The sequence below is a fragment of the Bos indicus genome, chromosome 1 (genome assembly GCF_029378745.1).
Source record: "Bos indicus isolate NIAB-ARS_2022 breed Sahiwal x Tharparkar chromosome 1, NIAB-ARS_B.indTharparkar_mat_pri_1.0, whole genome shotgun sequence".
Taxonomy (NCBI): domain Eukaryota; kingdom Metazoa; phylum Chordata; class Mammalia; order Artiodactyla; family Bovidae; genus Bos; species Bos indicus.
In genome coordinates, this window is record NC_091760.1 from 144164482 (window position 1) to 144230810 (window position 66329).

The following is a 66329-nucleotide window of genomic DNA, read 5'->3' on the forward strand; positions in this document are numbered from 1 at the left end:
TCCAATGAATATTCAGCACTGTTTTCCTTTAGGATGGACTGGTTTGATCTTGCAGTCCAAGGAACTCTCAAGAGTCTTCTCCAACACCACAGTTCAAAAGCATCTTCAATGCTCAGCTTTCTTTACACTCCAACTCTCACATCCATACATGACTACTGGAAAAACCATAGCTTTGACTAGATGGACCTTTGTTGGCAAAATAATGTCTCTGCTTTTTAATATGCTGTCTAAATTGGTCATAGCTTCTCTTCCAAGGAGCAAGCATCTTTTAATTTCAGGGCTGGAGGCACCATCTGCAGTGACTTTGGAGCTCAAAAAAGTAAAGTCTCTCACTATTTCCACTGTTTCCCTATCTATTTGTCATGAAGTGATGGGACCAGATGTCATGATATTAGTTTTCCGAATGTTGAGTTTTAGGCCAGCTTTTTCACTCTTTTCTTTTACTTTCATCAAGAGGCTCTTTAGTTCCTCTTCATTTTCTGCCATAAGGGTGGTGTCATCTGCATATCTGAGATTATTGCTATTTCTCCCAGCAATCTTGATTCCAGCTTGTCATTTCGCTTGATGTACTCTTCATATAAGTTAAATAAGCAGGGTGACAATCTTTGTGCTTCGGTGCGTGGGGTCACAAAGAGTCGGACCCGACTGAATAACTGAGCTGGATTCTGTGGCGACTGAACCCTGTGCTGCTGCAGCTGCTGACCTCCCACACGCTCTGAGGGAGGTCAGGGTGGAGAGAGGGTCTCTGTGCTCCAGAGAACCTGGTGGGACAGGCCTTTAGATAGGTGGATATTTTCAGGAACAGATTTTGTGATCCCATACCTTGCATCTCCTCATATCTAGAAAGAACCGAATCCCTTCTTGGTGACAGCAGCTCCTCCTGATTAGTGGAAAACTCTTGTAAAGTAAGCACTTAATTGTATTGAACTCCTTCACCAAAATCTTATACACTGACCTCCCCCACTCCATAGGGAGCAGTCTCTCAGAGCTATCTGAGGTGCTGTCTCCTGGGCTGCTGTCCTCATTTTGTCCCAAATAAAATTTCACTCACAACTCTCAAGTTGTGCATCTTTTTTAGTCAAAAAAACCATGGAGGAGTTGAGGGTTTTGGTTACCAGAAATGGCAACCCTCTCCAGTATTCTTGCCTGGAGAATCCCATGAATAGAGGAACTTGGCAGGCTATAGTCCATGGGTTGCAAGAGTCAGACAGGACTTAGCAATTAAACCACCGCCACCACTCTGTTCTCCTGACTCCGCCCAGTAGTAAACCTTCCTCTGCCCCAAACTACGATAGGTTTGTTTGACCTCCCTGTGCCTGGCACACAGGATCTTACTTGCCTTGGGTAACAGACTAGGCCCCCACCACATGGGTTTGCCCCTGCCAATAGGTTCTAACGGAGGACACTGCCCAGGGTCGGTGGGGTGGGCACTGGCCACGTGTCTCGGCCCAGCACACCCTGAGGAGAAGGCCAGTCATGTGTCCAAGGTGGGGGAACTGGGCCCTTGGGTCCCCAAAGTTCTCATGGTGATGGAGGCGTCCGCCCCCCAGGCCTCTGCAGGGTAACTTGGCTGTGGATCAGGCGTGCATGCCCTAGGTAGGGGCGTCTGGTTAGCAAGGTGGGCCTGGATCCTTGGTGCTGCCAGAGGGTCGCAGGGCCCATGCGTCCTGGCCCCGGTACGCTCGGTGGCCGCAGGGGCGGTGGACCGCATACGAGTTCCGGGCCTTGCAGGGCCTGGAATTGGGGCCAGGCACTGCGCTCCACTGGGCCCTGGGGAAGGTGGTCCCGGTAACTCCCAGCCCAGTAGCCCACTTGCAGACATCCCTGTCCGTGCCCACTTCCAGGGCGCCTCGCCAGTGCCCTTCCTCCGCGGGGGCCCTTGTTTGTCGGGCTCGTGGTCCTGCTGTGCCGGCAGTGTGCGGCCCCGGGGTTAGAGGCGTGGTGCAGGCCAGGGGGCGGACCTGTGTGGAGTGAATGAAGGACTCGAGGAACCGATGAATGAAGGCAGGCCGGCGCAGCCTGCTGCGCCCCACAGGGTAAAACTGAAAGTGCAAGCCGGCGTTTTGGAGGGTGGCCGCCCACGTGCCGGTAGCGCAGAGATGTGGGTGGGTTGCCCGGGCCTGGGTTGCGGTAGATGATTTGCCCGGGAGGGGCGGGAGTGGGCGGGGACAGGAGGATGCCCCGCCCCCGGCCCGCCCCGGCGCAGCGCGGGACCCGCGGGTTCCTAGCCGCGCTGAGGTCAGAGGGAGGCGGCCTGTCGTCCGAGCCGAGCGCCTGCGCCGATCCGGGCCGCGGCGGAGCGGAGCCCGAGCGTGGCCGAAGCCGAGCTGAGCGCGCGGCGGAGACGCTGACCCCCCGGCCCCGCGCCGCCGCGGCAGGCCCGGCATGGAGGAGGAGTGCCGGGTGCTCTCCATTCAGAGCCACGTCGTCCGCGGCTACGTGGGCAACCGGGCGGCCACGTTCCCGCTGCAGGTACGCTTACGTAACCCGGAGGTGTCCCCGCGTCCGGCCGTGCGGGCCAGCGAAGGGGTGGCCGCCGCCGGGCCGCGTGACCTTGGCCCGGCAGCCCGGAGGATCTGGAGCGCGGGGTTCCAGACGCGGGCGGGGTAGGCGGGCACTTTGCAGGGGCGGAGGCGGGGCCGCACTTGGACCCAGGAGGGTGGAATGGGGACGGGGTGGGGACGCTATGTTAGAATGAAGACCCCGGGCGCGTGCTGTGAGCACCCGCCAGCCCCCACCCTTTCCCACCGGCCCGACCCTGGGAAAGGGAAAATGCGGAGCAGCGGCCGGAGACCCAGCGAAGGTGGGCGCTGGGCAAGCAGGTCTCTGCACTGCTTACCTGGTGGGCGACCCGTCCCCATCCGGTCCCCGCCCCCTGCGGATCGGGAGGCTCGCCGTGAGGCCCTGGGCGGCCAGGGTGGGCTCCACCCTGCGACTGCCTGTTGAGGGGCGGTCGCCGGGAGGGGATGGGACGGAGGGGGCCTACCTGCAGGTGTTGGCACCGGAGAAGTAAAGCCCAGAGGGCATTTCAGGCCGTGCAGGGTCTGGCTGTAGATGCAGCTTCCTACATGTGTCAGCCTTTCCCTACTAGGGTGCCCACGGGCTTCCTCCTGCTTCCCCCACCTGTGCTCCGTGAGGGGCTCACGGTCTCTCTCTGGGTTATCAGTGAGCACCACTGCTTCCTGTCTCAGCCCCAAGGTTGTGGTTGGGTAGCCCTTGGAGGGTCGGGATGAGGCCTGGGTGCAGTGGGGTGTCAGCGTTGGGGTCACCGTCACTTCCTTGCCCTGTGGGCTAAGCAGGGGGCTGTGCGTCCGGGCTGGTGGCTCTCTTGGACCGTGCACCTCTGGCCCATTGTCCTTGGGTCCTATCCTTGAACAAGGAGCTAGTGTCTGGCCCCTGTTGTGCATGCTGTACGTGAGGGCCCTGTGCTGGACCCTCAAGATCACAAAGGGCCACCCAGTCACAATGGCCTGTAGGTGCCAGCTGGCTGGAGGGGCCGTGGGAAGGGTTGGAACCCTTCAGTAGAGCTTGAGGGCCGACCTGAGGCTGGCCTGCCCATCTTCCGGGGAGGAGGCAGTGGAACAAAGACTTGAAGGTGGCATGGTACAAGGGTTCAAGTCCAACTGACCCGCCTGGCCAGCTCCCTATGATCTTTGAGCACCTGTGGAGATAAGGTGAGGCCCTTGGCCCTCCCATTCCCACCAGCGGGGGTGCAGACCATGGGGGCAGCCAGGGTGCACTCCAGGACTGGCCCCAAGGCCCCAGCTCTTGGTCACTGATTGCTTGGGCAGGGCCTCTATGGTGGGGCAGTGCTGGGGTTGAAAGTGCAGGATCCCTGCAGCAGGGGCAGCCGCAGAAGGTGGAACCAGGAAGTTCCCTACCAGATAGTGGTCCGCCTGCACCCTGCCTAGAGGGAGCTGCCCTTGGCAGAAGTGTGCAGAGGTGTGTAGACTCTGCTGCTTCCCTGGGCCTCTGTCTCTCCCTGTGGCTGCTCCTTTATCTTTCCTTGGGCAAGTTGTTCCTCTGATCATCTATTCCTTGATTTCTAGGCACTGACCCTAAACTTGCAGACCAACATGTCCTTTGCCAATTACTTGATGGGATGCTCCTCCAGACCACCCCCCTTGGGAAGGGCCTCTGAAGGACTGAACCTTGGTTCTCACCTGAGGTCTCCTCTCTATCCAGCATCCTTACCTGTGGTCTTGAGGGACAGACGTCGGGGGTGCTATCCCCCTTCTGTATCTCCAGGGTGGGGGTAGCACCTGTCTCTGACTTAATCCATCCCTGCACTTCCTCTTGTCTGCTTAAAGAAAAACGCACAGCAAGGGAGTTGGAGTTTTAGTCATGGACTTACTGAGGACTGTAAGGGGGACAGTCTCTCAGGGCACTGCTCCAGAGAGGTCAGGGAGAGGCCAGTTTGTACATGAGGTTTTGGGAGCTGGGAAATACTTGCATTCAAGCTTACTTCTGGGTAAAAGATTACTGCTAATCACGAAGAACAGATATCTTAAGTTATTGATTTTAGTGGTATTCTAAGTATGGAAAGATGCAGGAATTTGAAATTCTTTCTGAGATACGCATCTAACATCTGTTTATCCAAAGCACTGAGTACCTGCTCCTGTTTTTTATATCCTGAATTCCTCAGATGGGCTGCTGTGGCTTAGACTTAACCCTCGTAAAATTGGAAGTGAGCCAGGCTCTTTTGTTATTTATTCACACTCCCCTGGAGGCTCATTCTTAAGCTGGGGACTTGAAGAGGCTGCCTTCCACCTTGAGCTCTCTAGTGCTCAGTTGCCTCATCTGTGGAATGGGCATAGAGCCTGACTCCAAGGACTCAATAAGGGTGACCATCCCTGGGAAGTGCCTCGGAGGTGCTGGCTGCTGAGTGAGGTGGCCGCAGTGCCCAGGGTGCTTTTCTTAGTCCTCTCTGCAGAAAGACCAGACAGGGAGGTAGGGCCAGTGGGCAGCCAAGTGTGCCTGGGGCATCTAAGGGAGGCCAGGGCCTCCATCAGGCCTGGATCACATCCTTACCTGTGTCCTTTGCCCTAATCATTTCCTCCTCCTAACGTAGCCTTGGGCGGGTGGAAAAAGCTGAGGAGGGGAAGAAAGCAGAGAGGGTGGCTCTCAAAACGTGCTCCACCAAACCAAGCCCACCTTGATGGTGTGAACTATGAGAGAATTGAAAGGTTGTTGCTGAACCACGAAAGACGCCGGGATTCTTGGCCTCCGGAGGAGAAGAATTCAACCCAGGGCCAGAGACGAGGCTTGATCGCTCAGAGCTTTTTAAAGTTTTATTAAAGTATAAAAGAGAGAGGAAAAGCTTCTGACATAGACATCAGAAGGGGGCAGAAAGAGTGCCCCTCACTAGTGCCAGCAATGGAGTTATATACTTCTAATTAGTTATTGGGCTTCCCTGGTGGCTCAGAGGTTAAAGCGTCTGCCTGCAACTCGGGAGACCTGGGTTCGATCCCTGGGTCAGGAAGATCCCCTGGAGAAGGAAATGGCAACCCACTCCAGTGTTCTTGCCTTAATTAGTTATTACAGTGAATCCAAAGAATGTCTGGAGGTTGTAAAGACCTTACTAGACCCACTCCCATAATTTACATTTTAAAATAACAGGATTAGCCAGAAAGGGTGGGGGGGAGTTCCCAGAAACTGTCCTCAAGCAGGATACATTATTGTTATGCAATCCTAAGGAATGTAGAGGGAAAAAAAGTTTGTCCTTTCCTCTTCCTTGAGAATTTCAAGGGAATTTCAAGGGAATTTCCCTCTCTCCTTGGGGACCTCCAGACTTCTTTTCAGCCTGCCTAGGAATTGACTCTCTCAGAATAATAAACTTTGTTTCAGCCACGTGAGCACTCACACGGTCCTCGTTTGAGGTCCCACTTGGGACACACAGTTAGCCCATATGAGAAGAATTTCCAGAGATTTTCCGTAGCTCACTGTACACTTTCTCCCATGGCCACTTAGTGCTTCCTTGTCCAGAGTCCAGATTCCCCACAAGTTTACTCACGCTTGCTTTGGCTAGGCTGCCGAGCTCTTGTAAGGGCTACAGGAGGCTCCGTGGGGTCTTCTGTAGGCATTTTGCTCCCCACTCAACATGTGAGCACTGCAGGAGCACAGAGGGGCAGGGCATGGTGCAGGATGGGCTGCGGGTGAACAGAGCCTGGAAGTGGCCGTGCCTTGCACGATTCCAGCAGGTGTCCCCTGACTACAGAGCTGTGCCGAGTTCTGAAAATGTTCTGAATTTTGATGGATGCTGTACAGCTGGAGACGCCACAGGTGGGGTTACCCACACAGCTGACTGTGGGAAGAGAGCTTGGAAATGGCAGGAGAAGGTGGGGTCTGGCCGGGCCCCACAAATGTGGGGAGGCAAAATATGCACTTGTGCGGGGTGGAGAGGCTGCCGGTGGAGGGGTGCTGACCCGGTGCCCGCGTCTTGGAGAAATGGCTCAGGGGCCCCCGTGCCCCCCAGACATTCTCAGCCTCATCTGCACAGTGAGAACAGTCCTGTTAGTGATGACATGGTGCCAAGCTCCCAGGTTCTGCTTGTGGTGGGGTGCAGTGTGGATCCCTGCCCAGGGACCTCCCACCATTCCCAGAGTTGTCCTGGCTAGACGTCTGCAAGCTAGATGTCTGGGCTTCAGGGCTCTGGTTCTCAAACTGCTTTTTGCCAGGTCCCCACAGGCTTCCCTGGCGGCTCAGATGGTATAGAATCTGCCTGCAATGCAGGAGACCCGGATTTGATCCCTGGGCAGGAAAGATCTCCTGAAGAAGGAAATGGCAACCCCCTCCAGTATTCTTGCCCGGAGAATCCCATGAACAGAGGAGTCTAGAGAGCTACAGTCCATGGAGTCGCAAAGAGTTGTACACGATTGAGCGACTATCACTCACAGGCTACAGTCCAAAGGGTCAAAAAGTGTCAGATGCAACTGAGCGATCAACACTTAATACCACAGCACGCTGGTGGCGGTCTCAGGTGGGTAGCCTGCAGGCAGCTGCCTTCCCTGGGCAGAGAAAAATGGTAACACAGAAGAGAAAGGACCAGAACCTTGACTGTGGTTTTGGATTTGTTTCTGGGCTCGAGTTCATAGTCCGTTTTAGTGGCTGAGGGGCACGTGCTGCTGTGACCAGCAACAGCAGGTAGAGCTGTGGGCAGGGTACTCCTCATCGGCAGTGAGCGAGGGAAGTGAGAGGGTGGGCTCGTGCCTTCCTGTCCTGTCTCTGGTGGTGGGGACTGCAGGTCAACGGCGTCATGCCTATGATGCTTCCAGGGCCCCTTCCCCGGGCAGACCCTGGGACCTCTCGCTGTTCTGACCTTGATTCTAGGGAGAGAAAAGGGAAGGGGTGGATGGACCCAGTGTGGCCTCCTCCCAGCCTGGACTCTGTGGGCTGCTTTCCTCTTGGAAGTGGAAAACCTCATGTTCTTCCTGGCTGGAAGTGTACTTCTGAGCCCCCTCTGTGTTAGGGAAGACAGGCTTGTTGATCCAGCAGCTCCTCCTGTGTTTTCATAGGTCCCACCCATCCTCTTGTGGCTCAGACAGTAAAGAATCTGAAGATCCTGTGGAGAAGGGAATGGCTACCCTCCCCAGTATTCTTGCCTGGAGAATTCCATGGACAGAGGAACCTGGTGGGCTACAGTCCATGGGGTCGCAAAGAGTTGGACACGACTAAGCGACTAACACTTCCACCTCACTCCCATTGTCTAGCAGCCCCACAACCCCACTCCTGCCCTACTGCTTCCCGGTTTTTTTGGTGAAAACACAGCAGGGGTCTTCCCTGGTTGTCTAGTGCTCTGGGCCCCCAATGTAGGAAGCCTGGGTTTGATCCTGGTCTGGGAAGTAAGATCCTGCATGCCACGTGGTACAGTCGAAAGAGAGAAACAAAAATACAGCAGGTACACGCGGCCTTAGGCTCTGTATGAGTTTCTGGGGGGCGGCCATAGCAGAGTACCACAGAGGGGCTTAGAATCGTGGATTTATTCTCCCGCAGTTCTAGAGGCCAAGAGTCTGAAGTTAGGATGCTGACTGGGCCGTGATCCCTCCCCCAGACGCTGGAGGGGAGGGTCCTTCCTGCCTCTTGCAGCTTCTAGGGGGCTCCAGGTATCCTTGGCTTGTGGCCACATCACTCCAGTCCGTGCATCTGTTGCATGGCCTGCTCCTGTGTGTCTCAAATAAGCACCTTTGTCATTGGCTGTGGGGTCTACTGACACAATCCAAGGCCATCTTGGCTTGAGATGCTTAGCTTGATTGTATCTTGCCAGACCCAGTTTCCAGTTCAGTATGTGCATGAATCCTCAGCCAGAATGTATTTCAGGGGCTGCTGTTCAATTCACTGTGAGTTAAAAGGAGCCTGTTCAGAGAGATTTAAAAGCGACCCAAATTGGGTGTTTAATTAAAGCCCCAGCATCCAAAAGCTGTCTTCTGGGAAGAATAGCACAGGCGGGAGTTGAACTGCTGCCTCAGCCGCGACTCTTGTGTCTCCCTCCAGCCGCTAGGCACTTCTCCTGCCAGGGCGGCCAGCACTTGCGATGCCAACAGGCACTCTGCTGGGCAGATGAGTCTTTCTGAGGGTGTCCAGGCAGGTGGTAGCTGGCCTCGTGCCGGATGTGTGGTGCGCGCTTCCTTCTGAGGCCGTGTTTGGATTGGCACGGTAGCCTCGGGCATGCAGGACCTCTGCTGGGGTCACTGGAGGCCCAGGGTGCCACCTTGAAGGACCATGCTGGGGGGTGGGGGGCACATAAATAATTCTGTGACCTTGAGAATCTGATTTGGGACCTTAGCTCAGAACCCACTTCAGTACTGTGTTGCCGAGACTACAGGCAGCCCTGGAAGGTGGGTCAGGGGTTGTCTCATTTGGGGGCCTATATAGAAACCCACCTCGTTCTCTGACTCTCCTGGCCCCTCGGTGCAGAAGCAGAGCCGAGACATCCAGCAGGGCTGGAGACGGTTTCTTGTGCAGGGACCTCAAAGCCAGGCCTGTTTGCCAGTGGACTGGCTTGGACACCCGGCAGGAAGGGGTAGGCTGGGGGGCAGCCGACTGTGCAGAGAGGCCCTGGACTGGAAACCTAGGTTCACACCCTCCCTGCCTAGTGATGGGGCCACAGGAGCTGAGCAGAGGCCGCAGAGCTGCCCAGCAAGCAAGTGTGGACAGCTCACCCCGGCCTCTCCTAGAGGCTTGTGACTGGTGGTAGTGGGGACGCTTCCGGCCATAAGCAGCTTATTTTCCACCTCTCCCCTTTAAGAACCGCCTGAACTGTAAAGTGGCCCTGTTCAGAGGCTCTCTTGATTCATCTTAAAACACTTGGTCCTTGGAAAATCTTTACGCTTTTTCATTAGAATTCCTTGGATAAAAAGGACCTTTTCTGTCAGGACTGAGTTTGAAAGATGCTGGAAGGATGTCACCTGCCCTTTAAAAGACGTAGTGTTTGCCATTAAGGTTTTCGTGGTGGCACGTGCATTGGCAGACAGTGCCAGGGAGTCAGTGCCCAAAAGCACACCTTCTTCCTACCCCGCCTCGGGCCCCCTGCCGCTTCCCAGAGGAGCGCACCAGTGCTGGAACCCCGTGACCTGGGACGCTGTGCTCTGCTTGCTTCCCTCCGGAAGTCCCCGTCTCGCCCAGTGTGTCCCAACCCTGGAACTTAGGTGTTGCTTCAGCATTTCTCCTGCCTTTTGTATTTTCCCAAGAATCTCCAGAATTGCTCAATATCTTGATTTTGTAACCCTTTCTTAGTTTGGGGCTGAAATTTGTGTCATTCCTCTTTGCCTGTCATGTAGAAAAGCAAGAACTTAATGGCCTGTGGGGGGAGGTATACCCATGTGTGCGAGTGTGTTGTGTGTGTGTGTGTGTGTGTGCTCAGCTGTGGGTGTGTACATGTGGGTGCGCGTGTGCAGTTGTGTGGTGTGACGTCTGCCTCATGCTGGCATGACCACCCCTCACAGGGACCTCTCTGTAAGGTCTGTGCTGAGAGGCCCCTGGCCTGGAAACCTGAGCAGGTGTCCGTGAGCAGGGCTGTGACCGCACACAGAGGGACCCCCCTGGCAGTGTGGCTCATGGGCCTGGATGTCCCTGGAGCTCACCCACATGGAGCTTTTGAAATAAGAGCGGCCAGCTCTGCTCAGAGTGCTCCGGGAGAGTGCCGCCAAGGGTAGAGTAGATGGAGTTTGTCCAGGAGAGAGGAATGTGTGGAGCCACGGCTCAGCCGAGGAGGGACAGCCCCTCCCGTCCCCTGACCAGAGCTGCAGCCCTGTCCCCCGTCTGTAGCTGGTGCTGCTGGGAGCTTGGGCCAAGACCGCCTCTCTCAGGGTGGTGCCCAGCTGAACCTGACCAGCGAGTGTGCGGGGCCTGGTGGCCGGGGTGGGTGCACTGCGCTGGGAGCAGGGCTGGGGCCAGGGTGAGGGGGTCCGGGGCCGGCCGCCCAGGAGACGAGGGCGCATGTGGGGCAAAGGTGGCCTTGGGACTTAAGGCGAGCTGGGTGGGGGTGAGGGGGCTGCAGCACTGTTCAAGGGACACAGGGCTGTTCCCTGTTGGAGCTCCCGTGGGAGATGAGGGGCGGGTGGTTTCGAGTTGGGCTGAGTGGTCAGGCTGACCAGGGGCGGGTAGAGAAAGGGACCCTGGAGTACCCAAGGCTGATCAGTCGGACCACAGGCACATGGCTTTCCTGTGTCCTCTCTTTGCTAATTCTGATTTCCTAGGCGAGTGACTGAAAAGGTCTTGCAAAACAGGCCTCGGTGAAGGTTTTGAAGATGGTGAAGTGAGTCCTCTCGCTGCCCAGCCCCTGACCCTCCCGTGGAGGAAGCTGCGTGGCCTGGGCTTCCCGGCTGTGTGTTCTGCGTGCTCTCGCTGTCTGTGCCTGGCTGTCAGCAGTGGTTGATGACTCAGCATCCAGGCGGAAGTAGGGATGTGGCTTTAGGCCCCCAGCACATGTAGCTGCCCTCAGGAGGGATGCTGTGCCTAACGGGTGGACTGAGGTCCACGTTGCTGGGACGTGGGGGGACTGTGTGGACGTTGTCTTTGATGTCACTGTTCTTTGTGGCGGACGCCCCTGGAGCTTCTGAATGTGCTCTTCTAGGTGGGCGTGCACGCCAGCCATTGGGGTCTCCCCTGCCCTGGGGGAGAGGTGGGAAGCTGGAGCGTGGGGTTGAGGAACGGGCCCTGTCTGATGCCCGAAGGGCCTCTGTTTTGCCTGTGCATCTTGTTGGCCATCCCGGGTCTGAGACTGTGTCCCCAGCATTAGACATGCTCACGTGGTCCCGTGGAGCCAGGTTTCCTCAGCAGCTGAGTGAGCTTGAACTGGCACGACCTTGGTGGGCAGCAGACCAGCTGGACATGGAGCCTCTTGGCTGAGACTCTAGTTCTTTCTGAAGCGGAGCCCGAAGCACGGCTTTGGCCCCCAGCCTTCATTCAGAGGCCCACAGGGCGATGGACTCATCCCAGAGGGTCACAGTGGCAGGGAGCGCAAACTCCCAAACGCCCCTACAAAGCCTGGGTGCTCTAGTGGAGGCTGAGAAGACAAGGTTTCCAACAAGGTCTTGGAGCCAAGAGTCCCTGTTTCAGACTCGGGGGAGCTCACAGAGGCCCAGAGGCAGAAGGACTTTGGGGTTTCAGAGAGTGTGTGGAATTCAGTTGGTGGGACGCACAGCCTGGGGTTTGGGCCTCATTCCACGGGTAACCCTCGAAGGTTGGTGTCTGCGGGGTGCTTTGGGGAGCAGGGGAAGGACAGCACAGAGGCTCCCTGGATGGGAGCTAGGACTTGAAACAGGCCCGCTTGAGAATTCCAGCAGCACCTGCCCCTGGCTGCACTGGGCTGGGGACAGTGAGGGAGGGAGGGTTAGGCCCGAGATGGTGCTCTCCCTGATCTCTGAAGGCCTCCCCTCCCCTCCCCTTCCCGTGCTGAACTAGCCAATTCTTCCTCTTTTTTTCTTAAAATGAGTCTTGTTGCTGGTAAATGGTGAAAAGCTGGCAGGGGTGGGGCAGGGCCGATTTCCCTGGTGTAATTCTGCCAGCTGACCACCAGCTGCCATTCTGGGTTGGAAGACAGGCTGAGTGGCCGCTGGAGCCAAGGATGTGGCCGCAGCTGATCGGGGTGGGAGCTGGGGCAGGTAGCAGACTTACTGGTGTACAGGTCACTGGAGCCAGGTGAGCTAGCTTTGTGGCTGCACGGTGGCCTTGCTCCCCACGCAGCCTGCGTGCTCAGGGCCAGCAGAGCGCTGAGAACTCTCCTTCAGGACACGTGGACATCCTCTTCCGCCTGTCAGAGAACTTTGCTTGGCTTGTTTTCAAGTGGAAATGTAGTTGATTTACGATGCTGTGCTAATTTCAGGAGTATAGCACGGTGACCCAGTTAATACGTGTGTGTTCTTTTCCATGATAGTTTATTATAAGACACTGAATATAATTCCTATGTTATAGAGTAAATCCTTGCTGTTTATCTTCTAGATGTAGTGACATGTCCGGATATTCTTAACTGATCCCTTGCCCTGCTTCCTTTCCCCATAAGTTTGTTTTCTGTGTCTGTGAGTGTGTTTCTGGTTTTGTATTATTTTTTAGTATCCATATATATGTGATATCATATAATATTTGTCTTTCTTTGTCTGACTTCACTTAGTATATAATCTCTACATCCATCCATGTTGCTGCAAATAGCATTATTTCATTCCCTGCTTATGGCTGAGTACTATTTCATTAGTATCACCAACTCTATGAACATGAATTTGAGCAAACTCTAGGAGATGGTGAAGGACAGGGAAGCCTGGCGTGCTGCAGACCACGGGGTCGCAAAGGGTCAGACAGGACTCAGTGACTGAACACCACGTCTTCCACTTGTTGGTCACGTTGTTTGCACGTATTCTCCCAGCCCATAGATTGTCTTTTTGGTTTGTTTATGGTTTGCTGTGGAGAAGCATTCAAGTTCGATTACGTCCCATTTGTTTGTTTTTGCCTTTATTTCTCTTAGGAAAAGAGAACTCTGCTCCTAAGGGTGCGTGTGAATAGACTGGACTCCCTGGTGGCTCCACCCACACTCAGTGGGGTTGTGTAAGGGCAAGCACGGGGAGAGGGGTGAGCGCGGGGAAGTGGAGCCGGGGCTCTTTACATCTGACTGGTTTCCTTTGCTGTTATTCCTCATGCTCAGTAACTGTTTGCCCTGCATTCTTTTGTTCTCTGAAGATCATTAGTTACCGAGACCTGTTCAAGGGCAAGCGCTGTGACCAGGCCCGGGTCACAACATGGCTTAGACCAAACGTTTAGACTAGCCATGCCTGGGTCTTTCTCCAGGGCCCGCCTCCCCTGTCTGCTTACAGTCGGGACTTAAAGCTCAGGGAGACGGGATGTTTACGGCTATGCGATGGGGGTGCTGGGAGCCATGGAGAGATCACAGAGTGGATTCAGCTGCTTCCGGGGGCCCCTCCTCGTGGGTAAAGAAAACCGGGGCTGGGGAAGGTGACCAGCAGGGGCAGGACCCTCCATCTCTGGTCTCCCTCCACCCCTCCCGACCCCCGTGTCCCGTCAGAAGCCCCTAGCTGAGCACAGATGTGCCATCCAGGGTCCCAGCCCCAGATCCCAGAGCTGAGCACAGAAGCAGAGGTTTGAGTTGGAAGACGAGGTGTTAACAACAGGCACCTCCTTTCTCTGGGGTCCCCCGTTTCCCATCAGGGAGCCGGGCCCTGTGTCTTGGCTTTTTGCTGCACCTGCCCAACCCTGCACGAGGCTTTGACAGGGCCCCTCACACGAGCCTATCATGCCAACAAATAAGCTGCTGGTGTGTGAAATGGAGATGTCAGCCCGGCGCTTAGCGCTATCGTTTAAAAACAGAAAATAGCTGCTTCGCGTGTGCTGGCTCTGAAGGACTAATTATCTACGCTTCCAGAAGCAATGGAGCGAGGTATTCTGGCAGGATTTGCAGGATTTGTGTCATCGTTGCTTCAAATCTGTTTCTTTGGAGTTGATTAGAATTTAGGGATCTGAAATACCGTGAGCTCTGTCTGTCTAGGAGGCCCTGAAATCTGGCAAGAAAATTCGCAAATTGCCAGTTTTAACTTTCTAGGTTAGACTGTGGAATTTTTCCTTGATTTAAGTCCTCATAATACTGGCTTTTTAGAAAGACTTCATAAGTGTACAGCTCAATGAATTCACAAAAGGAGCATGCCTGGTAACCACAGCCCCCATGAAGAGCTGGGGTGTGGCCCACATCCACACCTGGGGACCCTCAGTCCTGCTCTGACACCCGCAGAGACAGACACTCTTGTGGCCAGAGAGCTTTGCTTGTTTGGGGACATTGAGGTGACACCCAGAAGTTGTTGGTGTTCAGGTGAAGTCAAGGGGGGAGGGTTTGGTAAGTTCCTGGTGGACAGGAAGTGGGGGACAGCCAGGGACTGTCTGTCCACTGGACCAGTTATGGCAAAGGGCCTTTGTTCTCATCTTCAGTGGAGGGAGCATGCCCGAAGGTCAGGGGCCACGTCTAATGGGGGTCCCGGCAGTGGGTCCTGAGGCTCAGTCTCCGCACCCTAGCCTCATCTTCCCACCCCCCGGTCAGCGGTGGCACCTCCACCCCCATCAGCAGTGGAGCTCAGGGACAAGCACCTGACTCCCGGGGCCCCTCACACTGTCTGCCACACTCCCCACCCTGCAGGGCGCCATCTTCTCACTTCCCTCGGTGTGGCTTCTTTGCTGGGGTTGCTGGTGGAAGTGAACCTCCCAGCTGAGACCTAGCTGGGCATAGGGAGGGAACTGGGGACCGGGGCCAGGGTGCAGAGTGAGGGGCTCGTGAGAGTGTCATGAGTGGTGTGTCTGGTGAACACGTGACTCCTCATCAGACCCTGCTTTGTGCTGCCAGCCCCAGAGCACGGGGTCTCGACTGCGTGTAGAAGAGGGGTAGGGAGAGAGGGCATAGAGAGGGGTCAGGTGAGCCCAGGAGAGGAGGAGGGAGCACGGGATCTCGACCTCCTGTAAAAAGTGGGGAGCATAGATGAGGGTCAGGCGAGTCCGGGAGAGGAGGGACCTTCCGGGCAGACAGGTGGCCCCTGCAGCCTTGTGCGGGCAGGTGCCAGGCACCAGAACCCACCCTCGCCTCCCTTACCCGCTGTGCCCCCAGAGCTCTGGAGAGGCTGCTGACGCAGATGGGCGTCCAAGCCCCAGCAATGGCTGGGTGACCTGAGCTGGGGCCAGTGAGGCTGGCCCAGTGGGGTGGAGTCCCTGTTGTCTGGGGGCGGGTCTGTGGCTGCAGTTGTCTCTGGATCTTGGGCCCCAGCCGGGCGCCTTTCTCCCCAGCTGACCTGGGAGAATGCAGGGGCTACAAGCCTGGCTCCCAGGGAGGGAGTGGGAGCCCTTGGCCTCATCCCCCGATCCGATCCATGTGGGGGCCTCAGCAGAGAGGGCCTGACTGCCCTCTTAGTGTTTGAACAGATGGATCCCGTGCTGGTCTCTGAGCATTTTCATTTGGTGGCAGTTCCAGCAGGTGGGCCATGCATGGCCCCTGAGCCTTGGCCTTTGGGGCTGGCTGCTCCCCACACTCCCCATCACCTCCATGCTCATCCCTGCAGTTGTGGGTGCCGAGGCTGCGCTGGAGAGACCCTCCTCCTGTTCTCCAGGTCGGAGACCCTCCTGCCTGCCCCAGGCCGTGTCAGGCACCTGCCATGTGTCAGTGCAGGCCCGCCAGCTCTCTTACACCCGTTCCTTCTCTGTCCATCTTGCAGGTTTTGGGGTTTGAGGTCGATGCGGTGAACTCTGTCCAGTTTTCAAACCACACAGGTAAGGTGTTGGTCTCAGCCATCCTGGCAGAGCTGGGTGTGGGCATGGGAAGTGGTCCCTTAGATTCGGAGAGCTGCCCCCCTCATCTTACAGACAATAGAGCATGTGGGGGGTGAGTTTGCCAGCTCCACGTTTAACTCAGCTCAGCTGCTTTGGTGGCTGGACGACCCAGGTGGGTGACGTGACGTCTGGTCCCCAGTTTCCTCCTTGAGCTGAGGTTGGTGATCCAAGCACCTGCTCAGGGGGCCCCCCACCTGGGTGACACTGTGGGCTGGAGCACTGCCACAAGCTCTTGCTTCTCTGAACATCGGTGCCAAATCGAATCTCAGAGATAGTTCTGAGTGAAGTAGAAAGGGAGAGCTTTATTGCTTTGCTAGGCAAAGGGGGACACAGTGGGCTCATACCCTCAAAACCCAGTGTCCCAACTTGGGGAAGACAGTGACAAGTTTTATGGTAAAAGAGGGAGCGATCAGATCGACATTGTTCTGAGGGGTGGGTGGTGAGGTAAGTAAGAGTCAACATCAGCAACCTTCAGGTCCAGCTGGTCTGGGGTCTGCATGCTTGTGGGCAGCATACCAAGGTTAATCGTTAACTTTTCCCACCTGGAGTGGCTTTCGGTATCTGCAAAAACAGCTCGGAGACATTGTTGTGTGTACTCTGGCGATGGAGAAACAGGACCTTGCCCAAGGCTGCTCTTGACTGTTTGTTTCTCCCTGGTCTCGCATCCCCTCCCTTCCCTAATGTGAACAACTGCTTGAATCCACCCACTGGAACTCGGAAGGTCATGGAGGCCGAGTGAAGGCTGTTTTCTATAATCAAAGAGATGAGGGCACCGAAAGGCCTTGTGCCGAGGAACCCCACCGGGCCCTGATGGTATTAGGAGGAGAGAAGGTTCTGGCTTTCTCTATTAAGACCCCGAGCCTCGGGGACCCCGTGTGAGTGTGTCTCTGTGTACGGGGACCCAAGGGCAGCCCGTGGGATTGCTGGCTCGGATTCATGAGGTCTCGGCCCTTGGAAAGCCCCTGAAACACCAGGCAAGGGCCCTGTGGCCTCGGATCCGCCCTGCCCTGAGTTAATGGCATCAGGGGGACAAAGCCTCTCAGTTCTTAGAAATGTCACCACGTCCCTTCTTTGAAGTTACTATGAACCCAGACGGAATCTCGGAGCACAGAACGTCCCAGAAGCTCTGGCAGGTGGCCCAGCATCAGATATGCGGAAAGGTGCCTGGTTCTTGGCGGGAGTGGGGAACAGACATCAGTGGAGGAGGAACTATGCTGGGTTCAGATGGAGAACATAGCGCTCTCAGTAAACAGCCTTTCCTGCCATTGCTCCCCCAGTGTACTGGGCACAATGACATTTGGACGCGTCCCCAGAAGTTGTCAGTCCAGCGAACCTCCCCAGAGCTTATAGGTTTTACCGCCCTCTTTTTTGCTTTTTTCTTTTTGTTTTTAAAGTAAAAGAGCCAATTTGGCTTAGACTTTAAGCCTCCCCTCCAGGGCAGCCCCTGCCTGCGGCCAGCATTCTCCAGTTGCTCCTTCAGCAGGGCTTTCCTGTTACGGGCTATCCCAGCCCTTGGGCAGTGGCTGGGAGGAGCTGGACGGGGCTGGAGGTCGGTGGGTGAGGCAGGCCAGCCGTCCAGCAGGTAGAGTTCAGAGTGTGACTGTGGTTGTAATCCACTGCCAGCCTGGTGGTGTCCCCCCCTGGGGGGCGGGATCAGGTGCACAGGAAGGAGCTGGGACCCTTGGGGTCAGCCTCCGCGGTTTCTTTCATTTGTAAATTGTAAGTTGAGCGGCATGGATGGAGGACCCCAGTGCCCATCTTTCAGAAGGGTCTCCTGAGTTAGGAGAGGAGAGATAGGGCTGTGGCGGGAATTGGAGGGGTGGTGCGGAGGGCGGGCAGGGATGTGCTCTGAACATTGTGAGCCTGAACCTTCTCATCTCGTTAGGAAGTTGGCCTCCTGGGTGGGAGTGGGGGGTGTTTGAGACCCCGCAGGGGCTGACTTGCGTGTTACGGACTGCAGTGTGTCCCCTCGATTCACCTGTCAAGATCCTGACTCCTGGAACCTCAAATGTGACTGTTTAGAGATGAGGCCTTTAAAGAGGTAGTTAAAGGTGAGTGGGGTCACTGGGGTGGCCCTGCTCCCATCTGACTGGTGTCCTTAGAGGAGATCAGGACACAGACACACACATGGATGACCACGTGAGGACGGAGGAGGAGCCGGCCCTGCGACACCTCGATCCTGGACTCTGGCCTCGAGGACCACAGAGGCCTGGGGTTCTCGATCATAGCAGTCCTCGGACAAGAACGCGGTGCACATGCGGTGGGGTCAAGCCCCACGATGTCGGGAATTCCCTGGTGGTCCACTGGTTAGGATTTGGTGCTTTCACCGCCAGGTGTCCAGGTTCAGTCCCTGGTTTGGGAACTGAGATCCCACAAGATCTGCACGAGAACCACAACAAACAACCCACCCTGTCTGGAAGGATGTTCGGAAAACCACGGGTCAGGAGTGACTCTGGTTCCTCCCACCTGGACCATGGAATTCCGTGGCAGCAACGCTTGTGGGGGTCCAGCCAGGGCTGCCGGCTCTGAGCAGAACCAGAACCTGTGGGGACACCCTGCTGAGGGGTGGTCACCTTGCCTCAGGACCCTCCCTGCTCCTGCCCCTCCTGGCCCGTGAATGGGGATCCACCAGAGGCCATGCTTTCCTGGAGAATAGCTGATGGGTTGTTGGGCGTTGCCCCGTGTGCTTTTTCAGAGGCTGCTCTGCGGCGGCCAGGCCCTCACCCCATGCGCACATGGAGAGCCCTGCAGCCCCTTCGCCAGGCCCACAGCCGGTCCTGTACTTGTGGTCGGTACTCAACTCTGTTGTTGCAGAAATCAGGCCTTCCGAGGCTCTACCTTATGTCTTTAGAAACCCATCCATTCATGGGGTACCTCTTGGCATTAGGGCCGCCAGGGACAAACTTGCCATGAGTGGACTTCGGGGTGTCCTTGGTGGGTGACTAGGTGAGGGCCCACTGCCTGCCTGGGTAGGGGCTTCACCTGGGTGCCTGTTGGGCCAAGAACCCAGGCTGCAGCCTCTTTCCAGTTCATGTCTGGCTCTCGGTCGGGATTTGGCCTGAGACTTGGATAGGTTTCAGCTCACCTTGGATGGGAGCGGGGCTGCGAGAAGCTCCTACCTGCCAGGGTGCCCAGGTGACTGTTCAAGCCACTTGGCCTGGATAGGGGACGCACACAGCTGAGTCTGGCAAAGCTGGGGACCGTGACGTGTGGGGCCACCCCCAGGTGCCCCATTGAAGGATGGGCAGAAATCACGCAGTCCTGCGAACCATCTGTCAGTGCAACGCAGGCAGCACAGGTGTCGTTAGGGGCTGCCGAGTGGGCCTCACTGCACTGGAAGGGCAGGTGGGTCCCCGACTCAGTGATAACAACCCCAGGATGTGCTTTGGGGGGCACCCGCTGAGTCTCTGTGCCCAGGTGACGTCATGCAGCATCGGGGCCTCACGTGGTCTGCTCTGCCCCCCCACCCCACCCCCACCAGGCTACTCACACTGGAAGGGCCAAGTGCTGAACTCAGACGAGCTCCAGGAGCTGTACGACGGGCTGAAGCTGAACAGCGTGAATCAGTATGACTATGTGCTCACAGGTGAGCCCAGGGGTGTGGACGGGAAACCAGGCCTGCCTCCTGCCCAGGTGGGCTGGTGGGGAGACCCAGAGCACCCCAACCCGGCTGCTCCCTCTCCTGCCACCCGCGAGGAGGGACGGTCGCGCCTCCAGGAGGAGCTCAGTGGGGCCCTCGTGACTGCCACGTCCGGGTAGTGACCTTGGGGGTCCTGGCTGTGCCGCATCTCCACACCGGGGTCCCCGTGCCCATGGCTGGGGACAGGTACAGTGTTGGGAAGAGGTCAGGGATGAAAACACTCCCGTGAGCGACGTGCTGGCCTGTGGTGTGTAATCCCACGTAGTTGCGTTTATTTATACGTGTGGTGAGATGTGAACATGCTTACTCTGTAAAGTGGAGGGGAGGAAGGAAAATGCTGCCCACTCACCCATGGTGTCCCCTGGGTGCCTGCAGTTGGGACGCTTGTCTTGGCGGCGGATCTGGGCTCTGCCAACCACTCTCCAGGCAGGTAGCTGTGGTGGCGCTGTGTCTCCTCTGCCAAGGTTGGGTGACAAGAGTCTCTGTCCCTCCCTAAGGCTACACACGAGACAAGTCCTTCCTGGCCATGGTGGTGGACATCGTGCAGGAGCTGAAGCAGCAGAACCCCAGGCTCGTGTATGGTAGGTGCTGGGGTGCTCTTCCTTCTGGGTGCCCCAACTCCATGTTCTGCCCCTCCCGGCACTTGGGCTCTATCGCAGCTGGGCCTCCAGGGACGAGAGCCTGAAAGGCATCTTCACCGTGAATCTGGTGTCGGTCTGGGGTGCGTGAGAGAGGCTGTGATCAGTGTCAGGTTGGGTGTGTATGTGAGACCACCCTGTCCCTGGGGGGTTAGGATGAGAGACTCCCCAGGTGGGGCCCCGACAGAAAATGTAAAATGCCAGGTAAGGAGGAAAATGAGGATGGGGGTGCTGTGTTTTCCCGTTTTATTTTTTTAAACACGTATTTATCTTTGGCAGTGCCAGGCCGGCATTGCGCCTAGGCTCTCTCGCCGCAGCACGTGGGGGCTGCTGTCGGTTGTGCTGCTCAGACTTCTCACTGCGGTGGGCTTTCGTTGTTGTGGAGCACGGGCTGTAAGGCACTGGGGCTTCGGTAGCTGCGGTACGTGGGCTCCCAGGCTCTGGAGCACGGGCTCTGTAGTTGTGGTGCAGAGGCTTAGTTGCTCCACAGCACGTGGGATCTTCCTGGACCAGGGATTGACCGTGTCTCCTGCACTGGCAGGCAGATTCTTAACCACTGGGCCTCCAGGGAAGTGCACTTTGCCTGTTGTAGCTGCGTGTGTGGAACTTCACCAGACAAGCCTGGGGGCCCCTCTGGACAGCCACAGGTTTGCTGACGAGGTGCACTTTGTATCCACAGTGTGCGACCCCGTGATGGGAGACCAGCGCGACGGAGAAGGCGCCATGGTTAGTGCGTCCCCGCGTGTTCAGGGGAGGTCAGCGGGGCTGGGCACTCGTGCCCTCTAGGTGTCTGCCTGGGCGAGATGCTGCTTGCGGACCTGAAGGCTGCCCTGTCAGGAAGGAGCAGCGGGGCTGGCAGAGGGGGTTCTGTGGAGGCCCGAGAGCAGGGGTTTTAGGGCCGTGCGTCCTTGTTGTAGCTCAAGCAGCTGCAGATAATCTGCAAAAGGATGAACCTGGCTGTTTTCTAATCAGATTTTAGGTGTGGGCACTTGAGTTTAAATTTGCTCGTTTTCACGTGTCACAAAATGTTGTTCAGTCGCTAAGTTGTGTCCGACTCTTTGCGACCCCATGGACTGCAGCACGCCAGGCTTCCCTGTCCATCACCATCTCCTTGAGTTTGCTCAAACTCGTGTCCATTGAGTCAGTAACGCTGTCTAATTGTCTCACCCTGTGCTGCCCCCTTCTTTTGCCTTCAGTCACAAAGTACTGGTTTCCTTTCGACTCCCCCCCCCTACCCCCCACGACCATTTAAAACCATAGAAGTCACTCTTAGCCCACCAATGACACACCAGCTGGCAGTGGGCCTGGGCTCCGGCCCCTGACCAGGGGTAGAGTGGATGGTGTCCTCATGGAGAGGGGGTGGAGAGCTGCTGGTGGGGACCTGACCTGGATCATCAGGATGGAAGGGCTCTCCCAGCCCTGCCTTGGGGTCCCTGCAGCACGAGCCCCGCTAAGTTGTCCTGCCCCCGCCCCCATGGGTCAGCCTGCCCCCTTCCCCCTAGGTCCCACCCCTGCTCCCACGGGTCAGCCTGCCCCCTTCCCCCTAGGTCCCACCCCCGCCCCCATGGGTCAGCCTGCCCCCTTCCCCCTAGGTCCCACCCCCGCCCCCGTGGGTCAGCCTGCCCCCTCCCCCCTAGGTCCCACCCCCACCCCCGTGGGTCAGCCTGCCCCCTTCCCCCTAGGTCCCACCCCCGCCCCCGTGGGTCAGCCTGCCCCCTCCCCCCTAGGTCCCACCCCCACCCCCGTGGGTCAGCCTGCCCCCTTCCCCCTAGGTCCCACCCCCGCCCCCGTGGGTCAGCCTGCCCCCTTCCCCCTAGGTCCCATCCCCGCCCCCACGGGTCAGCCTGCCCCCTTCCCCCTAGGTCCCACCCCCGCCCCCATGGGTCAGCCTGCCCCCTTCCCCCTAGGTCCCACCCCCGCCCCCGTGGGTCAGCCTGCCCCCTCCCCCCTAGGTCCCACCCCTGCCCCCTCCCCCCTAGGTCCCACCCCCGCCCCCACGGGTCAGCCTGCCCCCTTCCCCCTAGGTCCCACCCCCGCCCCCATGGGTCAGCCTGCCCCCTTCCCCCTAGGTCCCACCCCCGCCCCCGTGGGTCAGCCTGCCCCCTCCCCCCTAGGTCCCACCCCTGCCCCCTCCCCCCTAGGTCCCACCCCCGCCCCCACGGGTCAGCCTGCCCCCTCCCCCCTAGGTCCCACCCCTGCTCCCACGGGTCAGCCTGCTCCCTCTTCTCCCCACAGTACGTCCCCGATGACCTCCTCCCCGTTTACAGAGAGAAGGTGGTACCCGTCGCAGACATCATCACCCCAAACCAGTTCGAGGCTGAGTAAGTCCCCTGAACCAACCTGGGGCTGTCAGGCCCCTACCCCTAGGGGAGAGTGACAGGGACCGAACCGGAGCGGCCCCAGTGTGTGGGGCAGGTCCTCCCATGTCGGGGAGCCGCCAGGCCCACCTGAGTGCCAGGGCAGGTGCTGGTCATCAGCCGCAGTGGTTAGTCTTCTCACCCCGACTCCCTGAGGTCATGCTGTCCCCCAGCCGTGTTCCCGAACAGTTCCTGACCCCGAACCTCTTGGGGTCAGGAAGGGACAGAGGTGCCCTGAGGAGCCAAGGACACACCTGGCTGACAACAGCCTACGGGATGGAGAGCCCACAGCAGCTGATGCAGGCCGCCCCTGGAGCTTTGAAGCCCATGTCCTAAATCTCCACATGAGGTTGAAAGGACTGTGCCGACCCCTCTGCCCAGTGTCCTTGTCCAGTGGTCTTCCTTGGATGCCCAGCCCCACCACCCCCTGATGACTGGGGGAGCCAGGTGTCCAGGGAGTGACAAGTAGGCTCCCGGGCCGTGGGGCTGGCTAAGCGCTGCAGTGGGTGGGTTCCCATAGCATCCGGCTCTGTTGGACTGTCAGCCACAGCCCCCCGGGCTCCGAGACCGCCCCTTAAAATAGGGACGGGGCTCCTGGATTCTTGGGGACTGGGGTTCCCTGACCTGGACCAGCCGATCCTGAGGGATGGCGGCTCGCCCAGCTATCCCTGGTGGTTGGTGGCTTGTGCAAACATGGCCAACCAAGGTTACAGCTGTTTGACTGTGGACGCCAGCCGCCCTCATGGGCACTCTGCTGTGATCATGCCTGGCCACCCTTCCTCATTGTTAACATGCAAACATCAACCATAATCTGGCATTTCACCACCCGCTATGACTTGTGAGTCCCTTTTAAAGCTGACTCAGAAATATGAGTCAAACCCCAGACATGGTATCCTCCTGGTCCATGATGGCTGGCAGATGCCAAGTCAGTTCCCAGTGGGCATGAGGGGTCGCCAGTGCGCCAGAGCCCCGGACTCTTACAGTGGGCTCCGGGGAAGCAGTGGCTCACCTGTGCCTGTCTGTCTTCCAGGTTGCTGACTGGGAGAAAGATCCACACCCAGGAAGAAGCCTTAGAGGTAAAGAGACCTTCCAGAACCTGGCATGGAACAGATAGCCCTGCTTGTGGTGGGGTGGACAGCCACGTGCCCTCAGGCATGGGAGATGGGTGCCCTCGTGGCCAGCATCCAGCTTCCCATCAGCCAGCCGGGGCACGTTGTAAATGCTGTTTCAGCCACTTGTTGGTCATGGACAGCCTAGTGCCTGCTGGGTCTGGATGCATGCACTGCTCATCACAGCTGTCCCCACAGGAGGGTCCAGGGCAGCCGTCCCAAAGGGCTGCAGACAGGGTGCCTTAGAACAACAGAAGTTTGCTCTGAGGGTCCCTGAGGCCAGAGCGGTGGGCTGGCCGTGTTCTGTCTGTCCTGCAGGAGAATCCCTTCCGGCCTGTCCCCCACCCTCTGGAGGTGACTGGCAGTCCTCGCGTTCCCGGGCTTGTGGGCATCACCCCAGTCTCTGTGTGTATCTACAGGGTGTGTCCCATCCGTGTGCACATGTGAGAGTGCGTGGGGGTGTGTGCACACAATGAGGGTGAAGATTTTTTGCACAGGATGGATTTGTCCCTCGGGGGCTGGCTGGCTGGGATTTCTGGAGTCCATACAGGAAGGAGGGGCTGGGCCTCCCTGCAGCCCTGGGTGAGATTTCATCAGAGTTCTTTTCAGCCTTCCCTCGGAACTTGCTCAGGTCCATAGGCCTCTTGCCAGGATTCCGCCTTAGGTGGGGTTACCACCCCTGGGCTGAGTGTGCAGAGCACCAGGGCCTCCAGGGCCTCCAGGGCCTCATACCTTTCATGTCTGGGCCTCTTCAGAGGCTGTGCTTACTTCACAGCCCAGGAAACACACTCAAAGGATCCAGGGCCCTGGGTCAGAGCTGGTGACGGCCAGTTGTGGTCACACCTGGACCCGTGGCTGTGTGTGTGTGTTTCCCCAATAGGCAGAGGGCTCGCTGGGACAGAAGAGTGGGGTGGGAGGAGCCCCTTCGCTGCTTTGAGGGTCTTGCTCTGAGTGGCCAGGGGTGTCAGGATGACCCCATCTCACTGGCCCGCCTTGGGAACTAGAGGACATTTCTGGTACCCGGTGCAGGGGTGCTGTGTTGACGGCATGCCCCCTTGTGGTGCTGTGATCCTGTGCGTGCCTTCAGGCTGTGTACGTGTAGTGTATGGGGAGAGTATGCGTACATTTGGGGTATGTGCATGTGTTGTGTGTCTGCGAGTATGCAGACAGGTGCATGCAGATGGATGTGCATGGGTGTGCTCTGGGTGCACACGTGTGTGTGTGTGTGGCAGAGGACTCGTCTCCCAGAGTCTGCTTGGCCAGGCCCCCACCCGCGGGCTAACCCGCGCTGCTCTGAGGCATTAGCATGGGGAAGACAGGGTGTCCATTCCTCATTAGGACACGACCCTCTGGCTGGCGGCCTCCCCTGCCGCAGGCCCTGGCTCAGTAGTTGTCGCCTCCTCCCACCTGGCACGAGCCCCGCCCACTCCCCTCCATCCACTCTGGCTTAGCGGCACTTTGCCACACGGTGCCCCCAGTGCGTGTGCTTCTGGGGAGGGAGGGGGTGTGTGTCTGTTGAATGAATAAAAGATGAGTTCGAAGCTTCCCAGGATGGACGGGGTGGAATCTACTGTTGCTTGGGGGTTGCCGGGCGTGGCTCCTGCCACCCCAGAGCCCTGGTGAGGGAAGACGGGAGGACCATGGCCTGGTGGGTTGGCTCACTCCTCCAGGGTTTGGGCACAGGTGGCGTGCAGGGTGGGGGCCAACAGGCTTGCACCCTTGGACTTGAAGTTCAGGGTGGGGGTGGGGAACTGGGATACCGCTATAACCTGGCCAAGCGGTCAGTGCTGGGCGACGGGGAGGGCATTGGGCGAGGCCAGGGTGTGGCTCACACATTCTCAGCCTCTGCCTCCCTCCCATCCAGACTCTAAGAGTCTGAAGGGTATGAGGGGGCGGTGGGGGGCAGCTCCCTGGCTGTGGCAGAGGCGTGGCTAATGCGCTCCCTGTGTCCGGCAGGTGATGGATATGCTGCACTCCATGGGCCCGGACACAGTGGTCATCACCAGTTCGGACCTGCTGTCCCCGAGGGGCAGTGACTACCTGATGGCTCTGGGGAGCCAGAGGACACGTAGGTCCCCACCCGGCGCTGTGCTCCCTCCTGCTGCAGGTCCCTTGAGGCTTCCGAGGCTGGGTTCAGTGGAAAGAAAATCCTGCCTGACTTGGCAGTGGCCAGCTTTCTTTTCCCAACACCTTTCTTCTCCCAAGACCAGATTGGAAACAGAATCAGGAGAGGTTTCTGTGAATTGGGATCCAGTGAGCGTGGGGTGCTGACCACTCTCCCAGGGTCACCACTCAGTGCTCCGTGTCCATTGCCAAGCTGGTAGCACAGTATCGGATAGCGTCCCCTCTTAGAGACTCCAGAGTCACGGGGACCAGCCAGCTGGAGCCCAGCTGCTAGGGAAACCAGGCGTCTCCCCACCCTCACCCCACCTGACCTCGGAGCTGGTCCTGGTGTTGACATCACTGGGAGTTCATCTCACACTCTGCCGTGTCAGTATTTTAATTATGCGGCTGCCACAGCGTAAAACGACAGAAGCCTGGGGTCACCTCACTGGCCCAGAGAGCAGTCCCACATGCGTGGCTTTCTGTCTGTGCAAAAGGACACTTATACTCATAGATACTCATGCACACAGGCCTGCACACGCGCCCCCACTTCAGCCAGTTCACGTGGTCCCTACAACTCTAGATCTCCTGCGGCTCCTGCTGCACCAGCCTGGCATGTGCTGGCCCCTCGTCTTCAGGCTGTGCACTGTCCCCCCACAGGCCGCTCTGACTGTGTAGCCCTCTGGGGCCCCAGTCCCTCACTTTCTCACTTGGGATGGGCGGTCACTGGGGAGCATGGGGATCCAGGCTGGCCGAGCCCCCGACACTGTGCAGGGGAGGGCTGGCCAGTTCCCAGGCCACACTGCAGGGCCTCTGCCGGCCGAGGATCTGGGGCCCCAGATGCTGGACTCTTCCCCCCAGGGGCTCCCGACGGCTCTATGGTGACACAGCGCATCCGCATGGAGATGCACAAGGTGGACGCGGTCTTTGTGGGCACCGGGGACCTCTTCGCTGCCATGCTCTTGGCGTGGACACACAAGCACCCCAACAACCTCAAGGTCAGTGGGGTGTAAAGGGGACAGCACGTTAAGATGCTGGAGTTGGCCGGGCCAACTCACGGGAGGTCCTGAACCCAGTGAAATCTCGGGCTTCGTGGAGACACGGGAGCTGCGGCCTCAGCAACTCAAGGTCCAAAAGCATCCCGGGAGGGAAATCCAGGGGCAGGACATCCCAGAACGCAGTCCCTGCGGTCAGACCTGCTGGAGACCCATCTCTTCCTACGGAATGTCCCCTGTCTGTCCCTCCCCCAACTTAGTGTGTGAATGTCCGCAGTGCCCCTGTGTGCTGGCCAGGCGAGCGGTTGCAAGACTGGGTTGGTAACCTGGGGAATGGCGCCCTTGCTGCATGCTGCGTGGTCAGGCGGAGGCGACACAACTGTGTCTTTTGACCTCCCTCTGCACTGCCCTCCTTCACTGGGGGCCTGTGTGCACCCTCCTCGGTGGTCAGCATGGCTGGGTGACCCGCTTGGTGTTGCGAAATGCAGGGTGGGACAGGGCCCTTCCCATCACCCGCAAGGCTTGGGTGAGTGCTGTGACTCCAAGCCAACATTCTTCCATTTCTCTTCCTCCTTCCTCCCTGGAGGGCAGAGGGTGAGCTCAGACCTGCTTCACGGTCAACTGGAAGCCCGATGCCTAGACCGAGGCCTCTTGGGGCCGCCCTCTGCCGAGCCTGAGTTCAGCTCAGCCCAGATCCCGCTGTCGGGGAGGGAGTCCACTTGCCTACCCGGCATTGCTGAACCCTGTCTTTAACTTGGCAAGGCCAGCACACAGGGACTCTGGCCAGCCTGGGGGCAGGAGCTCTTTCCTGTGTACGTTCTCTATAATAGATGGATTCCTGAAATGCTTATTAGGCACCTACCACGTGCCAGGCAGTCCTGACGGTTGCCTGTGGTCTGTTCAGCACACAGTCCCCTCTGCTCGGCTCTCCTGGTTGGAGGAGTGTGTGATCGTGGAGCCAGCGCCCTGTTGGTGGGCTGTGTCCATTCGGGCAACATGGGGGTTGGGGGCAGAGCGCCCCGTGTGGGCAGGACTCAGTGTCCTCCCCTCCCTGCAGGTAGCCTGTGAGAAGACCGTGTCAGCCATGCACCATGTTCTGCAGCGGACCATCAAGTGTGCAAAAGGTAGACCTGGCAGGCGGGCGGGCGGCAAAGGTGTGGGGCGGCGTCATGCAGGCCGAGGCTCCCGCTGTCCCCCTGGCCGAGGCCGTCAGGGCTGGGGAGGAGCAGCACGGTGGAGCAGCATGTCTATCCCTGCAGAGATGGACACTCAGGGATGAGCGCTGGGGCTCACCCCAAAGGCAAAGGGAAGGAAGAGAGAAATTCGGAATGACTCTCCCCCCCGGCCCCGGCCCTGTCGTCAATGCTCTGCTTGTCCTGCAGCCAAGTCTGGGGAAGGAGTGAAACCCAGCCCTGCCCAGCTGGAGTTGAGGATGGTGCAGAGCAAGAAGGACATCGAGAGCCCCGAGATCGTCGTCCAGGCCACGGTGCTGTGAGAGCCGCGCGGACCCGCCTCCGTCACGCCCAGCGTTAGGTGTCTCCGTTTCCGACCTTGTGAAAAATGTCTGCCTTAGAGGTGTGACTGAAACTTGGTATTTGTTTTCTTTCGTGAGTGTCCAGCATCCACTGGTCTTAATTGTGAAAATGTGCCAGTCGTGCTTTTTAAAAATAACAAAATGATCACAGAGATTTGTAATTTGGGACCCCCAGCTCCCCTCCCCCAAGGTTCCTGGAAAACCAGCTCCGTGTTCAGGTCTCTGGGCCCTGGGCTGGCTTGGGGCACATGGCGTGTCCCCTTCCTGAGCGCGGGGCCCAGGGAGACCACAGTGTCCGCCTCTCGCAGCGAGTCGGGGTTAGTGTTCATGTCCAAAAAGTGATGTAAATGTCTTTATCCTTGCTCTGAGCTCTCCTTCTGTGTTCCCCGTTCAGAATGTTTTGCCTCTTGCTTTGCTGCAGGGCAGCCCCTGGGGGTTTCAGGGTCTCCGCTTCTGTTCTTGGTATGAACGAGTTCCTGAAGCTCGGACGCACAAACGCTGCACAGTCACTTTGGCGGGGACCTTCCCAAGACCCCGGAAATCTGCACATCTCTCGTGTTTCAGGGAGGGGGCCAGCCGTGTAACTCAGCGTCCCTAGGCACCCCCACGGGACAGAGGCTGGTGTGTGGCTGAGGGCGCCTGTGGGTCTTCGGGCTCCTTACGGTCGAGCCAGTCGGTCACATGCTGTGTACTTGCCGCCCACTGCTGGTGACAGATGTGTCCAGAAGGCGAAGGTGGGCTCCTGCCCCGCCCCCCGCTAGTGTGTGCAACCCCACCCCCAGTTCTCTTGTCCCCCTGCCCCGGCTCCCCTGCTGCTCTGTCCCGTGCCCGCCAGGTGCCAGGAAGCAAGGCGCAGCTCCGCTCCTCCCCACCGTGGGTGGGGCCCAAGCCCTGACACCAGTCCTGTCGTCCGCTGCTTGGGTGACCTCCCCGGCTCCCGCCCAGAACTTTGAGGACCCTCCCCGGGCGTGGATCCTGGCAGGGTGTCCCCATGCTCAGAGCCCACCCCCAATTCCGGGACCTGCGGGGTTTGCATCTCTCGGAAGCCCACAGCCTGGAGGAAAGCAGGGAGACTACAGGATGTCGGGGCCCAGATGGGCATCCCTGGGGAAGCAGGCTCTCCTAGGGCAGCCCCGGCCCCACAGGCAGGAACCCTCCTGAGGCTGGGCCTGTGTCTCCAGGATGCTCACCGCCTCAGGACTGCCTTCTTCCCTGTGTTGAAGATGCCCCCGGATGAAGGCAGGCTGGTCTCCCCTGGACTCTGTGCACCCCTTCTCGTCTTTCTCCCCCACTCCGCTCATGTTCTGAATGTTGTAACTCGGGCATTAGTTCTGTGTACAGGGTCAGGGTTCTCAGCTCCCTGCAGTGACCAGTGGGTCAGTGGGTCAGGGCACATGTCCTTGTCCTGGTTCCTGGTCCCTGCAAGGCCTGCTGGCCTAGGAGGAGCAGGAAGACCTGGCGGGGGACAGCCCCCGAGTAGGGCAGCCAGGGACCCACCATAGTCCCACAGGGCTCTGGCCTTCACGAAGCCTTTCATGGAAAAGACGGTCAATGCCAACTAGAGCTCAGAGATGGCCGCACCGCCAGCCCGTGGGAAATCTTTTTTTTTCTTTCTTTCTGTTTCCTGTTTTAAAAAAAAAAAACTTAGGGAGAGCACGTGTAAGATGACTTACACTTGTAAGCAAGAAACTTGATTATCTCAACGAGATGGTAAAAACCCGCCCTGAAAACCTGGTGTTGGGGGTAGCAGCTTGTTTTGTGCGCACCGTGAAGTTAAAGAAAAATGCACTTGGCAAACAGTGTGCTTCTTGGTCCTGGCCCCCACTGTGGGTTTAGCTCTTAATTCTCAGTATCATACACAGAACAATCAGAACCGTTCCACCGGTAAAACCGTGAGCTCTTCTGTCTCCTTGAACCATGAAGCCACAGCTGTGAGGAAAGGCTGGGGCACTAGAAGGAAACTGGGGCTCCTGGGAGTGTCTGGGGTGCTCGGGACCCACAGAGAGACCCATACCTTCTGTGAGAACCACCTCCGACCTCCCCATGCAAGCAAAGTGCACTCTGTCGTGATGTTGCTGAACCTGTGTATCGCAGGCTCCTTTCCCTGGGGACCTAGTCCATCTGTCGTGATGACAGCAGAGGTCCTGGCTGTCTCTTCGGAATTTCCCATCCAGAACTTACCCGTGCCCAGCAGCAGTGGGTTCTCATACAGTTTGGGTCCAAGTTAGAATAAACCTTTTTATTTTTTTTACTTTCTATATAGTTGAGTAACAAAAAATAGTAATTTAAGATGAGAGCTATATTGGCCCTGAATGGCTTGCTTATTCCCAGGGTGTAGATTTCAAACCTTCTCCTGGAGACCTTGGAGACAGATTACAAAACATGGTCCTTCTTCTTCAGCCAGCCTTGAATCAGTGCCATGTCCTGCAGAGGTAACCAGGCTAGCCTGTGCTGTTTTTGTGAGAAGTGTCGGCGATTGTGGAAAACAATGCTCTGTTATCCTTAAATTTGTCAGACCCAGTCTTCAGAGTGTGTTTAATTTCGCAGTGGCTGAGCCTGTCTTGGGGCTCCTGACCTTCTCATTGCTCGGACCTCCTGTTCGCTCGTCAGTTCACACCAGAGAGGAGAGGACACTGTTCTGTCTGGAGGCCCCTGGACCGCACTGTGCACACGCCCTCTCGGGACCACCTGCCTGAGGCAGCGGGGCCCATATTTGTGAATCACAGTGCCTGTGACCACAGAACTGGGCTGTGCTCCATGCCAGAATAACCCGCCCTGGCTGCCCGCCTGGTCTCAGGTCTCCCTCTGAGGTGGGGAGGGGTCTGCTCAGGACCCCTCAGCACCTGCCTGGGCCAGAAGGAGGGGAGTGTGTTGAGGAGCAGAGTGGTATCTGCCCACAGGGCCGCTGCCACATGGTCCCGGCTTTCTGAGTCTGGGTGGCAGCCATGTGGCCCTCAGACTCAGTTCTGAGATCCCAGGCCCACCCATTTCGGGTCCACACCACCTCCCGCTGCCCAGCTGGTGGGGGCTTCCCTTCTCATCACCCCGAGTAGCTGTCTGCATCCTGACTCCCTGGAGAGCTGACTCCTGTGTCTACTGAGGGAGGCGGCAGGTGGATGTGCCAGGGGGCACTCAGGGACCCCTGGCCCTCGGGAAGGCGGGCCTTCTCCGTCTGGGAGCCCAGGTCTATGGCTCGAGGCCAGGAAGCCTTGAACTTGGGCCTGCTTGGTCAGGAAGCATGTCTTCTCCCCAGAAGGGTCCGCCCCCCTCCTGCAGTGTTCTCCAGATCTGCCCATGAGAGCCGTCAGGCTGGTCCCCCACCAAGCAGGGACTGAGAGCTGCACACGTGTGGCCTTGCAGCCTTGTGCAGAGCTGCCGTGCCTGAGTCTGTGTCTGCTTCTGCAGCCATGAGCATCCTGAGCAGGAGCCTGCTTTTGTAGACAGCTCTGTTGTTTTCGGAGGGCTTCCCAGGTGGCACTAGTGGTAAAAAGCCCGCCTGCCAGTGCAGGAGATGTAAGAGACACAGGTTCGATCCCTGGGTTGGGAAGATCCCCTGGAGAAGGGCTTGGCAACTCACTCCAGTGTTCTTGCCTGGAGAATCCCATGGAGAGAGGAGCCTGGAGGGTTACAGTCCATGGGGTCGCACAGAGTCACTACTAAAGCGACTTCACACTGGTTTGAGGCCTACCTTGCTTCTGGTCTCTGCCAGCAGGGGGCAGTGAGGGCACAGATCCTGCAGCTCACCGACCATCCCACTCCCCCTTCCCCTACCCCACCCTGCCACAAGCCCCCCCACCCCATGATGCAACACAGCTGCCACCTTTCTAGGGATGTTTCTTCAGGGGCTCTCCTGTCTGGCGATCGGAACCAGAACCGGGGTTTGTAGTCTGTTCGCTGCATGGGGAGGGGGCCCTGAGTGAGTCTGCCACATGGCCCAGGGTCCCAGTTCCTAAAACCTTGAGCTCTCCTTAGCTCCTGTCTTCCCCTGGACTCCTGCAGTTCATTCTTGGTGCAAGACGTCTTGTTCTTAATGTGCAAAGACACCGATCAAGAAACGTTGTCTTACAAGCTACATTCCTGCCTTTTACTAGAGGTCTTTGCTCACAACAGGGTGTGTTCGTTTGGTCATTTGGCAAGTGATTTTAGGTCTGGCTTAGGGAATATTTTAAAACTTTATATGAATGGAAAGTTCTTTTAAGAATTTTCTTTTTAACTCCTGGCAGAGTAAACAGGCGTTTTTAAAGCTCGCCACTGTCAGAGCCGAGCAGAGCCCTGTGCTCAGGGAGGGGCCCCAAGCTCCAGGGTTGCAGTGAAGGACACTCCTGGCCCCTCAGCAGCCCAATTTTCTGCAGCAGGAAACACGCGTGGAAGGACATGCCATGGGCCACTCAGTCTGGCCGGGGGCAGCGCAGTCCTGCGAGAGCTGCCCTCCGCCCAAACAGAGGGGGCACACCGCCCTCGCGCCCTTTGCTCGGGAGCCCCCCAGACAGGGGTCTTGGTCCTCATGCAGCCAAGGATACAGAGCTGGGTCAGCGGGTTCGGGACCACTGTTGCTTTCTCACACAGCCCCCAGCTTCTGGCACAAGGAAGGTGAGTGTGGGTCATGACCAGGATGGAGGAGGGACAGACGAAGGGAATGGATGAGCCTGGCAGCAGTGCCCCCAGTGTGCCCCAAAGAGTGAAGAGGGGATAGAGGCAATTTGTGCGTTTCTGCATAATACCTGGGACCATTGTCTTGGTAATGGGAGGCGTCAGTGTTGAGGCTGGGGAGGTGGAAGTGAATTCTTCACGCAGCCCCTGAAGGATAAGGTGTGTGGGTGGCGTGTTGAATGTTTTTGGCTTCAGAGCTGCATACTTGTAGAATTTCACTTGGGATTTCCCATAACGGTTACAAACCTGGACCCGCAGGAGGACTGAGGCTCTGACTCAGGCCAGTTGGTGCCGACCCTGTCCTTCCAGAAGCTGGGGGAAATGATACAACCTTGGGACCAGAGGGGCTCCCTGCGGTTCCGGCGACGGCTTCACTAGCCCTGTGCTCTACTTGCCAGCCCCACCTACTGTGCGCCTGTGGATGTGTTTTAAACATAAACCCCTTGCAGCGCTGTCGAGGCTGTGTCTGTTTGTTCTGGTCTTACTGACTTATGATTATCACAAATAAATATTTTCATGGTGATGCTGTTGAAGTGTGGTTTCTTTTTCCCAGAGGAGCTTCGTTCCCCTGTGGCCAGAGGTCCTATCCATCTAACCCTCTCTGGTTTTTTTTTTTTTTTTAGCCCTCTCTGTTTTCTCTCTGTTTTCTGCCCGGGAAGTGGGGGCAGGGCTTGTTTGGATGCTCCAGGCAGTGGGCTCCAGGCCCTTGGGCTTCCCCCGGGATTGGGCTGAGGATCAGAGACTGCAGGTCTCTTTCCTGACCCCTCCTGCCTGATTCTGAGGAGCAGCTCTGGTCACTGGCCAAGCCTCACGCTCCTTCCTGCTTCCTTCAGGTCTTGTTGGTGACAGCACTGGTCTTGTGAGCCCGGCCGGTACCTGCTCTCCCTGCCATCTACTGACACCTTTGTAAATAAGTCCGAGGGTCATTTCCAGGCAGCACCAGGCTCCATCGGACGGGCAGGAAGAAGGTGGGCAAGGATACGGGGTCTTGTCTGAAGCACTTCTGACTCCACCTCTCAAATCCCCTTCTACCAGCCCAGTGTGGCCCTTGAGGCTGGGACACCGATCCCGTGGCTGCTGTAACACATTTCTACCAATCGAGGGGCTTGCAGTAACGCAGATTTATCCTTTCACAGCCTGGATGTCAGATGTCTGAAAATGGGTGGGCGGCTCTGGTTCCTTCTTGGGGATCCAGAGAGAATCTCTAACTTGCCTTTTCCATCTTTCTAGAGGGACCTGCACCCTTTTGCTCACGGCTCCTTCTCCACCTTCAGAGCCAGCAGCATAGCCTCTTCAGTCTCCCTCACACTAACTTTCCTGCCTCCCTCTCATGGAGACCCTGTGATGACGCTGGGCCCACCTGGCTACTCCAAGACCAACTCCTCATTTTAAGACGCATCTGCAAAGTCCCTTTTGCTGTGTAGGGTACATCCATAGGATTCGGGCACTAGGGCGTGCATTGCAGGGAGCTTTCCCAGGGCTTCTGGGATCATAGCCACACAGTCTCATCCTGTCTGAAATTCTGCCTAAATTACAGCATTGAATAAATTCCCCATAAGGTGCAGACTCAGGCTGGCCCCTGCAGCAGGGTCTTAGCCAGCACAAGGCTGGCCCCAGCCCCTTCTGTCTTGTTGCTCTGCTTTCCCTGGGGTGTGGCACTTGTGTGTGACCTTGGAGTGGGGGGAGAGGGAGGAGAGGGAGAGGAGAGAAGGCACTTTTCCCTCCCTCCATCCATCCCTCGCCCCCTTTCCTAAAAGTTTCACGGAGATCAATTCACATTTCAGTTTGCCCTCTTTGAATGAAAATTCAGGGTCTTGTTATGAAGGTAGCAACCCTGAAGAGGATGTTTAAGTTTAGCTTTGACAGCTGTCTCCCCCAGATCAATGGTGTCCTCCAAAAAGGTCCGCTAGAACCTCAGAGTGTGACATTTGGAAACACGGTCTTTGCAGATGTACTAGTTAAGATGAGGTCACACTGCAGCAGAGTGGGGCTCAATCTGGTACCTGGTGTTCTGACGAGATGCTGAGGGAAGCAGACGCATGAGGAGGCAGGCGAGTGATGCGCCTGGCAGCCCTGGAAACAGAGACTGTGGGTTGCATGGGAAGTCGATTGTTGGATAGCGTGGAAAGTTGATTGTTGTTAAGTCGCTCAGTCATGTCTGACTCTTTGCAACCCCATGGACTGTAGCCCACCAGGCTCCTCTGTCCATGGGATTCTCCAGGCAAGAATACTGGAGTGGGTTGTTGTTTCCTTTGCCAGGGGATCTTCCTGACCCAGGAACTGAATCTGCATCTCCCACATATCCTGCATTGGCAGGCAGGTTCTTTACCACTGAGCCACCTGGGAAACCCAGTGCATTGAAAGTAGGGTCCTCACAGGGGAGGAGAGGGCCTCAAAGCCTGGGATAGGGATGCCTGAAGGATGCACCTGGGGTCTTGAGCCCAACGCCTAATTCATCCGGATGCCCCATGCTGCAGCAGACCACTACCCTTCCTTTGCGCCTTTGCGGAAACTCAGCTCCCTCATCTGGAGAGCAAGCAACAGTCACACACCTGAGGCGGGTGCTGACGCTGGTTCCTTTCGGGTGGGCCTCCACTGCCTCCTTTGCTCCAGGCCCATCACCAGGCAGGTTTCAACCAAGTGGAGAAGGAAGCACAGCCTGGGCTGCTAGGAAGGCCCTACATGCCCTGGGAGCACAGGACCAGCTCCTGGGTGCCAGCAGACATGGGGAGCACCAGGTGGGTGGGAGTCTTGGGATGGGAGACAGGGCTGGGTGCAGTATGTTAGCTACAACAGAAGAACATCTGCTGATGTGGGCCATCTGTGACTTCAGTTGTGGGTTGAATTGTGTCCCCAGAGTGTCTATCCTAACTGCTGCCCCCCGCCCCAGCCCCCTGCCCTGGCTGTGAATGCAGCCTTATTTGGAAATAGGGTCTTTGCAGATACAGTTCAGTTAAATGAGATCACCCTGGGATGGGGGCCCTAAGACCTCAGACTGAGGAAAGAAGCCCATGAGAAGACACAGGTGGGAACTGGAGAGCTGCCTCTATAAACCAAGGTCCCAGCTCTGCTGAGAGGCTCCCTGAAACACAGATTGGCCACTGGCCCAAAGCAAAGGGGTCAGGGCTGCAGCCCAGCCTCCCCACCTCACGGCCAGGTATGCGGCTCCAACCTGACCGCATCCTCCAGGGCCCCCAGGGCTAGCCCTGCCAGGTCTCCGCCCCTCTGCCCTTCAGGTCTCAGGCTTACCCCAACCCACACAATCGGCTGAGTTCCCCTCTTCCCTCCCACAACACTCCAGTCCGGTTAGAAGCTGTGCCTCAAAAAAAAAAAAGTAAAAAAAAAAGAAGAAGCTGTGCCTCTCCACCCAGGGAGGAGGCCAGACTGCTCATTCCCCAAGCTTCACCCCCTTAAATCTCTGGCTGCCCCCCACCCACCCACCCATCCAAACAAAGACCTTCTGGGGCAAACACTGCCCGGGACTGCTGAGCTGGCTGCTGGTGGGTCACCCAGCAGTGCCCTGGCCTGGTCTGGGCTCCTGGGGGCATATGTTGTGTCTGAGCCCCTGGCCTGCTTCCTCTGGAAAAGCCCATCATGCCCTCACCACAGAGACCCTGTCAGGCATACCTGCTCGATGGCCAGGAGGCCACCATATCCACAGACAGCTGTGTACTGGGCGGGGCTGTAATTCGTCCTCCTCCTCTGAGTGCTCAGGGCCACGTGCAGCCTGAGGGCCTGGCCAGGCCAGCCACCAGGCAGCCCTTCCTGTGTGTGCTCCTTGATGATTTATCCTTAAAGGCGGCAAAGGGGGGCATCCCCACGGGGAAGAGTGAGGAGAAGGAGGGCAGACGTGGTCAGGTTCCACCAAAGGGGCCCAGCAATTCCGCTCCTCTCCACCCGCCTCGCCAGGGCAGGCACCAGACTCCTGAGGAGCCGTGTCCTCTAGTTGGCCCTCAGGACCTCCCCCTACGCCAGTGGACCTACATGCCGGTCCCTGTGGTCACAGAGAGCTTCCTGGGAGAGGAGTTCTGGGAAACCACGCCAGCTGCTGCAGACTCTGGCCCTGTGGCAGCCCCTTGATCAGGCTGTGCCTGAGTCCCACCTGCTGGGACTCACCAGTTGTGACCACGCCTGCTGCAAAGGAGTCTGGGAAGTGTGGGTTTTCATGCGTCCCAATTATACAGTCCTCGTTTCCTCAGGGCAGGTGGGGAGGTCGGATCTAGGTGGGAAGCCATCAGTGTCTGGTCACCCACAACATCATAAGCTCCCTTACAGAGGGGTCCCGATTGCCCTGCTGTCCACTCTTGCCCCTGCCAGTAGGGGGTCTGGCACACAAACACTCAGCTCGGCAGAGTCCATCACGACTGTGCCCAGACAAGACTCCTGACCAGGTTGTGCTGTGGGGGCGGTTAAGAAGCAGGAAGCTCTGAAGCCCTGGAGCCCCTCGCTTAGGGCCCCCTGGACACTCCAGCTGGATGAGACAGATGGCCACGGCCACAGCTGTCTGCAGGGCACAAGCCCCACCTGCTGGACCTCATCTGTCAGCAGAGACCCTGAGTTCCCAGGGCACTCAGAGAGCTTGTGCCCGCGGGCTGCTCTCTCTGAGCTGAGCCTGGACGGTCCCACACTCCCCTCCACCTACCCCCAGCAGGGACACAGCCTCCACATCACACAGGGGCCGGCCACTCAGCAGTCTGGGGACCCGGGCGGCAGAACCTCCAAGCATTGCCCCAAAGTTCTGGGCACAGGGGAGGAAGAAGCCCCCAAGGGCTGCTAAGAGAGGATGGGGAAGGGGGGCGAGGGGAAGGTGCCTGCCCACACAGAGGGGCTCCTCCCTGTCTGGAGAGCTTGAGGACTGGGGTGGGACGAGGGGAAGGTGCCTGCCCACCCAGAGGGGCTCCCCCCTGTCTGGAGAGCTTGAGGACTGGGGTGGGGCGAGGGGAAGATGCCTGCCCACCCAGAGGGGCTCCCCCCTGTCTGGAGAGCTTGAGGACTGGGGTGCCGGCTGGTGGGGGTGGGGAGGGCCACCGTGTCTGTGTCTCCCCAGGGCACAAGCCTCAGTCTGGTCCGGGAAACAGAGGCTACTCAGGGTGGGTGCAAAGGAGGGGCCCTTTGCACGTGTGCAGAGAGGGACCGGGCAGATTCTCTTCCCGGTGGGGGACCGTTAGGGGCTGGGGCTGAGTGAGAGACTGGCTGGAGAGGATATCCTTGGATCAGGCAGGGCCCAGGTGTCCCTGGGGGTCCCTGAAGCAGGTGCAGGGGGCCAGAGAGCAGGGGTGTCCACTAGGTCAGCACCTACGGCTGGTGGGGACACTGGGTCTGGGGGCAATGAGAGAGCACCCCCCAGCAGTCCCTGAAATCCTCTGCCACCCTGCCCAGACTGCCTCTGGTGTCCTGTTGGCATTTTTGTCAATTTCTTACCGAGGTGTGATTCACACAACATACACTTTTATTTCTCACACAACATACACTTTACCATTGTATTTATTCTTTTTATTTTATTTATTTTTTAAAGTAGCTTCCCTCTTTCTAAAAAAATTTTAATTGACTTAGTTTTGGCAGCCCTGCGTGACATGTGGGAACTTAGTTTCCTGACCAGGGATCAAACCTGTGGTCCCTACAGTATAAGTGTGGAGTCTGAGCCGGTGGACTGGCAGCAAAGTCTGTTTACCATTTGACAGTGTACACTTCAGTGTGTTTAGTGCATTCACAATGGTTTGCAACCACCACCTCTTCTAGTGTCAAAACCTTGTCACCCCCAGCACACACCTGGGGGACCCTCTGAACCCAGTGGTCACACCTGCCTCCGTCCCTGTGCTCCGTGCTCCCTGCTATGAGGTGTGGGCTGTCGGTCCCGTCCAGGCACCTACATAGCATCCCCCATCCGCCCCCCTTCACTGGAAGTTTCCAGGTGGAAATATAGCTGATCTTCAAGTCGATGTAAATATGCTCGCTGGCTTCTATTTTCCCAGACCAAGAGCTGGAGATGCAAGTTTTCTGTCCTAGAGCTCAGGATAGGGCAGGACACACACAGCTCCTGACTGAGTCTCCTTCTCCTGCTCTCACAGGTCTGTTTGCTCCCCAAGGACTGTTTACCTGCTCTGCATTCAGCCCTCATGACCTGCACCTCCGATCCATCAGCAGCAGGCCTGACACAGAATACCACCTGCCCCAGAGACGAAGTGGAGACAGGAAGGGGGCAGACTCTGCCCTCAGGAACAGGCTGTCCACCTGGACCCTGAGCCACACAGAACTGTCCCCAGCATTTAGTCTTACAATGCAGGGTGCGCTTTTCTATTCTACTGCACACGAACACACACACACGGCAAACACATCACTGGATTGACTTCACTAACGGTAGTAACCGGCTGCTGAAACCAGGAAGCCTTGAGACAGACCCAGCGCATAACCCGGGCAGTCAGTGGGTAGTTGGGGCCGGACTCGCAGGACATGGCACTCAGCGGGCCCTGCGGGTCACAGCCTCCCTGCACACATCTGTGCATCTCTACCCGAGCAGAAATGCGTGAATGTATCTGAGTCCATCTAGAACTAATGCTCTAGGGTCAGATTTTCTCACCCCCTCTTACTGTACACGATGGGGTGGGGGGTTCTGAGACCTGGAGACACGACACAGAGTCACCAGGACAGCCTGTGGAGCTGTGGTTAGAGCACACGTTCCCAGAACCCTGGGTGTACCACCTGCCCACTGCCACCTGGGCCACACTCTCCCCTCCTCGGCTCCTCAGGGAAGGGGGCTCAGGCGGCAGGAGGCCCAGCGGGGGCTCCACCCAGGACACCTCTCACCTGCTGACACTTCTCTACTGTGATTATAGCTTCAGATGAAGGAAAAAACCCCAACAGAGACAATTTGTGAAAACAGAAAACACATGTTTATTTAAAGATAACTCAAGCTCCCCTCGAAGGAAATTTAGTTAAAATCATGGATTGAGAGAAAAAAATGAACACAGTGAAAGCAGGGAACAGAGACACCACCCCACCACGAGGGGCACCGCGTCTGGTCCCAGACAGGTCTGCAGAGGAGAGACCCACGTGGGTGATGGACTCTGAAAATCAGGCCTAGAAGTAGGTCAGCTCGTCATGCCTGCTTTTGTTGGTCTGGTAGCTGGTCAAGGCCACGGGCTTGTTCTCGTGTGGGAGGCTTTCAAACACTCGGATGTGCACGAAGTCATCCTCGTCCACTTGAACCTGAAAGGAGAGTCCAGTGAGGGGCAGGTGGGGCCTCTGACCCCAAGTCCCCCTGCTCCACTGGACTTGGCTGGATGGTAGGAGGGTCCTGGATGCCTGGAGGCTGCGTCCCTTCATGTCCCCAGAGACTGGGCTGAGGACATTCTCACCCTCCTCCTTCAAGTGCAGGGGACACCCTAGGTGCCCAGCCAGCACCCCTCCCCCACACTCATTCCAGCAGAGCCCTTGGTCACCCGAGAGGCTAGGTCCTCTTCTCCAAGGAGGCCGCAGCACACACGTGCACACACGCACATGCACACATACATGCTTGCACACGCATGCTCATTTTGGACAGCCACCAAACCCCTGAAGCTGAGGGCTGCCGCAGGACCCTGCTGAGCACTCCTGCCCTGGGCACCTGCGAGCTCCCACTTCAGCCAGACTCTCCCAAGAGGCTGACACCCCACCTTGATCAAGTAGTTCATCCCAGCAACCACCTGGCTCCTGAATTTCACAGCCTTGAACACTGGGAACTTCTTGTTCTCCTTCTCCTCCAGCTGGGACTTCACCTGCGGAAGGGGAGAAGGGAGAGACAGGTGAGCTCACCTGTATTAGATGTCACCCCTGAACTCTCATGCCTGGGCACTGCACACTTTCTACACCTCATCTGCCCTTTACAGCTAAGCAGACACACTCAACTGTCGACTCTGATGATAAAGGACAGAAAAATGTTCTCTGTATCATTTCTCTTTTCTTTTTCAAGGATGGGAATTTTATATTTTCACCATCAAGACAATGTGTATAAGTTCACACCCTGTTTTTCTTTTTACTTAGTTCTTTTGAAAGAGTACATACATACCATTTTTCAGTTACTCTTTTAAAAGTGAAAATTAAAATATTTTAAAGAATTAAACTAAATTGAACGTTAAAGATAATTTTCCAGGGACTTCCTCAGTGGTCTAGTGGGTAAGACTCAGTGACAGCAATGCAAGGGGCCCGGGTTCGATTCCTGGTTGGTGAACTGTATCCTACACGCTGCAAAGAAGAGCTACTTGCTGCAAGTAACTACGTGGCACAGCCAAAGTAAAATAAATAAATATTTATTAAAAATTCAGTCTTCCATCTTCTGTTGTTAATGTTCAATTGCTAAGTCATGTCTGACTCTTTGTGACCCCAAGGATTGTGGCACGCCAGGCTCCTCTGTTCTCCAGTCTCCCAGAGTTTGCTCAAATTCATCTCCATTGAGTCAGTGATGCTATCTAATGATCTCATACTCTGCTGACGCCTTCTCCTGCTGCCCTCGATTTTTCCCAGCATCAGGGTCTTTTCTATGAGTCAGCTCTTCCTGGCAGGTGGCCAAAGGACTGGAGCTTCAGCTCCATCATCAGTCCTTCCAGTGAATATTTAGGGTTGATTTCCTTTAGGATTGACTGGTTTGATCTTATAGAGGTGCCTTAATTCTCTTGGGAAAAAAAAAAAAGTGAAAGTGACAATGTTAATCACTCAGTGGTGTCCGACTCCTTGCGACCCCATGGAGCCTGCGTGGCTCCTCTATTCATGGAATTCTCCAGGCAAGAATACTGGAATGGGTTGTCATTTCCTTTTCCAGGGTTCTCTTAAGAATCTCAGTTTCTTCTGCAGACAGTTTTAAAAAAATGCTTTTCTACTTTAAATTTTTATTTATTTTTAGTTTTTAAACGTGTCATAACTCTGGGTTTTCCATTGTTAACTTTTAGTTACTTATTCTTTTTTTTTTTTTTGGCTGCCTTAGGTCTTTGAGGCTGCATGCCAGCTTTCTCCAGTTCCTTTTCTTTTTTTCTCCAGTTTCAAAGAGTGGGGGCTTCTGTTGAGAGCACAGGCTCTAGGCATGGGGGCTTCAGTAGTCTTGGCTCCCTGGCTCTAGAGCTCGGGCTCGAGAATTGTGGCACTTGGGCTTACTTGCTTATCCCTGTGTGGTATCATCCCGGACCAGGGATGGATCCCAGGTCCCCTGCACTGGCCTGTGGATTCTTCTCCCCTGGGCCACCAGGGTGGTCCTTTGCTGCCTTTTTAGACGGTCTCCCTAGGACTGAACTGAACTGAACTGAACTAGGATGCAGGGCCTTTGGGCAGAGGCTGTTTCTGATCTTTGGTGTCAGATGTTAATGATGCCCTTGGATCAGTCAGGTTTTCTAGGGTCTTGGCCTTTAGGGAACTGAGCTTTGTTATGGAGGAAGGGAGAGCAGGTTGCTTTGTCTTGACTTTAAGATCTAATCTGGTTTCTGAGTGCTCAGCAGCCACAGGCGCTCACTGCCCTGAAGTCCCCAGACCAGTTCTGGGTGTCAGAGGAGCTTGGTGAAGCCCAAGCGCCTGCTGCTTGGGGAGCCAAGGGCATCACCATTATGCATGCCAGTGAGTCACCTGGCAAGGGCCTGCAGGGAGGGGCACTCTGGTGATTGGGTCGGGGAAAGGACAGGAGGAGGGAGGGTCAGGTAGTGAGAAGGTGGGCCACCTGCTCTTCCATGAGGCTGCCACGGCTCTCAGGGTGGTCAGTGTGGGTGTGTCCCCCTGGGCCAGTGCCCACCCTTGTCTCAACACTCAGCTGTGCAGCCCTTCTTCACGGAGCTGTATGGAACTGACCCTCAGACCGTTTACCCAGCCTGGGGGTGAGTGATGCCCACAAACCCTCCCGGGGGCCTGGAATGAAATCATCTCTCTGTCTGTCTCAGGAGTGGAAGCAGGAGAGCCCTACTCTGTGCAAGGATGGCTGGATGTGGTGGATACAGGTCTGTCTCTGGCCTCACTTCTCCTTATCTATTCAGGAAAACTTCAGTACAAAAGGCCCCCAGATGGTGCCCCTGCCCCTCACAGAGCCCACCCAGCACACAGGTGGCCACCTCGCTCCCAGGGCAGTGAGGACGGTGCACTGACAGGTGACTCTCAAGGGATGGACCCCAAGTGCAGCCCCTAAGACAGAAACCCTTGTCTCCCGAGGCGGCTCACCCTCACTCAAAGCTCATGTGGCTAGCGGGGATTCTTAGGCTTGGAGGCCCAGGAAGAGGAAGGGAGGGCTGGGCTGAGTGGCCATGGAGGGGGAGAACAGGGAACACCCTTCTGCCTGGCTCTCACTGGCTGTCCCCCAGATCCCTCAGTGTCTAAGGTCTCACAAGACTGACTCACCCCTTCCACGACTGCTGTCAGATGATCCCAAAGGTAGGATCCAGGACGCAGCAGAGCGCATGCCCTGGGATGTAGGAGGCAGCAGTGGAGCGGGGAGGGGGGCGGCGGTGGGCAAGAAAGATAAGGGACCTAGGTTTCCTCTTCTCATCAGAACTCGAATACCCGCCCCAGACCCTGAACTTGTCTCCCTTGTGAGGAGGGGGGGACAGGCCCCAACCCCACATGACCCTTGGGTGCAAGAGTTTTCCTGGAAAAGGGGCTGGACTGCTGCCCAGGGTCTGATCCATGCTCTGCCTACTTGACCCAGCTACTTTCAGTTGCCAAATGTTTCACTGGAGAGCGTTTCAAACCTACACGAAAGTGCTAAAATAACAGCCTGAGTCTCGGCGGCCTGGGCCCCTGACTCACTCATGATGACCTCACCCCACGCTGTGCCCTTTGCTCTCCGTGTGCTTTTCCCCAACTGTCACCTTGCCTCCCCTCCAACTCCTCTGCCCTCTCTCTCTTCTCAAGAGAGAATGGGATGTGCTAGGGTGCAGTGCCTCTGTCCCAGAGGTGATGACTGCTGACCACCGTGGTCCCGGGACCCCTTCTGCCCGCAGCAGCCCTACCTGGTCAGCGATGGCCTGGATCTCGGCTGTGGCATCCTGAGTATCTGAGAACCCACCAAGATTTGGTCCCCACATGTCAGCAGTCGGCAGGCTGGGCGGGTGAGCTGTAGGAGCTGCTGACACTCCCAGGACGGGTGAGCTAATGGGAAACTGCCAGACTTGGAGGGATGGTCCTGTGATGCGTGGGTGGAGCCAGGAGAGGTGCCTAGGTTGAGGGACAGGGAACAGGGAGGGGAAGTCCTGGTCCCATTCAGGAACATGCTCTGACTCGGCTGGGGCGGGACTTCGGTATCTTCCTCTGGGTGGCAGAGTCACAAGGCAGGGGTGGGAGCTCCCTGCAGGATGGGTGTGGTAGTGGGGAGCAGCACCGACAGAATCTCCAGAGAGAAAGGGGTCCACTCGGGTGGGAGGATGATGGGAGTCACCTGTCCTTCGGGTTCCACAGGAGCCTGGAGACACGGGAGCAGCAGACCTGAGAGCTGCCAAGGGCGGAGAGGAGAAGCTCCCGCCAGCTCAGAACCTGGAGGAGCTGGAGGAGAGGCGCAGGGGCCGCCTGGGCCTCAGTGCGACCTGCCCGTGCCCCCTGGAGCCCCTCATCTCCCAGCCAGGCCCAGCGCCCCACCCGTTCTGGCCTGTCCTGTGGGCTGCTGTGCACATCATGGACATGTGACTGGTGACACAGGAAGGGCTGACGTGGGTGGACAGAAGAGCCACAGAGGATTCAGAGGCAGGGAGGCAATGACTCCAGGGCCTCAGATGGCATGGGGGTCAGACGGATGGTGTTACTTACTAGGACTTGATTCTGATGGGTATGGGATTAGAGTAGGTTCAGCTATTCCCCAGGCTGGGGCGGGGGCACCCTTCTGGGGTCCAAGCCTGGGCTCTTGTGTAACCCTGGGGAACCGATGATCTGAGGAGACACATGAGTGAGACACAAGGCCGAGGCCTTGGTGGGGAAGGGGGCCGGGAGGCGGGCAGCAGAGTCAGGGGAGCCCAGGAGACCCGCTCCGCCCTGTGGTCAGCCCAGTCTCGGGTTGGGTATTGGTGGGCTTAGCTTTCCAGGTCATCTTCAGCCAGTCATCTTTCTTGTGCCCAGGTGTGGTCTGAGGCCCTTCCTGGTGGCGCACACATCTCTCAGGCAAGATGGTTTCCAGCGGGAGTGTTTCTGGGAGGTTGGCAGAACATAGTATAGGCTGGCCTCACCCACCTCCTTCTGGCCCCCCAGAAGTCTCCAGTTAGATTTTGGCAGTAGCTTCTCAGTAACGCACACCTTACAGGGAACTCCTATTTTGAGACAACTCAGGCAAGTGCTTATTACTGTGTTTTTACCAGCGGGGCGTAGGTGGGGGGAAGGTTTCAGGCAATGTTTCTCTAAAAATTCTGTCCCCTCCTCCTGCCCTGAGACACTTCAGACTCGAGATAATTCTTGCGTAATCAGAGTAGAAATCAGATTGATTATATTCTTTGCAGCCAAAGATGGAGAAGCCCTATACAGTCAGCAAAAACAATTCCGGGAGCTGACTGTGACTCAGATCATGAACTCCTTATTGCAAAATTCAGACTTAAATTGAAGAAAGGAGGGACACCTCTAAACCATTCTGGTATGACCTTAATCAAATCCCTTATGATTATACAGTAGAAGTGACAAATAGATTCAAGGGATTAGATCTGAAAGACAGAGTTCCTGAAGAACAATGGATGAGGTCTGTCACATTGTACAGGATGCTGTGATCAAAACCATCCCCAAGAAAAAGAAATGCAAAAAGGCAAAACTGTTGTCTGAGGAGGCCTTACAAATAGCCGATAAAAGAAGAGAAGTGAATGACAAAGGAGAAAAGAAAGATATATCCATCTGAACGCAGAATTCCAAAGAATAGCAGGGACAGATAAGAAAGCATTCCTAAGTGATTAGTGCAAAGAAATAGAGGAAAACAATAGAATGAGAAAGACGAGATCTCTTCAAGAAAATCAGAGATACCAAGGGAACGTTTCATGCAAAGATGGGCTCAATGAAAGACAGAAATGGTATGGACCATACAGAAGCAGAAGACATTAAGAAGAGGTGGCAAGAATACCACAGGAGAAGTATACAAAAAAGATCTTAATGACCCAGATAACCACAATGATGTGATCACCTAAAGCCAGACATCCAAGAGTGTGAAGCCAAGTGGGCCTCCGGAAGCGTCATGACAAATAAAGCTAGTGGAGGTGATGGAATTCCAGTTGACTTATTTCAAATCCTCAAAGATGAGGCTGTGAACGTGCTGCACTCAGTTCAGTTCAGTCTCTCGGTTGTGTCCAACTCTTTGTGACCCCATGAATCACAGCATGCCAGGCCTTCCTGTCCATCACCAACTCCCGGAGTTCACTCAAACTCACGTCCATCGAGTCAGTGATGCCATCCAGCCATCTCATCCTCTGTCGTCCCCTTCTCCTCCTGCCCCCAATCCCTCCCAGCATCAGTCTTTTCCAATGAGTCAACTCTTCTCATGAGGTAGCCAAAGTACTGGAGCTTCAGCTTCAGCATCATTCCCTCCAAAGAACACCCAGGGCTGATCTCCTTCAGAATGGACTAGTTGGATCTCCTTGTACTCAAAATGCCAGCAAATTTGGAAAACTTAGCAGTGATCACAGGACTGGAAAAGATCAGGTTTTATTCCAATCCCAAAGAAAGGCAATGCTAAAGAATGATCAAACTACTGCAGAGTTGCATTCATCTCACATGCTAGCAAAGCAATGCTCAAAATTCTCCAAGCTAGGCTTCAACAGTACATGAACCAAGAACTCCCAGATGTTCAAGCTGGATTTAGAAAAGGCAGAGGAGCCGGAGATCAAATTGACAACATCCATTGGATCATAGAAAAAGCAAGAGAATTCCTGAAAAACATCTACTTCTGCTTCATTGACTACACTAAAGTCTTTGACTGTGTGGATCAGAACAAACTGTGGAAAACTCTTCAAGAGGTGGGAATACCAGACCACTTTACCTGCTTTCTGAGAAATCTGTATGCAGATCAAGAAGCAACAGTTCAAACCAGACATGGAACAATGGACTGGTTCCAAACGTCAAGGCTGTATATTGTCACCCTGCTTATTTAACTTATATGCAGAGTACATCATGTGAAATGCTGGGCTGGAAGAAGCACAAGCTGGAATCAAGATTGCTGGGAGAAATATTAATAACCTCAGCTGTGATAATGGCACCACCCTTATGGCAGAAAGCAAAGAGGAACTAAAGGAGAGTGAAAAATCTGCCTTAAAAGTCAGCATTCAGAAAACAAAGATCATGGCATACGGTTCCATCACTTCATGGCAAATAGATGGGGAAACAATGGAAACAGTGACAGACTTTCTTTCCCTGGTCTCCAAAATCACTGCAGATGGTGACTGCAGCCATGAAATTAAAAGACACTTGCCCCTTGGAAGAAAAGCTATGACCAACCCAGACAGCATGTTAAAGAGCAGAGACATTACTTTGCCAACAAAAGTCTGTCTAGTCAAAACTATGGTTTTTCTAGTAGTCATATGTGGATGTGAGAGCTGGACGTTAAAGACAGCTTACCACCAGAGAACTGATGCTTTTGAACTATGGTGTTGGAGAAGACTCATTTTGTTCTCCAAGGCCAAAGTTACCTGTTTCCCCAGGAATCTCTTGACTTTGCACTTTTGCATTCCAATCCCCAAAGATGAATAGAACATGTTTTACGTGTTAGTTCTAGGAGGTCTTCTAGGTCTTCATAGAACTGATCAAGGTGTCCAATCAGCTAATGGGGAAGAGCAGAGGAGGAGTATTAAGCCCCAGAAAGAATGAAGCAGCTGGGCCAAAGCAGAAATGATGCTCAGTTGCAGATTGTCTGGTCATGAAAGTAAAATCCGATTCTGCATAGAACAGTATTGCATAGGAACCTGGAATGTTAGTACCACGAGTCAAGGTAAATTGGACATGTTCAAGCAGGAGATGGGAAGAATAAACATCAACATCTTAGGAATCGGTGAGCTAAAATGGACTGCAATGGTTGAATTTAATTCAGATGACCATTACATCTACTACTGTGGGCAAGAATCCCATAGAAGAAACAGAGTAGCCCTCATAGTCAACAAAAGAGTCCAAAATGCAGTACTTGAATGCAGCCTCAAAACTGACAGAATGATCTCAGTTCATTTCCAAGGCAAACCATTGAATATCACAGTAATCCAGGTCTATGCCTCTACCACCAATGCCAAAGGTCTTCATAGAACCGTTCAACTTCAGCTTCTTCAGCATTGCTGGTTGGGGCATAGACTTGGATTACTGTGATACTGAATGGTTTGCCTTGGAAACGAACAGAGATCATTCTGTTGTTTTTGAGATTGCATCCAAGTACTGCATTTCGGACTCTTTTGTTGACCATGATGGCCACTCCATTTCTTCTGAGGGATTCCTGCCCACAGTAGTAGATATAATGGTCATCTAAGTTAAATTCACCCATTCCAGTCCATTTGAGTTTGCTGATTCCTAGAATGTCGACATTCACTCTTGCCATCTCTTATTTGACCACTTCCAATTTGCCTTGATTCATGGACCTGACATTCCAGGTTCCTATGCAATATTGCTCTTTACAGCATCGGACCTTGCTTCTATCCCCAGTCACATCCACAGCTGTGTATTGTTTTTGCTTTGGCTCCATCCCTTCATTCTTTCTGGAGTTATTTCTCCACTGATCTCCAGTAGCATATTGGGTACCTACTGACCTGGGGAGTTCCTCTTTCAGTATCCTATCATTTTGCCTTTTCATACTGTTCATACTTGTTTCAACAGTATGAAACAAGAATACTGAAGTGGTTTGCCATTCCCTTCTCCAGTGGACCACATTCTGTCAGATCTCTCCACCATGACCTGCCCGTCTTGGGTTGCCCCATGGGCATGGCTTAGTTTCATTGAGTTAGACAAGGCTGTGGTCCTAGTGTGATTAGATTGACTAGTTTTCTGTGATTATGGTTTCAGTGTGTCTGCCCTCTGATGCCCTCTGGCAACCCCTACCATCTTACTTGGGTTTCTCTTACCTTGGGCATGGGGTATCTCTTCACGGCTACTTCAGCAAAGTGCAGCCACTGCTCCTTACCTTGGAAGAGGGGTATCTCCTCAGAATGCAAAAGTAGGAAGTCAAGAAACACCTGGAGTAACAGGCAAATTTGGCCTTGGAATATGGAATGAAGCAGGGCAAAGACTAATAGAGTTTTGCCAAGAAAATGCACTGGTCATAGCAAACACCCTCTTCCAACAACACAAGAGAAGACTCTACGCATGGACATCATCAGATGGTCAACACTGAAATCAGATTGATTATATTCTTTGCAGCCAAAGATGGAGAAATCTATACAGTCAGCAAAAACAAGACTGGGAGCTGACTGTGGCTCAGATCATGAACTCCTTATTGCCAAATTCAGACTTAAATCGAAGAAAGTAGGGGAAACCACTAGATCCTTCAGGTATGACCTAAATCAAATCCCTTATGATTATACAGTGGAAGTGAGAAATAGATATAAGGGACTAGATCTGATAGATAGAGTGCCTGATGAACTATGGAATGAGGTTCGTGACATTGTACAGGAGACAGGGATCAAGACCATCCCCATGGAAAAGAAATGCGAAAAAGCAAAATGGCTGTCTGGGGAGACCTTACAGATAGCTGAGAAAAGAAGAGAAGCCAAAATCAAAGGAGAAAAGGAAAGATATAAGCATCTGAATGCAGAGTTCCGAAGAATAGCAAGAAGAGATAAGAAAGCCTTCCTCAGTGATAAATGCAAAGAAACAGAGGAAAACAACAGAATGGGAAAGACTAGAGATCTCTTCAAGAAAATTAGAGATACCAAGGGAACATTTCATGCAAAGATGGGCTTGATTAAGGACAGAAATGGTATGGACCTAACAGAAGCAGAAGATATTAAGAAGAGGTGGCAAGAATACACAGAAGAACTGTACAAAAAAGATCTTCACAACCCAGATAATCACGATGGTATGATCACTGACCTAGAGCCAGACATCCTGGAATGTGAAGTCAAGTGGGCCTTAGAAAGCATCACTACGAACAAAGCTAGTGGAGGTGATGGAATTCCAGTTGAGCTATTTCAAATCCTGAAAGATGATGCTGTGAAAGTGCTGCACTCAATATGCAGCAAATTTGGAAAACTCAGTAGTGGCCACAGGACTGGAAAATGTCAGTTTTCATTCCAATCCCAAAGAAAGGCAATGCCAAAGAATGCTCAAACTACTGCACAACTGCACGCATCTCACACGCTAGTAAAGTAATGCTCAAAATTCTCCAAGCCAGGCTTCAGCAATACGTGAACCATGAATTTCCTGATGTTCAAGCTGGTTTTAGAAAAGGCAGAGGAACCAGAGATCAAATTGCCAACATCCACTGGATCATGGAAAAAGCAAGAGAGTTCCAGAAAAACATCTATTTCTGCTTTATTGACTATGCCAAAGCCTTTGACTGTGTGGATCACAATAAACTGTGGGAAATTCTGAAAGAGATGGGAATACCAGACCACTTGACCTGCGTCTTGAAGAAATCTGTATGCAGGCAGGAAGCAACAGTTAGAACTGGACATGGAACAACAGACTGGTTCCAAATAGGAAAAGGAGTACGTCAAGGATGTATATTGTCACCCTGCTTATTTAACTTCTATGCAGAGTACATCATGAGAAACGCTGGACTGGAAGAAGCACAAGCTGGAATCAAGATTGCCAGGAGAAATATCAATAACCTCAGATATGCAGATGACACCACCCTTATGGCAGAAAGTGAAGAGGAACTAAAGAGCCTCTTGATGAAAGTGAAAGTGGAGAGTGAAAAAGTTGGCTTAAAGCTCAACATTCAGAAAACGAAGATCATGGCATCTGGTCCCATCACTTCATGGCAAATATATGGGGAAACAGTGGAAACAGTGTCAGACTTTATTTTTGTGGGCTCCAAAATCACTGCAGATGGTGACTGCAGCCATGAAATTAAAAGACGCTTACTCCTTGGAAGGAAAGTTATGACCAACCTAGATAGCATGTTCAAAAACAGAGACATTACTTTGCCAACAAAGGTCTGTCTAGTCTAAGGCTATGGATTTTCCTGTGGTCATGTATGGATGTGAGAGTTGGACTGTGAAGAAGGCTGAGCGCCAAAGAATTGATGCTTTTGAACTGTGGTGTTGGAGAAGACTCTTGAGAGTCCCTTGGACTGCAAGGAGATCCAACCAGTCCATTCTGAAGGAGATCAGCCCTGGGTGTTCCTTGTCAGGAATGATGCTAAAGCTGAAACTCCAGTACTTTGGCCACCTCATGCGAAGAGTTGACTCATTGGAAAAGACCCTGATGCTGGGAGGGATCGGGGGCAGGAGGAGAAGGGGACGACAGAGGATGAGATGGCTGGATGGCATCACTGACTCGATGGACGTGAGTTTGGGTGAACTCTGGGAGTTGGTGATGGACAGGGAGGCCTGGTGTGCTGCGGTTCATGGGGTCACAAAGAGTCGGACACAACTGAGCGACTGGACTGAACTGAACTGAACTGATGAAGACCTAGAAGACCTCCCAAAACTAACACCTAAAACAGATGTTTTATTCATCTTTAGGGCTTGGAATGCAGAAGTGGAAAGTCAAGAGATACCTGGAATAACAGGCAAGTTTGACCTTGGGGAAAAAAATGAGGCATGGCAAAGGCTAACTGAATTTTGCCAAGAGAATGTAATGATCATAGCAAATACCCTTTTTCAACAGCACAAGAGATGACTTTCCACATGGACATCACCAAGTAGTCAATACCAAAATCAAGTTGATTACATTCTTTGTAGCCCAAGATGGAGAACAGTCAGCAAAAACAAGACCTGAAACTGTCTGTGGCTCAGACAAGCAGCTTCTCACAGCAAAATTCATGCTTATACTAAGGGGAATGAAAGGTTGTTGCTGAACCATGAAAGACACCAGGATTCTTGGCCTCCAGAGGAGAGGAATTCAATCCGGGGCCAGAGACGAGGCTTGGTCGCTCAGAGCTTTTGTGTAATAAAGTTTTATTAAAGTATAAAAGGGATAGAGAAAGCTTCTGACATAGACATCAAAAGGGGGCAGAAAGAGTGCCCGCCTGCTAGTCTTTAGCTGGATGTTATATAGTTACTGAAAGTGAAAGTGAAGTCTCTCAGTCGTGCCGACTCTTTGCAACCCCATGGACTGTAGCCTATCAGGCTCCTCCGTCCATGGGATTTTCCAGGCAAGAGTGCTGGAGTGGATTGCCATTTACTTCTCCAGGGGATCTTCCTGACCCAGGAATCGAACCTGAGTCTCCCGCATGCAGGCAGATGCTTTACCGTCTGAGCCACCTAGCAGTCTGTTTATGAAAGAAAGAAATGTCTCAAAACTCAGAGAATGGCACCAGGCCCCTCATCCACACGATGCATTTTCAGATAATCTTGGCACCAAGTGAGTCATCTCAGGCCATAAAAGGATTGACTGGAATCTTTAAGAAAGCAGATTACTATACAAATAGTTTCGTTTACATAGATTAGGAGAACAATGTATGAAGATAACATACTGGTTTGTCAAGTCAGTTCTGAGCCTAAATTTGAGCTCTCGGGCAGAACTGACTTGAAGACAGAGTCTAGGGTAAATGTATAGTACATTAGCATAGCTTAAGACAAACATTTCCATAGGAAAATGTGTTGGTTAGCTCAAGATTTGAGAAAAGTTAAGTTCACGTGGAACCAGGTGTCATTATGGCAACACAGTGTTTTAAGAGAAACCTCTTTTTAAATTTGTATAGAGAAGGGGATAAAATATAACACTAGTTTGTTTCCTCCTGCCACTTAAGAGAGAGGAGAAAAAAATTTCTGACACTTGCAGCCTATTTCCTCTGTTTGGAGACCCCTGGCCTTCTTGCCTGTTACTCTCTCAGGAGTAAGTGGGGAGTGGGGCATAAGGGGAAAGTGGGGAAAACCTCTAGGCCAGCCAGGTATGACTAAATCAAACTCCCTATGAATATGCAGTGGAGGTGACAAATAGACTCAAAGGATTAGATCTAGTAAAGATTGTGACTGAAGAACTATGTACAGAGGTCCATAATATTGTATAGGAGGAAGCGAACAAAACCATCCCAGAGAAAAAGAAATGTGTTAGGTAGTTCGAATAGGAAACAGGAGTCCAAAATGGTGGTGGCTAAAAGACAAGGAAGGGAAAAGCCCACAAAATAGGACAAAGGAAGGTCCGAGGACTGGAGTGAGGACCTCAGGTAGAACAAACAGCACTCCTGGCTAGCCCAATTTACATAGGACAGGCCCAGGGAGGGTGAGGAAAAACATATAAAAAGAGGAGCCAAAGGGCCAGGTCTGTCTTTTTTTCCCACGGGCACACTCTGTCTTTATGTCTCTCTCTCTTCGTGTCTTTGGGTCGGCATGCCCTCACCCCTTGAGGATGTATTTTCTTGCTATTTTCTAAATAAAACTGAGCTGTAACACGGAGCTGTAACACTGATCTGTCTAAGAGCTATAATAAGGTCTGTTTGAGACCCGAGAGCTATAACACTATCTATCCAAGAGCTGTGAGGTGCGAGGGGTTTTAATGTCCCTCGCTTCAAATTTTTGTTGAGACAAGACAGAACCGAGGAGACTACATTTGCCTGACATCTATGGTGCCGTGACTCGGATTTAACCTGGCTGAAACAACCTCGGTGCGGCCCCACAATGAGGAGGCCAAGCACAACAGGAGCCCAACTCTGTGAAGCTCCCACAGTAGAAGCAGAACACCAAGAAAACCCAGCTCAGGGGAAATGACAAGAAGCCCAGTGTGCTAGGAACCGGGACAGCGAAAAACGAACTCAGCAGAAAGCTCACGCGGCTCAGTCTCAGATTCCAGAAGACCTCCGGTTAAGATAGGAGGTCCTTGCTCCCATGACTGGAGGGACATATGCCTAACGAAATCTTAATTCCTTTACAATCTTTTGTTTCTTGTTTCCTCAAACCCCCCGGGAACAGGCGGGCAGCAGTGGGTGCAACTGAGGGACTCTGGAGAGGCTACTCCTCAGTGTGTCCTGAAGGCTCCACTATCTGCTGAGCCCCAGTAGCTGTTGCCCAAGCCAGTGGGGGTTCTTCTGTCCTTAATCTTCTTTGTGCCAAGGATCAAGACAATGAAAACTGTGAGCACAGGTCAGGTATTTAGCAGATTTTCATAGCAGGCTGTGAAGGGGATTCCTTGGCATGTTTTTCCTACTGCTTTTTCCTACTGCTTTTTCCTCCTGTCCTTCAGCTGTCTCTCCCGGGCCTCGAGCCTGACCAAAACCCATGAAGCTCAGGCTCTGATGTCTCATTGCAAAAATTCAGTGAGAGACAAAGCGATAGGTAAGAGGTGGATTTGTTAGGATTCAGAGAGAAACACACTCTGCAGGGTATGGGCATTTGCAGAGGGCAAGGGCTCTCAGGCCAAGGAATGAGGCCTGGCTAGGTTTTGTGAGCAGGGTGAATTCATATGCTAATGAGAGGATCATCCCAACCATTGGGGAATCACCCACTCCTCTGTCTTTTGACCCTGCCTTGGAGCTGTCCTGCCACCTCTGGGTGTGTCTTTTGGCTTACAGATTGGGGATTAATGTTTCCTTGAATTTGACTTGTCATCTTGGACCCAACTGATTTTATTTGGTTTACGTTATGCTGTGCTAAATTCTTCAACAGATGGGAATTCCAGACCACCTGACATTCCTCTTGAGAAACCTGTATGCAGGTCAGGAAGCAACAGTTAGAACTGGACATGGAACAACAGACTGGTTCCAAATAGGAAAAGGAGTTCGTCAAGGCTGTATATTGTCACTCTGCTTATTTAACTTCTATGCAGAGTACATCATGAGAAACACTGGGCTGGAGGAAGCACAAGCTGGAATCAAGATTGCCAGGAGAAATATCAGTAACCTCAGATATGCAGATGACACCACCCTTATGGCAGAAAGTGAAGAGGAACTAAAAAGCCTCTTGATGAAAGTGAAAGAGGAGAGTGAAAAAGTTGGCTTAAAGCTCAACAGTCAGAAAATGAAGATCATGGCATCTCGTCCCATCACTTCATGGGAAATAGATGGGGAAACAGTGGAAACAGTGTCAGACTTTATTTTTTGGGGCTCCAAAATCACTGCAGATGGTGACTGCAGCCATGAAATTAAAAGATGCTTACTCCTTGGAAGGAAAGTTATGACCAACCTAGATAGCATAATCAAAAACAGAGACATTACTTTGCCAACAAAGGTCTGTCTAGTCAAGGCTATGGTTTTTCCTGTGGTCATGTATGGATGTGAGAGTTGGACTGTGAAGAAAGCTGAGTGCCAAAGAATTGATGCTTTTGAACTGTGGTGTTGGAGAAGACTCCTGAGAGTCCCCTGGACAGCAAGGAGATCCAACCAGTCCATTCTGAAGGAGATCAGCCCTGGGTGTTCCTTGGAAGGAATGATGCTAAAGCTGAAACTCCAGTAGTTTGGGCACCTCACGCGAAGAGTTGACTCATTGGAAAAGACTCTGATGCTGGGAGGGATTGTGGGCAAAAGAAACGGGGATGACAGAGGATGAGATGGCTGGATGGCATCACTGACTCGAGGGACGTGAGTCTGAGTGAACTCTGGGAGTTGGTGATGGACAGGGAGGCCTGGCGTGCTGCGATTCATGGGGTGGCAAAGAGTCGGACATGACTGAGCGACTGAACTGAACTGAACTGATGCTGTGCTATGTCATTCTTTCAATGGTTGTGCTCTGCCCCCTTCCCTCCTGTTTCATGCTCCTTTCCTGAGCCCTGTCCGGGTCCATAATGTTGCCTCTACAATCTTCTGGAGGGACAATCAGAAAATAGATGGCCCTTGGGAGGCAAATACTGTATAATATCCAGCCCCTCTAGATATTCAGGCCTTCATCTTCCATGTTTCCTACAACATGTGCAACATCAGCATCTCTCAGTGGACCCGCTAGGGCGGGCGACAGGCACACAGTGCCTGCTAAAAGTCCAACAGCTGGCATCCTTTCAAAGACAACTGGGCTTCCAGGGATAATGTTTGCCACTTTGGGAGTTAGCCCCACAAGCCGTTTGGGCCCAAACCCTTACCACCCTTCTCCTAAAGTTACAAACATACCCCTGGATCAAATCTCCACTCCACTGTTATGGAACATCTGGTTTGTTGCCTCTTAACAATTTTGTTCTTAAGCCAATTACTAACTCCTACAATCAGGACCCTGCCCACTTGTAGGCTCCACCCGGTCTATTATTAAAATACCTTAATGCCCCTAACAGGGCCAGATAACCAACTCCTTTGTCATTACTTCTAAAGTGGGTCTATGACAACAAAATGCTTACCATCGGAGACACCCTAACCTGCTCTTATGGAGGATACGGGAAGAAATCAATGACTTAAATCCCTTAGAGCAGTAAGAGGATAAGGCTATGACTATTACAGTGTTTCCCAGTCTCAAGGCACAGGCTTGGATTGCTTTACATCGGGGTATATATTCCCTCCGGCAGTGAACAAACTGGCAATGAGTTAAAATTACAACCCCTTAATCCTACCTAGCACTGCTCATGCTGGAGACCTTGGGGATGCCCAACTTCAGTCCGGGGGTCCCAGGAGGTCAACCTGCCTTGACCTGACTAGGGATCTGGTCCTTGAAAAGTTGTAACACTTCAACCTGTTTGGGAATCCGCCAGTCCAGGGACCCAAGAGGTCGTCACGCCTCAACCTGCCCAGGGACCGGAATTCTCGGGAGGCCGACCTGCCTTGACCTGCCTGGGGATTCTATCTGCAGGAGGCTGTCACACCTCAGCCTGCGGGGATCTGCACTCTGACCCGGGGACGCCTGGCTCTCAGATTGCAACAGTACTGGGTAGTATAAGCTTCAGAAAGACTCACCCCTAAGGAAGTCCACCCATGGAAACTGAAGGAGGCCTATTAGTTTTTTCTTTTTCTTTTCCTCCCTGTCATGACTGTCTTTCAGATGGGAAATAACCAATCCACTTCCCAGCAGACGCCCTTGAGATGCATCCTTGATAACTGGAAGCCGTTCGATCCTCTAACTCTAAGGAGAAGTCGCTTAAAATTCTTTTGTGCCACTGCGTGGCCACAGTATCCACTGAGGGACCAAGAACACTGGCCTGAGGATAAGAATTTAAATTACAATACCATCCTGCAACTAGAAGTATTCTGCAAAAGACAAGGGAAATGGACAGAGACGCCCTATGTCCAAATTTTCTTCCAACTAAGAGATATGAAGGAATTCTGTCTTAAGTATGGGATTGTCGTATGCGCTAAAAGTGAGCCTGCTAGACAAATGGTGTTAGGCACAGGCAACCAAGAGAAGGAAACCCGAGTGAGGGCTCATCTCCCATGCCCCCAAAGAGACTGGAGCCTCCCACAGCTCCTGAGTTGCCTAGTGCTCCTTCCTCGTACCCAAACGTGCCCCCATATCCGGGAGCACCCGCTCCACAGAAGCTAGCTTGAGTATGTCCCTTAGTTGAAACTGGAAGAGAATTCAGACCAATCCGGGTCCATAAGCCCTTCTCCCTCTTAGAACTAAGACAGATCAAACAAGACGTGGAAAGCTATACAAATGACCCAGGCAAATATATAGATACATTCCAGCATATTACCTTGGCCTTTGACTTGACATGGAAGGACATTATGGTTATATTTAGTCAAACTTTATCTGACCCTGAGCATACTAGGGTCTTAAAGGAAGCTCAAAGGTATGCAATGGGCCTTCACATGTCAAGCGACAAATACCCAGCAGGGAAAACTACAGTCCCCTCCTCCGATCCTAACTGGAATTATAATGACCCTGAACACATCTGGGAAAGGGATCATTTTCTAATATGTGTGAAGGCAGGACTGAAAGCAGCCTAGCAAAAAGTAATCAGCTATGCCCAGGTCACAGCAGTTACTCAGGAGCCCGATGAGAACTCCATTGCCTTTCTGAAAAGGCTAAAAGAGGCCCTCCAAAAGTTTACCAATCTGGACTTAGACTCTTACGTGGGACAGGTGATTTTAAAGGACAAATTCCTGTCCCAATGTGCATCAGATATCAGAATTAAGTTACAACAGCTACAGCAGCGGGACCCTGCTTCCTCTTTAGATGAGATGGTCCAGACAGCCACCAATACCTTTTATAACAGAGAACAGGAGAAGGAGGCCAAGGCCCAGGAGAGGGAGAGAAGGAGAGACCAGGCATGCCCAGATGCTAGCCACCCTCCAGGGAAGCCCTATGGCAAACCCCAAGTCCCTGAAGGATAAGGCACTAGGCAAAAGCCTAATCTGTAGACAGGTGGGGCATCGGGCCAAAGAGTATCCAAACCTGACAAGTCTCCTCAAATGGCTTGCTACAAATGCCATCAACTGGGACATTGGGTGGCACTCTGCCCTCAGGACCCAAGAGCCTCAAGGTCAAGCACCAAGCCTTCCCTCACGATGGTTCGAGAAGATTGAAGCAGCCTGCTCCAGCCAGCCCGCCTGTCACAGATAACCATCACGGGGCTGGAGCCAAGGGTGCAACTGGATGTGGCAGGTAGGTCTGAGAATTTCTTGGTTGACACGGGGGCTACCTAGTCTGTCCTGACCTCCTACTCTGGAGCCTTCTCCCAAACCTGTACCATTTTGGGTGCTACAGGAAAAGCAACTACTAAAGGATTCACCCGAGCACTTCTTTGTTGCTGGGATGGACAAATATTTTCCCACCAGTTTCTGGTGGTCTCCGAGTGTCCTACTCCCTTACTGGGAAGAGATATACTCACTAAACTGGGGACCACGCTTGTGATGGGAAGCTTTTCAGCCCCTAGAGCCCTACAGCTTCTGGTTACTACTTAAGAACCCATTACACCCTCTCCAATAGAGAGGGACCAAAAACTATGGGAGGACAAAATTAACCCCCAGGTGTGGGACCAGAGGACTCTTGGACGAGCCCACCAAGCTGAACTGGCCATCATTGTCCTCCGAGATCCCACTCGGTTTCCCAACCGGAAACAATATCCCCTCAAGAGAGAGGCTCAGGAGGGACTACAGACTTTAGTAAACAAATTCCTTGCTTGTGGACTATTGGTCCCCACAATTCGCCATATAACACCCCAATCCTCTCAGTAAAGAAAAAGGATGGAACCTGGTAAATGGCCCAAGATCTCCGGATCATAAATGAAGCTGTTCAGTTCAGTTTAGTTCAGTCGTGTCTGACTCTTTGCAATGCCATGAACCGCAGCACGCCAGGTCTCCTTGTCCACCACCAACTCCTGGAGTTCACTCAAACCCATGTCCATTGAGTCGGTGATGCCATCCAACCGTCTCATCCTCTGTCGTCCCCTTCTCCTCCTGCCCTCAATCTTTCCCAGCATTAGGGTCTTTTCCAATGAGTCAGCTCTGCGCATCAGGTGGCCAAAGGATTGGAGTTTCAGCTTCAACATCAGTCCTTCCAATGAACACCCAGGACTGATCTCCTTTAGGATGGACTGGTTGGATCTCCTTGCAGTCCAAGGGACTCTCAAGAGACTTCTCCAACACCACAGTTCAAAAACATCAATTCTTCAATTCTCAGCTTTCTTTATAGTCCAACTCTCACATCCATACATGACCACTGGAAAAACCACAGCCTTGACTAGATGGACCTTTGTTGGCAAAGTAACGTCTCTGCTTTTGAATATGCTGTCTAGGTTGGTCATAACTTACCTTCCAAGGAGTAAGCGTCTTTTAATTTCATGGCTACAATCAGCATCTGCAGTGATTTTGGAGCCCAGAAAAATAAAGTCAGCCACTGTTTCTACTGTTTCCCCATCTATTTGCCATGAAGTGATGGGACCGGATGCCATGATGTTAGTTTTCTGAATGTTGAGCTTTAAACCAACTTTTTCACTCTCCTCTTTCACTTTCATCAAGAGCTGTAGTCCCCCTCCATCCCACAGTACCCAATCCCTATGTAATCTTGGGAGAAATCCCACCCAGTGCCAAGTGGTTTACAGTCTTGGATCTCAAGGATGCATTTTTTTGCATACCACTGGCTAAAGAATTCCAATATCTTTTTGCCTTTGAGTGGGAGGCCCCAGGAGAAAAACACCAACAGATGACTTGGACAGTATTACCTCAGGGGTTCAGAGATAGCCCCCACCTATTTGGACAGGCCCTTAGCCGGGATCTCCTAGATCTGGACGTGGGACCTAATGGGAAAATATTACAATAAGTAGATGACCTACTAATTTGCTCTCCAGATGAGAAAAATGCCCAACATGCAATTCAGGTTCTAAAATTTTTGGCAGAAGGGGGATATAAAGTCTCCTGTGCTAAGGCGCATATGGTTGAGACAAAAGTCACTTACCTAGGAGTTCAGATTACACACGGGTCCAGGAGGCTGTCCTCTGATCGGGTACGAGGAGTCCTCCAGTTGCCCTCCCCCACAACTCAGAAACAATTGCAAGCTTTCCTGGGACTAACTTGGTATTGTAGAATCTGGATACCCAACTATGGTCTGATTGCCCAGCCCCTATATGAAAGCTTAAAAGGACAGGATGATTCAATCTCACTGATGTGGGGAACTTCTCAAAAGAAGGCAGAAAGCGAAAGAAAGAAAGTGAAGTCGCTCAGTCATGTCCAACTCTTTGCGACCCAGTGGACTGTAGCCTACCAGGCTCCTCTATCCATGGGATTCTCCAGGCAAGAATACTGGAGTGGGTTGCCATTTCCTTCTCCAGCGGGTCTTCCCAACACAGGGATTGAACCCAGGTCTCCCACAATGGAGGCAGACACTTTAACCTCTGAGCCACCAGGGAAACCCTGGCAGCAGAGGCTACACTAAAACAGGCCTGAACTCAGGCACCTGCCTTGAGGTTGCCAGACCCACAAAAAACATTCCAACTTTATGTCCATGAAAGAGAGGGAATAGCCTTGGGAGTGTTAACTCAAAGGTTGGGATCTGAGCCCCAGCTTGTAGCTTACTTATCCAAGAGGCTCGACCCAACAGCCCAAGGCTGGCCTCCCTGCCTTTGAAATCTTGCAGCTATCGCAGTCCTGATAGAAGATGCTTTAAAACTCTCCTCTGGGGGCAAACTAACTATTTTTACCAACCCCCAAGTAAAACAACTCCTAGATGGGAGAGGCCATTTAGGGATGTCTGATCAAAAAAAATCCTCAGATATCAAGCAGTGCTTATGGAAAATTCAGGCCTCAATATATCCCCTTGTGAGGTTCTTAATCCAGCCACCTTCCTGCCTACCCCTGAGGGCTCTCTCCCCTTTCACTCTTGCCTAGAAACCTTGGACCACTGGACAAAACCCCGAGAGGGATTGTCGGAAGATTCTCTGACCAATCCTGAGGAAATCTGGTACACTGATGGAAGCAGCTTTGTCTTGGATGGAAAAAGAAGAGCCGGGTATGCAGTAGTCTCCAATTTTGAGACCAGAGGCTAAGCCTCTGCCACCAGGTACTTCAGCCCAATTAGCTGAGCTCATAGCCCTGACTCGAGCTTTAGAGCTGGGAAAAGGAAAAAGAATAACCATTTACACTCACTCCAGATGCCTTTCTGGTGCTACATGCACCTGCAGCTGTTTGGAAAGAAAGGGGCCACTTGACCACCCGAGGGTCCCCAATCAAATATGGTGATCAGATTCTTCGACTCTTGGAGGCAGTCCATCTGCCCACTGAAGTTTCAGTCTCCCACTGTAAAGGACACCAAAAAGGGAACACGGAAGTGGCACGAGGGAACCAAGCAGCTGATCAGGCAGCTAGGAGAGCAGCATTACAGAACCATGACCTAATAGAGATTGCCACCTTAGTTCCACAGACTAATTTGCCAGAAACTCCTTCATATACTGAAGGTGAGACTCTTAAAGCTAAGAGTGAGGGCTTTCAAGAAGATCATATGGGGTGGTTGCAAAAGGAGGGAATCCTTTTTCTGCCTGGAAACTTCCAATGGAAGTTGGTTAACTCCTTACATGCCACCACTCATTTAGGGGGAAAATAGGCCTCCAAATGACTATAAGGCAAGTGGTCTCCTCTTGTCCCACTTGCCAATTAAACAACCACTAGGAGCTCAAAGACCCCAGCTGGCCCAGCCTGTCCAACAATGTGGAACATACCCAGGAGAGGACTGGCAGATGGACTTCACCCAGATGCCAATTTCTCAAGGGTATAAATACTTATTAGTCATGATAGATACATTCACAGGATGGATTGAAGGCTTTCCCACTCGGACTGAGAAGGCTGAAGAGGTGGTAAAAACACGGCTTCATGAAATCATTCTGAGGTTTGGTCTGCCCAGGTCATTACAAAGTGACAATGGGACATCATTTACTTCTAAGGTCACCCAAGGGGTCTCGAAAGCATTGGACATTACTTATTATCTCCATTGTGCCTGGAGGCCTCAGTCTTCAGGAAAAGTAGAAAGAGCCAACCAATTCTTAAGATCAGTGATAAAAAAGATAACCCAGGAGACCTCCCTGGGATGGAAGGAGGTTTTACCAATAGCTCTCCTCTGCACCCGTATTTCCCCTAAGGAACAGGTTGGTCTTAGTCCTTATGTGATGCTATACGGGAGACCTTTTGTTTATGTCAATGACCTCTTCCTAGATCCAGAGGCTCAGACCCTCCAATCTTATATCATGGCCATTGGGCAATTCCAACAGGATATACGCTTGTGGGGTATGAACCAGGACCCAAAAGATCCTAAGGAGTCACCACTATATGCTCCAGGGACTCAAGTCCTAATTAAAGCCTGAAAAGATGGGTCCCTAAAGGCTCAACTTCAGCCCACATGGAAGAGCCCCTACCCTGAAAAACTTCTGCCCCCACAGCAGTCAAGGTGCCAGGACATGACTCCTGGATTCACTACTCACGAGTCAAGCCGTGGAAGAAAACAGAAGAGGACACTCAATACACCTGTGAGCCTCTGGGGGATCTCAGATGCCTATTCAGGACTGCAAATGAGTGCCGTTCTAATGGACACCCTAACTCTAATGAAACGAATCAATGAAGCAAACGAATCTAATGAATCAAACAAATAATTCTAATGAAACAAACACCATCATTCTAATGAAACGAAATCTAGTTTCTGGAGAGAAGATTTCTCAGGACAGTTCTAAAGCGCCAACACATCTTGGTAGAGATTGTACTCCAAAACAGACAGAAGATAGATCTTCTGATCCCTGAACAGGGAGGAACTTGAGCCATCCTGGCGACGGGAATTTGGAATTGGCTAATGCCCCTACTAGGCCTTGTTATGCCATATTGATGCTGCTTATGATTGTTCCATATATTATCAATTGTCAACCTGTTTTGTCTCTGCCCAGGTCAACAAGCTATAACATGTGGTGCCAGTTCAACAAAGATATATAAAACTACAGCTGACCACGGAAAATATCACTCACCCTTAGATGGACACTGATATAAGGACTCTGAGGCTTGAGACCAGTAAGAGGGGAGGCCCAATGCCCCTCGCCATCCCAGTTCAGCAGGAAGTAGCCGGAAAGACCTCGACGCCCCTGTTCCCAGAGAATTGGGCCTCCTATCTCTTGAGGGGGAGTGTTAGGTAGTTAGAATAGGAAACAGGAGTCCAAAATGGCAGTGGCTAAAAGGCAAGGAAGGGAAAAGCCCGCAAAAATAGCAGAAAGGAAGGTCAAAGGAAGGTTTGAGGACCGGAGTGAGGACCTCAGGTAGAACAAACAGCACTACTGGCTAGCCTAATTTACACAGGGCAGGCTCAGGGGGAGGGAAAAACCTATAAAAAGACGAGCCAAAGGGCCAGGTCTCTGTCTTTTTCCCACGAACACACTCTCTCTCTTTCTCTCTCCTTTCTCTTCTCGTCTTTGGGCCAGGACGCCCTCACGCCTTGAGGATGTATTTTCCTGCTATTTTCTAAATAAAACTGAGCTGTAACAAGGAGCTGTAACACTGATCTGTCTAAGAGCTATAACACGGTCTGTCCAGGAGCTGTGATGCGCCAAGGGCTTTAATGTCCATCGCTTCAAATTTTTGTTGAGATGAGACAGAACCGAGGAGACTACACTCGCCTGACAAAATGCAAGAAGGCAAAGTGGTGATCTGAAGAGGCTTTATAAATAGCTAAAGAAAGAAGAGAAGCAAAAATCAAGGGAGAAATGCAGAACTCTAAAGAATAGCAGGGAGATACAAGATGGTCTTTTTCAACGAACAGTGTATGTAAATAGAGCAAAACAACAGGAGGGGAAAGACTAGAAATCTCTTCAGGAAAATGGGAAATATCAAGGGAATATTTTGCCCAAAGATCGACATTATAAAGGACAGATCTCTTAGACACTGAAGAGATCAAGAAGAGATGGAGCCCATCATGAGAAATGCTGAGCTGGATGAGTTGCAAGCTAAATCAAGATAGGAGGGAGAAACATCAACAACCTCAGAAATGTGGATGATACTACTCTAATGGCAGAGAGCAAAGAGGAACTAAAGAACCTCTTGATGAGCGTTAAGGAGGAGAGTGAAACAGCCAGCTTCAAACTAAATATTAAGAAAACTAAGATCATGGCATCTGGCCCCATCATTTTATGGCAAATAAGAGGGTTAAAAGGCGGAAGTAGTGACAGATTTCCTCTTCTTGGGCTCCAAAATGTGGACAGTGATGGCAGCCATGAAATCAGAAGATGATTGCTTCCTGGCAGGAGAGCTATGACAAACCAAGACGGTGTGTTGAAAAGCAGACGTTACTCTGCCAACAATGGTCCATATAGTCAAGGTTATGGCCTTCCCAGTGATCACACACAGTTTTGAGAACTGGACCATAAAGAAGGCAGAGAGCCATAGAATTGATGCCTTCAAACTGTGGCGCCGTAGAAGACTCCCTTGGACAGGGAAGAGATAAAAACTAGACAATGTTAAGGGAAATCAACCCTGAATACTCATTGGAAGGACTGATGCTGAAACGGAAGCTCTACTACTTTGGACACATGCTGCAAACAGGCGACTCACTGGAAAAGTCTCTGCTGCTGGGAAAGAATGAAGGCAGAAGGAGAAGGGGGCATCAGAGGATGAGATGGTTGGATGGTTATCCCCGATGTAATAGACATGAACTTGGGCGAACTTTAGGAGATGGTATAAGGGGCAGGGAAGCCTGGCATACAGCAGCCCATGGGGTTGCAAAGAGCCAGACAGGACTGAGCCACCGAACAACAACGTGGCATCTGTGATACAACTCCGGAATGTGAACCAGGCACCGAGTCTGTGACTCCATCTGATCGTTAACTGCTTGCTTTCTTACTTGGATGGCGGGTGTGGGGGCGTGCTCCAAGGTTCTGCTCTATCCTGACTCCCGTTTTCTCTTATACTCCTCAGTCCTGAGGAGGAACAGGTGCAGAACACCAAAAGGAATAAAGTTTCAGATAGAGAGATTAATCATCAACTTAACAGAGGAACCCACAGGAGAGGAAGAACCCCCTTAGGGCTGCTGAGAGAGGATGAGTCGGGCGAGGGGAAGACGCCACCCACCCAGCACACCAGCCCCACTGCTGAGGGGTCTCCTGGGACAGCCAGCACAAAGTCTCACACACTGGGGGTGTCAGGCAACAGAAATATCCTTACTCCCGGTTCTGGAGGCCAGAGACCCAAGTCAAGGTGTCAGCAGGGCCACGCTCCCTCCCAGGCTCAGCAGGAAGCCCCCCCCATCTCTTCCTGCCCTGTGGGGGTCCTCCGCTCATAGAGACAGCTCTCCATCCCCCCTCTGTCTTCACCTGGCCTACTTTCCGAGGCTTGGTTATCTCCAGATCTCTCAGCAAATGCCTTCCAAACCAGAGTCAAGTTTATGACCACAAAGGCCAGAGAGCAGCGGTGTGCACCGAGCCAGCACCCATGGCTGAAGGGGACACTGGGTCTAGGGACAGTGACAGGGCTCCCCCCTGCAGTCCCCCAAACCCTCTGCCACCCTGCCCCAAACTGCCTTTGGTGTCCTGTCTGCATCTGAGTCAATTTTCAACTGAGGTTAAATTCTTACAACATACACTTTGCTGTTTCATTTATTCTTTTATTCTATTTATTTTTTGAAGTAGGTTTCCTTTTTTTAAAAAATAGATTAGTTTTGGCAGCCCTGTGTGACATGCGGGAACTTAGTTCTCTGACCAGGGATCAAACCTGTGGTCCCTACAGTAAAAGTGTGTAGTCTGACCTGTGGACTGGCAGGCAAGTCTGCTTACCACGACAATGTGCACTTCACTGGTGTTCAGTGTATTCACAGTGGTGTGCAACCACCTCTTCTAGTGTCAAAACCTTGTCACCCCCAGCACACACCTGGGGGACCCTCTGTCTGAACCTGGTGATCAGAACTGCTTCTGTCCCTGTGCTCCATGTTCCCTGCTATGAGACGCTCCCTGCTATGACGTGGGCTTTCGGCCTTGTCCAGGCACCTACATAGCATCCCCTATCCCCCACCTTTCACTCGAAGTTTCTAGGTGGAAATACAGCTGATTTCAAGTCAATGTAAATGTGCTCCCTGGCTTCTGTTTCACCAAACCAAGAGCCCAAGATGCAAGTTTTCTGTCCTAGAGCTCAGGATAGGGCAGGACACACACA

General features: G+C 53.6%; 2 protein-coding genes across 2 annotated transcripts; one reads left to right on the top strand and one right to left on the bottom strand.

Moving 5' to 3' along the window:
• Positions 1–2232: 2232 nt before the first annotated feature.
• Positions 2233–33356, top strand: PDXK (pyridoxal kinase). Its single transcript, XM_019963561.2, has 11 exons — positions 2233–2472; positions 15693–15747; positions 19289–19393; positions 19945–20028; positions 20765–20811; positions 22321–22406; positions 23473–23518; positions 25508–25619; positions 26516–26652; positions 27707–27773; positions 28032–33356. Exons 1-11 carry the CDS (start codon positions 2386–2388, stop codon positions 28142–28144), a joined length of 939 nt encoding a protein of 312 aa, XP_019819120.1. The 5' UTR covers positions 2233–2385; the 3' UTR covers positions 28145–33356.
• Positions 33357–39700: 6344 nt separating this feature from the next.
• Positions 39701–43942, bottom strand: LOC109564706 (stefin-C). Its single transcript, XM_019968179.2, has 3 exons — positions 43789–43942; positions 40486–40587; positions 39701–40039 (listed from the first exon to the last, which is right to left on the bottom strand). Exons 1-3 carry the CDS (start codon positions 43861–43863, stop codon positions 39911–39913), a joined length of 306 nt encoding a protein of 101 aa, XP_019823738.2. The 5' UTR covers positions 43864–43942; the 3' UTR covers positions 39701–39910.
• Between the last annotated feature and the right edge of the window lie 22387 nt (positions 43943–66329).

Bases quoted from the DNA above. Each gene is read 5' to 3' on its own strand.
- LOC109564706 (XM_019968179.2), bottom strand. From the start codon at position 43,863: ATGTGGGGACCAAATCTTGGTGGGTTCTCAGATACTCAGGATGCCACA. The intron at 40,588-43,788 runs GTAGGGCTGCTG...CCCCTTCCGCAG, and splicing joins TCCAGGCCATCGCTGACCAG to GTGAAGTCCCAGCTGGAGGA. The intron at 40,040-40,485 runs GTGGGGTGTCAG...CTCTCCTTTCAG, and splicing joins GGATGAACTACTTGATCAAG to GTTCAAGTGGACGAGGATGA.
- PDXK (XM_019963561.2), top strand. From the start codon at position 2,386: ATGGAGGAGGAGTGCCGGGTGCTCTCCATTCAGAGCCACGTCGTCCGC. The intron at 15,748-19,288 runs GTAAGGTGTTGG...CACCCCCACCAG, and splicing joins CCAGTTTTCAAACCACACAG to GCTACTCACACTGGAAGGGC. The intron at 22,407-23,472 runs GTAAGTCCCCTG...TCTGTCTTCCAG, and splicing joins CCAAACCAGTTCGAGGCTGA to GTTGCTGACTGGGAGAAAGA.